The sequence below is a fragment of the Euphorbia lathyris genome, chromosome 7 (assembly GCF_963576675.1).
Source record: "Euphorbia lathyris chromosome 7, ddEupLath1.1, whole genome shotgun sequence".
Taxonomy (NCBI): Eukaryota; Viridiplantae; Streptophyta; class Magnoliopsida; order Malpighiales; family Euphorbiaceae; genus Euphorbia; species Euphorbia lathyris.
This window is the reverse complement of record NC_088916.1, coordinates 28,553,750-28,625,838: the sequence shown is the minus strand read 5'-3', so window position 1 is coordinate 28,625,838 and position 72,089 is coordinate 28,553,750. Positions and strand designations below refer to the sequence as shown.

General features: G+C 35.4%; 1 protein-coding gene across 1 annotated transcript; it reads right to left on the bottom strand.

The window, feature by feature from the left end:
- Nucleotides 1-43,083: 43,083 nt before the first annotated feature.
- On the bottom strand, nucleotides 43,084-57,173 carry LOC136234968 (WD repeat-containing protein PCN-like). Its single transcript, XM_066024473.1, has 16 exons — nucleotides 56,782-57,173; nucleotides 56,549-56,692; nucleotides 55,654-55,960; nucleotides 55,504-55,567; nucleotides 54,146-54,259; nucleotides 53,876-54,038; nucleotides 53,469-53,619; nucleotides 52,753-53,348; nucleotides 52,097-52,278; nucleotides 51,340-51,600; nucleotides 51,133-51,258; nucleotides 45,305-45,457; nucleotides 44,672-44,966; nucleotides 44,310-44,596; nucleotides 43,563-43,846; nucleotides 43,084-43,482 (listed from the first exon to the last, which is right to left on the bottom strand). The coding sequence occupies exons 1-16, from the start codon at nucleotides 56,944-56,946 to the stop codon at nucleotides 43,268-43,270; spliced, it is 3,507 nt and encodes a 1,168-aa protein (XP_065880545.1). The 5' UTR covers nucleotides 56,947-57,173; the 3' UTR covers nucleotides 43,084-43,267.
- Nucleotides 57,174-72,089: the final 14,916 nt, after the last annotated feature.

Sequence of the window (72,089 nt, the reverse complement as noted above, 5' to 3'; positions counted from 1 at the left end):
CTATTAGGCAAATTAATTATATTATTAGAATATTACCAACATCTCCTTAATATAGGAACTAGTGATCTAAATAGGCATATAATGTTAATAAGAAAAGTAGAAATGATTAAATGCCTAATTAATTTCACAATCGTGATTTTTCAGAATTATACACACTAGATAATGGATATACCAGTTGAAAGTCTTAGGATTATTGCTGAAAAACCATTAATTTATAATCAGGATATCAATCAACATATTATAAGTTGTAGAAGAGCATTACAAATTATGGAATTAAAAGATAGACAATTAGAAGTAGCACAAGGTGCTTTAGATGCTAAGCGTATTGAAAAGATAAAATTACAAAAAAGAGTTTTTGACTTAGAAGATGAAGTAAAACGATTAGAAGAAAAACATAGAGAGCAAGAAGAGACAATAGAAATTCAAAAACAAATAATTACTGAAAGTTACAGACATATTCAAGTTTTAATCAATGGAAGAGAATAAAGAAATAACAGAACAAACCCATACAGAAAATACTAATATCTACTATCAAATGGATACTTATGAAGGTGGTATAACTCAAACTTTAAGTTTTAAACCAGATATTTATCAGAAAATACAAGATGAAACTGAAGAGCTATCTGTAAATAAGATATTTAAAACAAAATGGTTTGAGAGAAATAAAAATATACGATATATTGTTCAGAAGCATGAGAATATTATAGATACAACTACTATAAATGGTAGAGCAAGGATAAATTTAATAACAAATGACGTAATAAAAAGAGAATTATCCAAATTATCACATAAAGAAGCAAAGAAATATAGGAATATTTACTTTGGAGGAATAGAATTCACTATAAAAGCATATTTTCAGAAAAATATCGATACTCCTATTCAAATATATGTATTAGATGATAGAATATTAGATAATATCCAAGATGCCTTAATAGCAGTAGTAAGAGGAAACTTAATTTATCAGAAACTTAAATTCACAATTCAACCAGATTTTAGTATCTCATTAGAAGATAAACATAAAGATCTAGCTTTAACACTCTATTATAAATTAGAAGGAATAAGAATGCCCCCAGGAAGTAAAGTAATTAGTATAGAAACAAAAATGATATATGCCCTTACAGGTAATCATCATATCAGAAAACAAAATGATAGGGATATATTAGTACCAAAATTATATCAGGAAATATTAGAACCACTAGAACATAAGGAAAATTCCATCATAACAATACCAGACGAAATATGTATAGATTTTAATTCTAGAAAACTACAACCAATCCAGAAATTATTACCTAGGATAGAAGGAGGAAGGTTAAGTTTTAAGAAAGACATAATAAGACAACCGAGAACATTAGATTTATTACATACATATTATGAAGATAAGTTACGAATAAAAGTAATATTATTTAATGAGCTACGAGCAACTGACTGTATAGCTGAAATTAATACAGGAACCAAAAGTTTAGTACATATTAGCCAAATAAATGAGAATAAATGTGAACTAATCGAACCACAAACTTATAACTGTCCAAATAGTACAAAAGAAATAATCATAACTAAAAGCATAAGAATTAGATTTAAAATTCAAGATCTAGAATATGAGATAATTGTAGGAGTAACAGAATATGATAGTACATATGCACTATTATTAGGATACGACTAATTTAATTCTTTTAATTCTTTTTTAGTATTTTTAAATTTGTGTTTATATTTTTTATATTTTTCGACCCATTCTGTACTCGAATTTATGACTAATTTTATGTTTTCTTTTTGTAGGTCTTTGATTTCTTTATGTTGTTTTTCGATTTTTAGTTGAAGGTATTCGGCTTCGGTGCTTACGTCTACATTGGATGGTTTAGCATCATTGTCTTTGAGTTTGCTGTTTTTTAGCGGTTCATATTTGTATTTTTCCTTTTCAATAATTTCTTGGGCGTGATTTTTAAGAAATGTTATTACACTATGTTCTTGTTCGGCCATTAGATTAGAATTGTCCTTTTTTGTGTAAATCGGTTAACAGATCTAAGGTTTTATTTACGGTTGTAGGGATTTTAGGTTTTATTTCACTTATATCCATCATTATTGGGTCCTTGCTTCGTCTCCAAGCATCTATGGGTACTATTTCTGGAGTTTTAGTTTGTGTTATAGTAATGTTTAGATTTTCTCCTGAGGTAATGCTACAGCTTTCTTCTATGGGTCTTTTTCTTTTGTCTATATTAGCTACTAACATGTTTAATTTTTCCAAAATTATCTTAAACGTTGGTATTTCCGATGTATTCCACAGTTTTGTTAATTCATGTGTTATCATTTCTTGGATTTGAATATGGTTTTCTTGTATTAAACTAAGAGTATTCTTTAATTGTTCTTTTGCTACAATCTCTATCCATATTTGGTCCAATTTTTGGTTAGGATCACTCATCTTTGTAGATTCTTTTTATCCATCCGTCTTCAAGTTTGATCCATTCTTTCTTAGGTGGTTCTAATAAAGAGTTTAATTGTTTGATTTCACATTCTAGTCTCTGTTGTTTAGATTCAATTTCTAAATATTTTAGTTGAGATTCTATGATTGTCTCTGCCATAATAGTTTTTATTATTTGTAATTTTTTCTCTTTTTTATCAAGTTGTTGTCGTATGTTCATATTTTATTTATATACCGTATTTTGTTTTGGTCCTCTATCGTAATTCCTTCATTATTTATCTTATATTTTATTTTATTTAAAAAGTCGTATCCTAATAATAGTGCATATGTACTATCATATTCTGTTACTCCTACAATTATCTCATATTCTAGATCTTGAATTTTAAATCTAATTCTTATGCTTTTAGTTATGATTATTTCTCTTGTACTATTTGGACAGTTATAAGTTTGTGGTTCGATTAGTTCACATTTATTCTCATTTATTTGGCTAATATGTACTAAACTTTTGGTTCCTGTATTAATTTCAGCTATACAGTCAGTTGCTCGTAGCTCATATACAGTCAGTTGCTCGTAGCTCATTAAATAATATTACTTTTATTCGTAACTTATCTTCATAATATGTATGTAATAAATCTAATGTTCTCGGTTGTCTTATTATGTCTTTCTTAAAACTTAACCTTCCTCCTTCTATCCTAGGTAATAATTTCTGGATTGGTTGTAGTTTTCTAGAATTAAAATCTATACATATTTCGTCTGGTATTGTTATGATGGAATTTTCCTTATGTTCTAGTGGTTCTAATATTTCCTGATATAATTTTGGTACTAATATATCCCTATCATTTTGTTTTCTGATATGATGATTACCTGTAAGGGCATATATCATTTTTGTTTCTATACTAATTACTTTACTTCCTGGGGGCATTCTTATTCCTTCTAATTTATAATAGAGTGTTAAAGCTAGATCTTTATGTTTATCTTCTAATGAGATACTAAAATCTGGTTGAATTGTGAATTTAAGTTTCTGATAAATTAAGTTTCCTCTTACTACTGCTATTAAGGCATCTTGGATATTATCTAATATTCTATCATCTAATACATATATTTGAATAGGAGTATCGATATTTTTCTGAAAATATGCTTTTATAGTGAATTCTATTCCTCCAAAGTAAATATTCCTATATTTCTTTGCTTCTTTATGTGATAATTTGGATAATTCTCTTTTTATTACGTCATTTGTTATTAAATTTATCCTTGCTCTACCATTTATAGTAGTTGTATCTATAATATTCTCATGCTTCTGAACAATATATCGTATATTTTTATTTCTCTCAAACCATTTTGTTTTAAATATCTTATTTACAGATAGCTCTTCAGTTTCATCTTGTATTTTCTGATAAATATCTGGTTTAAAACTTAAAGTTTGAGTTATACCACCTTCATAAGTATCCATTTGATAGTAGATATTAGTATTTTCTGTATGGGTTTGTTCTGTTATTTCTTTATTCTCTTCCATTGATTAAAACTTGAATATGTCTGTAACTTTCAGTAATTATTTGTTTTTGAATTTCTATTGTCTCTTCTTGCTCTCTATGTTTTTCTTCTAATCGTTTTACTTCATCTTCTAAGTCAAAAACTCTTTTTTGTAATTTTATCTTTTCAATACGCTTAGCATCTAAAGCACCTTGTGCTACTTCTAATTGTCTATCTTTTAATTCCATAATTTGTAATGCTCTTCTACAACTTATAATATGTTGATTGATATCCTGATTATAAATTAATGGTTTTTCAGCAATAATCCTAAGACTTTCAACTGGTATATCCATTATCTAGTGTGTATAATTCTGAAAAATCACGATTGTGAAATTAATTAGGCATTTAATCATTTCTACTTTTCTTATTAACATTATATGCCTATTTAGATCACTAGTTCCTATATTAAGGAGATGTTGGTAATATTCTAATAATATAATTAATTTGCCTAATAGAATAGAAATTTCTAAACTATTGCTTAAATCTAATTCAATTATGCCGCTTGTAATTTTATCAACTGCTTTCCTATGAATATTAAGCTGTGATGCAAACATACTGGTATATGAAGATGACATAGTGATTTCAAAAAGTTCTAACTATTTGTGAGATCCTTTGAAGGTCTCTGATACCATTTTATGTGGACCGTTTTTTCTGATGTGTATAATGTGTGCAGGATCGCTCTTATGACCCTAAAAAGGGTAGGAAGACAAACGACTGCTGAAGTAAACATTGTTAAATGAAATTTAACATCCATAATATATTAAACCTTTAAGTGTAACTAATGATAACAAATTAATTTAATTAGAACAAGAGTTATAGAGGAACTCTAGTATACCTTTCAAAGCAATCCTCAGTGGAGACTTCTGAACTCTGCCTGACACCCTCTCATCATCATCATGGGTTATGGCTGTGTTCCAGCATCTCTACACACCTCTTGGATTCGTCTGAAGGCTAACTATTGTTGCTTTATAACTCTGGATCTTTTTAAACTAATATGCTATACGGAAGTTAAACTTAAGTAGTTAACAACTATGGATGCTAAAAGGGGAAGTTTAGAAAGCCATGGATATAGAGAGAAAGAAAGCTTTTATTGCTCAAAGCAAGTTATATCTCATACATCATATGTCTTCTCCTTATATAGGTAGAAGATCAAAGGTGAAATTACCAAAAAGGAGATTACATCATCACAAAAGTTAAAAGTACAAACTTTTAGGTTACACGTGTCGAATGCTTCTTATTTTGCTCTTCCACCTCAAGCTTTACATCTTGCCACTAATCTCTAATGTTTCCACCTCATGCTTCTTCTTTGGACACATGTCTCTTCATATCTTCATGTCTTGCCACGTGTTGATCTTATTGCCACCTTTTCTTTAGGTATTGACACCTCGTTCTTATATTTCTTATTTTTCTTATCCATTTTTATCTCATTTTCTAAATAAATGGATCCTCCTCTTTTCTTGGATGGGCTTCTTCTTTGGGCCTTATGGAGTCAATATTCATGGGCTCAGGTCTTATGGGCTCAATTCTAATTAAACATGATTTTCTTGGGCCATATATAGATTCATAATGGGCTAATGTATCTGAACTATGTTTATATTTCTTATCCATCAATTTTGTATGCATTTCTATCAAAATTTGTTGACTCGTTTCATCACCCATTTCCATTAAATAACTTCTCCATGATTCGATCTGGCTATTATAGCCACCTTTTTATTTCTAATATAGTCTTCGAGTCCACATTTGATCGTATGGATTCCATGTGCTCGTTTTTCTCCTAACCAAGATTTAAAATTTTCTAATTTGCATGGAATGTCCCATTGATGGTCGGAATTATCTACATCAATCTTAGTGTTTCTACCAGTCTTAAAAATCTGAGCAATTATTATCGGTTTCCCTTCTAAGTCCATAGCAGCATCAAAAATTTGAACACAAAATATTCCTCTTCCAAATCTTAATCCAAGTTCGTCAATGGATCTAGGTATGATAGATGGGAGTTTTGAAACACTATTAAGGCTCTCATCAGTCATGACTTTGTCCAGAAATCCATATCGAAATAGTTTCTGAACAACATCTGGACTGCAGTCTTCTGAGCATATATACCTAGGGTATTTGGTCATCTTAATGGTTCTATATACGGTTTGACTCTTCTTATATGTAAAAAATTTCATGATATTCTTATATGCTTCTGTCATTTATGGAGGGAATTGTATAACCTGGGAGGTTGTGATTTCTGATGAGTTCTGATTAATCAGCTTAGAATGGTTCAAGGTGGTGGCTCCTGAGAGTCCACTAGATGAAGTTGGCAGCTCAATTGGCTTCTTATGAAGATCTCCTAACAACTCATAAGATGATCTAGGAGTCATGGTTCGTATATTCTGATTGTTCTGAGACTGGAGTTTCTTGAGTTCTTCCTCAAGGTTGTCCAGAAAGTTCTCATGATTTCTGATCATTGCCAGCATCTGGCGGTTCTGATTTCTGATTTCTGATATTCGCTGGATCATTATCTCCATTCCTGCTCAAAAAATCAGCTAAGATATTTCGTTTTCCAGAGATAGGTTTAACAACAAAATTATAGCAATTGAAAAAACTTTGCCAATGCCTTCTTTTGTTCAATTCTGGTAGGGGATCTATTTTATTTCTGATAAATGCTCCTACTTGTGTATTATCTGTTCTTATGATAAATTCTATAGGTAACAAATGATACCTAAATCCTTTAATTCCATTTTTAACAGCTAGTAATTCTTTTTCATTGATATGATAATTTTTCTCTGAGGGTTTCCAAGGTCCTGATCTATAGCCACATATTAAAGGAGTTTCTTTGTCTATATCTTCTTTTCTATATGCGATGAGTACTGCTCCCCACCCGATATCACTAGCATCTGTATATAATTCTAATTGATCATTATCTTTAGGTAGTCTTAATTTTGGGAGAACTTTTACTGCTTCTTTTATTTTTCTTATAGTATCAGTGTGAGTTGTCGTCCATTCAAATACTTTATGTTTCTTAATTAGCTCTTGCAAGGGTTGTCGTAATTTTGGTAAGTCTTTTATATAATCTGATGCATAATTTATTATTCCTAGAAATTGTTGGACTTCTTTCTTAGTATCTAATTTTTCTTTAAAATTTTCGATTCTAGTTACGATATGATCTTGTAGTTGTAATCCTTCACTATCTATTATATATCCTAAATATTCTATTTTATTTTTAAAGATTTCTGATTTCTTTTCAGATAAAAGGATTCCATGTTGTCGTACTGTTTTTATAAATGCATCTAGGTGCTGTAAATGGTCTGCTATATTATTGCTATAGATTAATATATCATCGACATAAACTACACAGAAGTCATTTAATTTTCTAAATATCGTATCCATTCGTCGTTGAAATATCTGGGGTGCATTTTTCAAACCAAAAGGTAACACAATCCATTCATAATGTCCTTGTGGTGCACTAAATGCTGTTAAAGGTCTTGATTCTTTAGTAAGCTTAATTTGCCAAAAGCCACTTTTACAATCAAATTTACTAAACCACTTTTTTCCTGATAATCTATTAATTAAATTTCTCTTATAAGGTAAAAAATATCCATCAAAAATTGTTTTCTTATTTAGTTCTCGATAATCTATTACCATTCTTGCTTTGCCTCTCTTTTGTTCGCTATGTTTTCTTACTAAGAATGCCGGGCTACTATGAGGGCTTTTACTTTCTTGAATTAATTTTAAGTCTAATAATTCTTTTATTTGTATTTCAAATTCCTTTTGATCATCAGGACTATATCTTATTGGTCTAGTGCGAACAACATCATTAGGGTTTATGACTTCTATCTTAGCATATATCTTTTCTTTTTCCCACAACGTTATAGGGTTTTCTCCAAAGTTGATCTTTAAATGGTCTAAATATTTTTGTTTTAAAAGTTCTAAATTAGTATCTCTATTTGTTTTGATATTATGTATTGTGAGTGGATATAAAGGTAGGACGCGCTTAAGGATAATCCATTTATTACAAGGAGTTAAAAGACTTATGGTTTCAGGTTTGATTAGCTGGACTTTAAAGAAATCAAGAAAATTATTTCCTAATAATATATGTTGTTTCATATTATTTTCTTGATAAATTATGGGTAATCGAAAGATTGTCTTGTTAAGTATTAATCTCATATTTTCGGCTATAATATCTAATTCTTTCATTTGTTCATTAAATCCTGTAACTCTGACCTTATGTCCTTTAGATCTTTTCCATTTATGGGAAACTAGTACATCTTGCTTCGCTAAACATATATCAGCTCCACTATCTATAAATATGCGGCGTTTTATAATCTTATTAGGTTTATATTCTACCGGTGCTTCTACATATATGGCTACCATTAGTTATTAGTTTCACTATCTTCATATTCTATTGGTTCTAATTCTTCTGAGTTCTCACCTTCTGTTTCAGTAATATAAAATTCATCTTCTTTATGCCATTTATCATCGCTGGCTCTTATTTGTTCTAGACTCATTATAAATTCTGTTGTTCCTATATATTTGACACCTTTTTGTTTTAATTTAGGGCATTTATTAGCATAATGTCCTTTCTCATTACAATTCCAACATTTACATTCTGTAAGTTTAGTATTTTTATCCCTTAGTGGTCTTTCTCGTCTTTTCCTAAATTTTCGTTTATATCTAAATCTGTTCCGATTTTCGGGATTATTTTTATATCGTCTAAATCGTTTTCGTCGAAATCGTCCATTATCATACTTGTTAGTATAAGACTTCTTATATGTCGGATTATGTCTATAAGTGCGATTAGGAGTATATCGTCTATATTTTCTCCTAATTTTATCATCACAACCAAAAACTAACCGTTTTTCCGTGAATCCACATATTTCTCGTAACCCGAGTTTCTTATCCTTTTTAACCTTTTGTTGAACTCTATATTCTTCACATTTTCGCATAAGATAAGCTCGTAGTACTCTAATTCTTTCTCCTAATGTATTTTCTTTTTAATACCATATCGAATAATAATAACATTGATTTCCAATCATGAGCACAAGCTTCTATTTGTGGTCTTAACTGATGAGTTATTGATTCCATCCAAAATCCTACTTTTCCTATCATTGTTTTAGATATTAGGTCATACATATAGTCTAAATTTTCAGCGTGAGATGAATTCATTAAGGCTATGTACATTCCTAAATTCCAATCATTTATTCGTCTACTTATTTCTTGTTCATCATAGACATTATCTAAGTCTAAAAAATATCCATTTGGATTTAATCCTTGAGACATAGATCCTATAAATTCTTTAAAGTCTCCTTGTTGGCCTATAGGTATATGTTGTGGAATCGTAGGTACTCTTTTAGTTACTACGTCTAAATTGGGGTCTATCATTTCTTCTTCTGGATAATTATCGGCATCTTCGTTTACTATATTTTCTGATCCTATATCTGATTCTTCATACCTAGTGTATTTGTTGTTGTATTCGTTGTTTTCTATATCACTTTCTGGTTCTTCTTCTATTATTGCATTAATGTTCTTCATTTGTTCTAATGCTTTCATTATTTGATGATTTTCTTCTATTAATTTTGTTTCATCTTTATTTTCTTCTTCTATATACCCAATGATTTTTAGTTTATTTTCACTTTGAGTATCTGAACTATCTGAACTATCACTACTACTGTTACTGATGTGAATAGTTTTCCCTTTTACTTCTTTAACCATTGTTCTTAAGACTCTTACTTCTTCCTTTAATTCTTTTAATTCATCTGTAATGTGGATTAGCTCTGTTTTTGTTTGTTTTGAGCAATAAAAGCTTTCTTTCTCTCTATATCCATGGCTTTCTAAACTTCCCCTTTTAGCATCCATAGTTGTTAACTACTTAAGTTTAACTTCCGTATAGCATATTAGTTTAAAAAGATCCAGAGTTATAAAGCAACAATAGTTAGCCTTCAGACAAATCCAAGAGGTGTGTAGAGATGCTGGAACACAGCCATAACCCATGATGATGATGAGAGGGTGTCAGGCAGAGTTCAGAAGTCTCCACTGAGGATTGCTTTGAAAGGTATACTAGAGTTCCTCTATAACTCTTGTTCTAATTAAATTAATTTGTTATCATTAGTTACACTTAAAGGTTTAATATATTATGGATGTTAAATTTCATTTAACAATGTTTACTTCAGCAGTCGTTTGTCTTCCTACCCTTTTTAGGGTCATAAGAGCGATCCTGCACACATTATACACATCAGAAAAAACGGTCCACATAAAATGGTATCAGAGCCCTTCAAAGGATCTCACAAATAGTTAGAACTTTTTGAAATCACTATGTCATCTTCATATACCAGTATGTTTGCATCACAGCTTAATATTCATAGGAAAGCAGTTGATAAAATTACAAGCGGCATAATTGAATTAGATTTAAGCAATAGTTTAGAAATTTCTATTCTATTAGGCAAATTAATTATATTATTAGAATATTACCAACATCTCCTTAATATAGGAACTAGTGATCTAAATAGGCATATAATGTTAATAAGAAAAGTAGAAATGATTAAATGCCTAATTAATTTCACAATCGTGATTTTTCAGAATTATACACACTAGATAATGGATATACCAGTTGAAAGTCTTAGGATTATTGCTGAAAAACCATTAATTTATAATCAGGATATCAATCAACATATTATAAGTTGTAGAAGAGCATTACAAATTATGGAATTAAAAGATAGACAATTAGAAGTAGCACAAGGTGCTTTAGATGCTAAGCGTATTGAAAAGATAAAATTACAAAAAAGAGTTTTTGACTTAGAAGATGAAGTAAAACGATTAGAAGAAAAACATAGAGAGCAAGAAGAGACAATAGAAATTCAAAAACAAATAATTACTGAAAGTTACAGACATATTCAAGTTTTAATCAATGGAAGAGAATAAAGAAATAACAGAACAAACCCATACAGAAAATACTAATATCTACTATCAAATGGATACTTATGAAGGTGGTATAACTCAAACTTTAAGTTTTAAACCAGATATTTATCAGAAAATACAAGATGAAACTGAAGAGCTATCTGTAAATAAGATATTTAAAACAAAATGGTTTGAGAGAAATAAAAATATACGATATATTGTTCAGAAGCATGAGAATATTATAGATACAACTACTATAAATGGTAGAGCAAGGATAAATTTAATAACAAATGACGTAATAAAAAGAGAATTATCCAAATTATCACATAAAGAAGCAAAGAAATATAGGAATATTTACTTTGGAGGAATAGAATTCACTATAAAAGCATATTTTCAGAAAAATATCGATACTCCTATTCAAATATATGTATTAGATGATAGAATATTAGATAATATCCAAGATGCCTTAATAGCAGTAGTAAGAGGAAACTTAATTTATCAGAAACTTAAATTCACAATTCAACCAGATTTTAGTATCTCATTAGAAGATAAACATAAAGATCTAGCTTTAACACTCTATTATAAATTAGAAGGAATAAGAATGCCCCCAGGAAGTAAAGTAATTAGTATAGAAACAAAAATGATATATGCCCTTACAGGTAATCATCATATCAGAAAACAAAATGATAGGGATATATTAGTACCAAAATTATATCAGGAAATATTAGAACCACTAGAACATAAGGAAAATTCCATCATAACAATACCAGACGAAATATGTATAGATTTTAATTCTAGAAAACTACAACCAATCCAGAAATTATTACCTAGGATAGAAGGAGGAAGGTTAAGTTTTAAGAAAGACATAATAAGACAACCGAGAACATTAGATTTATTACATACATATTATGAAGATAAGTTACGAATAAAAGTAATATTATTTAATGAGCTACGAGCAACTGACTGTATAGCTGAAATTAATACAGGAACCAAAAGTTTAGTACATATTAGCCAAATAAATGAGAATAAATGTGAACTAATCGAACCACAAACTTATAACTGTCCAAATAGTACAAGAGAAATAATCATAACTAAAAGCATAAGAATTAGATTTAAAATTCAAGATCTAGAATATGAGATAATTGTAGGAGTAACAGAATATGATAGTACATATGCACTATTATTAGGATACGACTTTTTAAATAAAATAAAATATAAGATAAATAATGAAGGAATTACGATAGAGGACCAAAACAAAATACGGTATATAAATAAAATATGAACATACGACAACAACTTGATAAAAAAGAGAAAAAATTACAAATAATAAAAACTATTATGGCAGAGACAATCATAGAATCTCAACTAAAATATTTAGAAATTGAATCTAAACAACAGAGACTAGAATGTGAAATCAAACAATTAAACTCTTTATTAGAACCACCTAAGAAAGAATGGATCAAACTTGAAGACGGATGGATAAAAAGAATCTACAAAGATGAGTGATCCTAACCAAAAATTGGACCAAATATGGATAGAGATTGTAGCAAAAGAACAATTAAAGAATACTCTTAGTTTAATACAAGAAAACCATATTCAAATCCAAGAAATGATAACACATGAATTAACAAAACTGTGGAATACATCGGAAATACCAACGTTTAAGATAATTTTGGAAAAATTAAACATGTTAGTAGCTAATATAGACAAAAGAAAAAGACCCATAGAAGAAAGCTGTAGCATTACCTCAGGAGAAAATCTAAACATTACTATAACACAAACTAAAACTCCAGAAATAGTACCCATAGATGCTTGGAGACGAAGCAAGGACCCAATAATGATGGATATAAGTGAAATAAAACCTAAAATCCCTACAACCGTAAATAAAACCTTAGATCTGTTAACCGATTTACACAAAAAAGGACAATTCTAATCTAATGGCCGAACAAGAACATAGTGTAATAACATTTCTTAAAAATCACGCCCAAGAAATTATTGAAAAGGAAAAATACAAATATGAACCGCTAAAAAACAGCAAACTCAAAGACAATGATGCTAAACCATCCAATGTAGACGTAAGCACCGAAGCCGAATACCTTCAACTAAAAATCGAAAAACAACATAAAGAAATCAAAGACCTACAAAAAGAAAACATAAAATTAGTCATAAATTCAAGTACAGAATGGGTCGAAAAATATAAAAAATATAAACACAAATTTAAAAATACTAAAAAAGAATTAAAAGAAACAAAGCTAGAATTAAAACAAACAAAAACAGAGCTAATCCACATTACAGATGAATTAAAAGAATTAAAGGAAGAAGTAAGAGTCTTAAGAACAATGGTTAAAGAAGTAAAAGGGAAAACTATTCACATCAGTAACAGTAGTAGTGATAGTTCAGATAGTTCAGATACTCAAAGTGAAAATAAACTAAAAATCATTGGGTATATAGAAGAAGAAAATAAAGATGAAACAAAATTAATAGAAGAAAATCATCAAATAATGAAAGCATTAGAACAAATGAAGAACATTAATGCAATAATAGAAGAAGAACCAGAAAGTGATATAGAAAACAACGAATACAACAACAAATACACTAGGTATGAAGAATCAGATATAGGATCAGAAAATATAGTAAACGAAGATGCCGATAATTATCCAGAAGAAGAAATGATAGACCCCAATTTAGACGTAGTAACTAAAAGAGTACCTACGATTCCACAACATATACCTATAGGCCAACAAGGAGACTTTAAAGAATTTATAGGATCTATGTCTCAAGGATTAAATCCAAATGGATATTTTTTAGACTTAGATAATGTCTATGATGAACAAGAAATAAGTAGACGAATAAATGATTGGAATTTAGGAATGTACATAGCCTTAATGAATTCATCTCACGCTGAAAATTTAGACTATATGTATGACCTAATATCTAAAACAATGATAGGAAAAGTAGGATTTTGGATGGAATCAATAACTCATCAGTTAAGACCACAAATAGAAGCTTGTGCTCATGATTGGAAATCAATGTTATTATTATTCGATATGGTATTAAAGAAGATGAATTTTATATTACTGAAACAGAAGGTGAGAACTCAGAAGAATTAGAACCAATAGAATATGAAGATAGTGAAACTAATAACTAATGGTAGCCATATATGTAGAAGCACCGGTAGAATATAAACCTAATAAGATTATAAAACGCCGCATATTTATAGATAGTGGAGCTGATATATGTTTAGCGAAGCAAGATGTACTAGTTTCCCATAAATGGAAAAGATCTAAAGGACATAAGGTCAGAGTTACAGGATTTAATGAACAAATGAAAGAATTAGATATTATAGCCGAAAATATGAGATTAATACTTAACAAGACAATCTTTCGATTACCCATAATTTATCAAGAAAATAATATGAAACAACATATATTATTAGGAAATAATTTTCTTGATTTCTTTAAAGTCCAGCTAATCAAACCTGAAACCATAAGTCTTTTAACTCCTTGTAATAAATGGATTATCCTTAAGCGCGTCCTACCTTTATATCCACTCACAATACATAATATCAAAACAAATAGAGATACTAATTTAGAACTTTTAAAACAAAAATATTTAGACCATTTAAAGATCAACTTTGGAGAAAACCCTATAACGTTGTGGGAAAAAGAAAAGATATATGCTAAGATAGAAGTCATAAACCCTAATGATGTTGTTCGCACTAGACCAATAAGATATAGTCCTGATGATCAAAAGGAATTTGAAATACAAATAAAAGAATTATTAGACTTAAAATTAATTCAAGAAAGTAAAAGCCCTCATAGTAGCCCGGCATTCTTAGTAAGAAAACATAGCGAACAAAAGAGAGGCAAAGCAAGAATGGTAATAGATTATCGAGAACTAAATAAGAAAACAATTTTTGATGGATATTTTTTACCTTATAAGAGAAATTTAATTAATAGATTATCAGGAAAAAAGTGGTTTAGTAAATTTGATTGTAAAAGTGGCTTTTGGCAAATTAAGCTTACTAAAGAATCAAGACCTTTAACAGCATTTAGTGCACCACAAGGACATTATGAATGGATTGTGTTACCTTTTGGTTTGAAAAATGCACCCCAGATATTTCAACGACGAATGGATACGATATTTAGAAAATTAAATGACTTCTGTGTAGTTTATGTCGATGATATATTAATCTATAGCAATAATATAGCAGACCATTTACAGCACCTAGATGCATTTATAAAAACAGTACGACAACATGGAATCCTTTTATCTGAAAAGAAATCAGAAATCTTTAAAAATAAAATAGAATATTTAGGATATATAATAGATAGTGAAGGATTACAACTACAAGATCATATCGTAACTAGAATCGAAAATTTTAAAGAAAAATTAGATACTAAGAAAGAAGTCCAACAATTTCTAGGAATAATAAATTATGCATCAGATTATATAAAAGACTTACCAAAATTACGACAACCCTTGCAAGAGCTAATTAAGAAACATAAAGTATTTGAATGGACGACAACTCACACTGATACTATAAGAAAAATAAAAGAAGCAGTAAAAGTTCTCCCAAAATTAAGACTACCTAAAGATAATGATCAATTAGAATTATATACAGATGCTAGTGATATCGGGTGGGGAGCAGTACTCATCGCATATAGAAAAGAAGATATAGACAAAGAAACTCCTTTAATATGTGGCTATAGATCAGGACCTTGGAAACCCTCAGAGAAAAATTATCATATCAATGAAAAAGAATTACTAGCTGTTAAAAATGGAATTAAAGGATTTAGGTATCATTTGTTACCTATAGAATTTATCATAAGAACAGATAATACACAAGTAGGAGCATTTATCAGAAATAAAATAGATCCCCTACCAGAATTGAACAAAAGAAGGCATTGGCAAAGTTTTTTCAATTGCTATAATTTTGTTGTTAAACCTATCTCTGGAAAACGAAATATCTTAGCTGATTTTTTGAGCAGGAATGGAGATAATGATCCAGCGAATATCAGAAATCAGAAATCAGAACCGCCAGATGCTGGCAATGATCAGAAATCATGAGAACTTTCTGGACAACCTTGAGGAAGAACTCAAGAAACTCCAGTCTCAGAACAATCAGAATATACGAACCATGACTCCTAGATCATCTTATGAGTTGTTAGGAGATCTTCATAAGAAGCCAATTGAGCTGCCAACTTCATCTAGTGGACTCTCAGGAGCCACCACCTTGAACCATTCTAAGCTGATTAATCAGAACTCATCAGAAATCACAACCTCCCAGGTTATACAATTCCCTCCATAAATGACAGAAGCATATAAGAATATCATGAAATTTTTTACATATAAGAAGAGTCAAACCGTATATAGAACCATTAAGATGACCAAATACCCTAGGTATATATGCTCAGAAGACTGCAGTCCAGATGTTGTTCAGAAACTATTTCGATATGGATTTCTGGACAAAGTCATGACTGATGAGAGCCTTAATAGTGTTTCAAAACTCCCATCTATCATACCTAGATCCATTGACGAACTTGGATTAAGATTTGGAAGAGGAATATTTTGTGTTCAAATTTTTGATGCTGCTATGGACTTAGAAGGGAAACCGATAATAATTGCTCAGATTTTTAAGACTGGTAGAAACACTAAGATTGATGTAGATAATTCCGACCATCAATGGGACATTCCATGCAAATTAGAAAATTTTAAATCTTGGTTAGGAGAAAAACGAGCACATGGAATCCATACGATCAAATGTAGACTCGAAGACTATATTAGAAATAAAAAGGTGGCTATAATAGCCAGATCGAATCATGGAGAAGTTGAAGAAATGATAACTATCAACTATTTAATGGAAATGGGTGATGAAACGAGTCAACAAATTTTGATAGAAATGCATACAAAATTGATGGATAAGAAATATAAACATAGTTCAGATACATTAGCCCATTATGAATCTATATATGGCCCAAGAAAATCATGTTTAATTAGAATTGAGCCCATAAGACCTGAGCCCATGAATATTGACTCCATAAGGCCCAAAGAAGAAGCCCATCCAAGAAAAGAGGAGGATCCATTTATTTAGAAAATGAGATAAAAATGGATAAGAAAAATAAGAAATATAAGAACGAGGTGTCAATACCTAAAGAAAAGGTGGCAATAAGATCAACACGTGGCAAGACATGAAGATATGAAGAGACATGTGTCCAAAGAAGAAGCATGAGGTGGAAACATTAGAGATTAGTGGCAAGATGTAAAGCTTGAGGTGGAAGAGCAAAATAAGAAGCATTCGACACGTGTAACCTAAAAGTTTGTACTTTTAACTTTTGTGATGATGTAATCTCCTTTTTGGTAATTTACTTAACTTTTTAATGAGGGATTTTATTTTAGGTCTCATAATCTAACTTAGTCTTGATTTGCTTTAGCATACATCAGACACATACATTCACATACATTGGCGTTATGGACATATCATCTAAATTATTCCGTCGAGCCAGAGACGGAATAAAAGGGCAAACCTAAGGAAATACTAACTATTACATATTTCTCTTTAGGTCCTCCGTCTTCTCCATGACGCCTTGAAATTACATAATAATTTCTATACTACTAAAGAAAACTTCAATTGAATTGAAGGGAATCAGATGAGAGGGGAAATTACAATAGATAGTAGAAAGGCAGGACTCGCATGCCCTATTTCAAAAATACCAAAAGACTAAAGAGGGTCCAAATATGTCCATAACTCCAAACATGCATAGACTCAATTAAATAAATTTAATTAGTTGATTACATAACTATCTTATGTAATATTTATGTTAATCACATTAACATATCAAATTAACTTTCATCCAATTTTACTTCTAATAGTTTCGTATCTTTTATATTAATTTTTAGATTAATATAACTATACAAAACTTTAATTATGCACGTCCCAATTATTTTGATTTTAATTCATTTAACATTTTGATTTACAAATTGGTAAAACAAACTTTTAAACAAATTTTCATTCGATAATCAAAACAGAAAACTATCAATTTCTGAAACATATAAATATAAAAATGATTTTATATATATATATATATATATATATATATATATATATATATATCAGTTCTAAAACGGTTTTAAAACGATTTTCAGAAAATAGGAAAAACTACTATAGATTTCCGTTTTATCTTTAGAATTAATAAAACTGATTTTATCAATCTAACTATAAAACTAATAGATTTTGTTATAATGATTATCAACCAAAATAATTAGGAACATACGCATAATATGTTTTAATTAACAATTAATTAAAACTTATTTATCTTTAGAATTAATTAATTAAAACAATTTGTTATTTAATCCTAACTATAAATATTTATTCAATCCTATTGAAAACTTCTAAATTTTCATATATGAAATAACGGATTTAACGATGGCCCCGATACCACTGTTGGAAATTAGGCTAAGGTATAGCAGCGGAAATATAAAAATTTTAACCTATTTCCATTTAACCACAAGATCCGTTAACCGTTATTTCATATAAAGAAGGATAAGAAGAAATACCTTTTAGAAGTTCTATCTACCGTTGCAAACGAAGTGCCCACAACTTCAAAGGAGATAGAAACTGTCTACCAATCTGCCCCTATCTGAACCAGACCTTTTAGACCTCCGAATGACAATCCCTTCGGTGGAACCGTGGAAGAATATGTCTAGAAGCTCCTGTCCAAAAATCGCGACGATCCGACGGTTCAATCTCCGGGAATACGCGAAATCGTGAACTGACCTGATGTAGGAGTAGTAAAACGAATTTCTCCCTTTTGTTTGTTTTTCTTCTTCGAGTTCCCAAACACGAAATAAAACACGGGAAGATTAATTTAGTATCAACCGTTGAATAGCAACCAAAGTAGATTGCCTCTAACTAATCAACATAAGATCAAGGATAAAAGAAATAGATGAAAATCAATTGATCAAACGAAGCCGTAGAGAAATCTCGTCCTCGAACTAGGGGTGTCGAATTTTCTCTATCTTGGACTAGGTGAATTTCGAAAATCACAAGTAGGCTATGGCTTGCTTGGATTTCGAAAATCTCAAGGGAATGGGTATTTATAATCTCTTGTATCTAATCCCTAGTTAGATAGAATTAGGTTACTGAATAGGAATTCCATTCGGAATAGAATTCCTAATTATTATCTCACTATATATCTAATATATTAAGGATAATAATAATAACCTTATTGGATAATAATAGGAGTATATTAATCTAATTAAAACTCCTAACTTAATTATCTCTTAATTAATTTAATTCATATTCCTAATCTAATTAGGATTAACAAAATCAAATTAATTATTCATGTATATCACTACATGAATTTCGACCCCCTTATGTCCATGGGCCTTATTGGGCTCAATTGAGCTTCTATCAATTAATTAACATCTATCTCTCTTTTAGGTTCCAAGTCTTATGTGTGATCCATTAGGTTCTTATTGCTTCTAGCCGTATGCAACGTTATTAAATTAATTTTCAAAGAATTATATTTAATCTTTGCATAACGGAATGATGTACAAAGTATGTGATTAGCAAGTCCATAATCATTCCCCCAGAGCTATAAGAAGACAGGTTGATTCTGTCGTTAACCTTTCCGTATTAGTTACAGTATAATTCGATCCTTTATCAACTACATCCTTGAACTGAATCTTATGACTATGGGTGATGTCAAGTCACATATAGCGAGACGTTCATTTTACTTATACAGGCCGAGTCAACTCAAAAAGATAGGTTAAGTGAAATCTGTATTTCTTACTCTTAAGCTATCACCTTGCAAGGATTTAGAGTCGAGTCTTCCACAAGCGATCCATGGATGTATCTCCCATTTATCGGGAGTGATAAATGCTCAATCCAATATATAACGACTTCGCAATTACTTCCTGTGATACCCAACGTCTACTGTTCACACCCCAGAGTCATCTCTGTTAAGGATCGTGTTACACCAGAGTCAAAGTATCACATTCCGTAATCCAGAATACCAATTAATATTCCTTTGAGTCTGAGGATTAGTTATACCTATTAATACCAATGAGATGAACAGGTGACAAGGATGAATCTACCCATCCTGTTATCTCAAATCGGATCCCCAATCCTAATGAACAACGTTTCATCGGATCTATGTAACTGTCCAGATATCTGTATATATGAAGCTTGTGAGATCAGCTTTCTGTCGGATAGAAGACATTGTTACATACAAGTCTCAACAGTGATATGTCAATCCCAAACATATCACTTGACTTGGGGTGGTTTTAAGTTTATCAGTTTACTATAAAGTTTTGTCTCACTTCATGCTTGTATGAACACTTTATAATCACTTTAAATAAAGTTACGGATTTCCTTTTATTAGACTTTATTTAGAGCTTAAAAGGGATTGCCTTTATATAGTTATAAAACATATATCTTTTTAAACAAATGATATAAAGAACAATTCATTTACATTAAGTTTGTATCCTAGAACAATTGTCTATAGGACACTAAACCCCAACAGTAAAATATTCGAGGGTAAAACAAATGAGTTAATTTTAACTGCCCCTCGTATTGATAATGTCTTTATGCTGAACTTAGAAAAGAAATTTTCAAAAACTGTATGCTTAGTATCAAAGGAAGAAAATTCCTGGCTATAGCACAGGAGACTTGGTCATGTAAGCATGGACCTCCTGGTCAAATTAGCAAGAAAGCAATTGGTTGAGGGACTGCCAGAACTTAAGTTTGAAAAAGATCAATTATGCCACGCTTGCCAAGCTGGAAAACAAACCAAACAATCTTTTCATAGTAAAAACATTGTCTCAACTAAGCGTCCATTAGAGTTGCTACACTTGGATCTCTTCGGTCCAGTCCACCCACTGAGCTTGGGTGGAAGAAGATTTTCCTTGGTCATTGTAGATGACTTTTCTCGGTACACTTTGATCATCTTGCTGAATAGCAAAGATGAAACCTTTGAGACATTTTCAAATTTAGTAAGAAAACTTGAAAATGATAAAGACCTTAAGTTAGCTCACATCCGAAGTGATAATGGTGGAGAATTCAAGAACCAACAGTTTGTTGAATTCTGTGAAACCAACGGCATTGGTCATAATTTTTCTGCTCCTAGAATGCCTCAACAAAATGGGGTTGTTGAAAGGAAAAACAGAACCTTGGTTGAAATAGCCAGGACAATGTTGATTGAGCATAGGCTTCCAAAGTACTTTTGGGGAGAAGCTGTTAACACAGCGTGCTACATTCTTAATAGGGCTCTAGTTAGACCTATATTAAAGAAGACCCCCTATGAACTTTGGAAAGGACGAAAGCCCAACATTGGATACTTTCGTGCCTTTGGTTGCAAATGTTTTATCTTGAATACCAAAGACAGCCTAGCTAAGTTCGACTCAAAAGCCGATGAAGCTATCTTTTTAGGCTACTCAACAAACAGCAAAGCATACAGAGTTTTCAATAAACGAACTCAGGTCTTAGAAGAGTCAGTACACGTTGAGTTCGATAAAACTAACCCTGCAGGAAGAGACATGCAGCTGACTGAGGATGATCCGCACTCAGCTCCCGCTGACCAAGAAATAGCCGCTGAGTCATTGCCTCAAGGGCTGACCAAAGGTAAAAGTGAAACTCAAATTAATTTCACTGACCAAACTACACCTGCAGAGATTGTTGAAACACAACCAGCACAAGACATCAATCTACCAAAGGAGATTAGAATACCAAGAGGTCACTCAGAGAGTGTTATTCTTGATGCCGCTGAGAACACCCTAATGAAGAGGAATCAACTCAGAAGATACCTCAGCAATGTAGCATTCGTCTCAATCCATGAACCAAAGAATTTCGCTGAAGCTGAGTATGATGAATTCTAGATGAATGCAATGTAAGAAGAACTTGATCAGTTCAGAAGAAATGAAGTATGGTATCTAGTGCCAAAACCAAGAAGCCAGAAGACCATAGGAACAAGATGGGTCTTCCGTAACAAGTTGGATGAACAAGGGAACGTGGTCAGAAACAAAGCAAGACTTGTAGCTCTGGGCTACAGTCAACAAGAAGGTATTGACTACGGTGAGACCTTTGCCCCAGTGGCAAGGCTAGAGGCTATTAGAATTTTATGTGCATATGCAAGCTATATGAACTTTAAATTGTTTCAAATGGATGTTAAGAGTGCATTCCTTAATGGAGTTATAAATGAGGAAGTTTATGTTAATTAGCCTCCAGGGTTTGAGGATCCTAAATTCCCAAACCATGTTTATAAGCTCAAAAAGGCTCTGTATGGTCTCAAGCAAGCACCACGTGCTTGGTATGAGAGGCTGACCAGTTTCCTGCTGACTAGAAATTATGTCAGAGGTAAAGCTGATACAACCTTATTCATTAAGAGAAAGGGTAAAGATACCCTACTGGCTCAAATATATGTTGATGACATTATTTTTGGTGCCACTAACGAGTCAATGTGCAAGGAATTTAGTAAGCAGATGCAGACTGAGTTTGAAATGTCAATGATGGGAGAACTCAATTTCTTCCTTGGACTTCAAATCAAACAAGGGAAAAATGGCATCTTCATCAGTCAAACTAAGTATGCTAAGGAGATATTGAAGAAGTATGAACTTGAGAATTGTAAGTCAATATCTACCCCAATGGGCACTGACACTGTCCTCTGCACTGATGAAAATGGTAAGTCATTAGACAGCAGATTGTACCGAGGTATGATTGGTTCTCTACTTTACTTAACTGCTAGTAGGCCGGACATTCAGTTCTCTGTATGTTATTGTGCTAGATATCAATCTAACCCTAAGGAATCTCATTACATAGCTGTAAAAAGAATCCTTAGATATTTGCAAGGCTCAGTGAATGTAGGTTTGTGGTATCCCAATACTCATGATTTCATACTCATTGGATACACTGACGCTGACTACGGACGAGACAAGCTTGAACGAAAAAGCACCTCAGGAGGATGCCACTTCCTTGGGAGCTGTCTTGTGTCCTGGTTCAGCAAAAAGCAGGCGTCAGTAGCCCTGTCAACCACTGAAGCTGAGTACGTTGCTGCTGGAAGCTGTGTTGCTCAAGTCCTATGGATTAAGCAACATCTTGAAGATTATGGCATTCGGACCAAAACAATTGAAGTCAAATGTGACAACAAAAGTGCCATTGACTTATCAAAGAACCCAATCCAGCACAGCAGGATGAAGCATGTCAGCATAAGACATCACTTCATCAAAGATCACGTACTCAAGGGAGAGATCAAGCTGACCTATGTCCCAATGGATGAGCAGCTTGCTGATATCTTCACAAAGCCACTGGCTCGTGAGCAATTCAACATACTTAGAGAAGCCATTGGTATGTTTAATCCTCTTCAATAAATTCCAAGTATAGTATGCATGCTGAGTGAATTACCATGCTGAATGACTTATGCTTGCTGAGTAGATATATATATATGCTGAGTGCTTATCTTAAGCTGAGCTACTAAGCATAAGAACTGCTTCTTTGCATAACACTGACTACTCAGAATTTTAAACGCTTGAAATTCTTAACACTGAGTATGCGCTATAATTAGAAAACACACGCGCCGTATGTGTCATAAATGCCAAAATCTTTGTCGATTGAGAATCTCGAGGTCAAATTGACAACCCAACGCTTTAGATCAACTAAATACCTCTATAAATAGTGGACAAATTCCCACTTTTATCTCTTTATGCTTAGAAAACTTTGGCATTCCAATTACTCTCTCTAAAAATTCCCAAACTTCCCAAAACTTCTCTGAGAATATGACGAACGTTTCTCTAAATATCTCCGGTGCTGGTTTACCTGACAACCGCTCCGATGAAAACCCCAAATCTCCTACCCAGCGTGACCACGCTAAGGTCACAACACCGAGTAAGAAAGCTCAAGCTGTCCAAGCCACCTCTTCGAAGGGAAAACAACAGCAAAGGGACAATGGCAAGAAAGTTGTGGAACGCACCTACTCTCAGGTCTTTGAGAGTGTGAAGGGGTGTAAAATTGATCACTCGTGATGGTTTTCAAAGGGATTTGTAGACACCGAGCAACCCTTTTGTAAGTGGATCAAGAATAATGGTTGGACCGAGTTGTTCTCAGTTCGTGATGCTACTTACCCTGAGCTGGTAAGAGAATTCTACGCCAACCTAAAGGTCGCCGATGATAACCGGAACTACCTGGCTTCTAATGTTCGAGGGAAGGACATCTTCATCAACCCTGCATATCTTGCCTCACTATTCAAACTGAAAAACGAAGGAGCTATACTTCGTAAATCAGGTGACCAAGATAAAACCAACTACGTTCACACCTTCTGTAAACCTGCTGGTCATGTAGGTGAAATCTCGAGTACCTCCATGGGTCAGCATCAAAAGATGGCCCATTACATTCTGACCAATTTCCTTTTCCCTAAAATCAACTGCACTAACTCAGCAACCAATTTTGAGCAGTGTTTTATATGGCACATGCTGACCTACACACCGATAAACATGCCCTTCTTCATAATCGGTGGGTTTCTATGAAGTACAGGAACCCTTAGGTTAGGCTCTTTTATCACCCGAATCCTCAAGGATCATAATGTGGACATGGTTGCGAAAATCCACACTTGGGGAACCGAGATTACAACTGCTGCCCTATTCGGTTTGGCATATGATCAACCTATTGTGTCGGAGAAAGGAAAAGGGGAAGCTGTCTAGAACGCTGAGGGGGCGGTGACTCGAAAGGGAAGAACTCAAAGAAAGAGGAAGGTTGTCCAGAGCACCTCTAAAGCTGTTGCTTCTGCCCCAAAGAAGCTTAAATTTGTATGCGGAGGAACGAAGCCTCAGATTCAACAAGGACATGGTGGATCTAGGTCAGCTGAGAAAAGACCTAGGCAAGCTGAGCCTGAGGCAGAAGAAAGAGAGGTTGATGAGCAACCATTAAGTAAGAAGAAGAAGCTCAATTTTGAGTTAAGACCTATAGATGCACTTCCGACTGGTGTCATCGTTCCTCCTAACTCACATTATGCACAGAGTCAAGGCATTGACGCTGAGCAACAGTTAGATGACCATGAAGAACAAGACCAACTGGGTGGTCAGTTTGTCGAGGAAGAAGAACTGGATGAACAGTTTGAGGAAGAAGAACTGGATGATGAGTCTAATGAAGAAGAACGTGGTCAGGATGACACTGAGGAAACAGCAGATGATAAGCACCTTGAACCAATCAACACTGAGTTGGTTGATGAAGAATAAACTGAGCACACAGCAAATGCTCCCGCTGATCAAAGGGAAGCATCACCTACTGACTCTATTGAGTCCATTCCTTGTGACCCTACTCCTCCAAAGCTAAAGAGACTGAGGAAGAAGAAGGCATTTCGAGCACCCATCATTGACCTAATGGGTGACTCACCGCTGAGGGATGAGATCTCTGACCTTACAGATGTACATCTTAGGTTCTTCTCCAACCCTCCTAAGTCTCAACCAGAGCAATAAGAAAATCAAGCCTCTGTTTCTCAACCGAAAGAACATGCCGACTTAACCGCTTCCCCAAACCAAAGTAATGTCGAGCAAGTGCTCGAAGATTCCACTCCTCAACACGTTGAGCAAGCTAAAGAATTACCTGCTCAGGTGAACACTGAACTTACTCAGCTTCCACAATCTAGTCAGCTTCAGCCTGACCCTGAGCAAGTAACACATTCTGCCGATCCTCCACTTCCACAACTCCAAGTGTAGAATCCAATCCAGTCATTTTCTACTGGAAATCCTAATTCAAGGCCAGCAGCTGATAATGCTGGCACTTCAAATGTTGAGCAGAACCAAACAACGCCTCTATTCGATTCTACTCCTCCTCCGGCATCTGGGCCAAAAAATGATGAATCCTTTAGCTATCTCAATGCCTCTGAGTCTGGTTGAAGAATCATTGACTCATCTCAAGCTCTTATCCAGGATCTTCATCAATCAAACACTAATGCCACTGGGTCTACAAATGTTGAGCCTACTCAGCTTTCGTCTGTCACTCAGCTTCTTACTAAGATCAAAGGTCTGAAGGATCTACTGAGTGTCATGACTTCACTACAATCTCAACAGCCCAGGCAGGACTCTATAACAAAGCTGGCCGAACTCCAGCTGACCATGGTAAACCACATGAACTCACTACAAGGGCAGATTCATCAATTGTCAGCTGCGAACTCAACATATGCCACTTCTGCCGAAGTACATCATCTCTTCAGCCAGCTTCATACTGAGCAAGAGAAAACCAATCACCAACTCTCTTCCTCCTCCCAATGCTCCATTGAGCAAATTAGCGAGGCTGTGTGTCTGCTAAACTTAAGCAGGGAAGAGATGGCAACTGACCAGCTCAAAACAAACGAGATCCTGAAGTACTCTCGCGTTACTTTCAACCACGTGCGACACACCAATGATCAGCGTGAGTATTTTGATTCGTCCTTACTGAAGATGTTTCATCAAGCTTTTGCAATGCTCACGGACAGCATACACTGGGTTGCAAAGGGTCAAGCATATGTTCTAAGTATGCTGAGTGCTGCTGATGTCAGGATTCCTCGCGCTATTTTGGATGATGGTGTTCCCATCTTTGATGGCATAAATACAAGCACACACAAGCTGAAGGCATTCTCTAAACGCCTAACTAAAGCTTCCATTGAAGACACTTTCATTGCTCCTCCTGCTGATGGTGGCAAAACGGGGGAGAAAGTACAAGCTCAAGGAACCCAGCATTCAGAAGAAGCTTCAGGTAGTCAGCAAAGACAAAAGGGAAAGGGTAAAGCTAAAGAGCATGAAGCACAACTAAACTACAAGAAGAAATAGCTTTAGCTTTACTAGGACTGACTAGATGTCATTTTGTTGAAACTTGTAGTCTTTCCCTTGTGTATTTTTGTTGTGCTGACCCTGAATATAAAACTTTGATGCATCTATCCTTTTAAATTAACCAATCGTATATGATGCTTACTTATGTTTTGTATTGAATAGTTAATTGCATCTTCACTAAATCAACTGTGCTACTTGTCTACATTGCTTTATGATTGCATGCTGTGTTGATCAAAATGTTGACCGCTTTTGCATGTCTTCTTAAACACATTGAACAAAGAAATACTCAGCGCTCTCTGATATATAAATCTTCCGCATAAACTGAGTTAAATAGAATATGTTCCATGAGCTGATCTAATTCTGAAAAACTGACCTTAGACTTACTTGAAATGTGTAAAGTAAATCTAAGTCAGCCGCTCAACCTTTCCACATGATTTTTATTTGACAAAATTATTTAAGTAATGATAAAAATATTCTAACACATTAAATTTAAATGCTTTGATTTATTACACTAATGTGTTTGTTCAATGTTGAGTTTAATTGTTTACAAGACATTAAGATTAAAAAGCCCAAAGGCCCTTAAAGTGGAAGTCAAGCCCAAGTCAACACATCAAGACCATTCGGCCCAAGAGTTCAAAACGAAGCCGTATCAAGCAAAACGACGACTCAGCAAAAGAAGGATCGAGAAGCCTTCGAAGCAAAAGCTTCAAGTGGAAGCTGCTGAGTTGGACGACAATGCAGTCTGGATAGCGGCAGACAATGTTCAACTTCTAGACAAAGTATTTCTACTTTGGGAAAAGTTCAGAAGGCGCAGGAAGCTGTCTCGTGGACTTTTCCTTAAATGTCGAAACATTCTGTTTCAAGGACGAAAAGATGTCGTGGACAGAAGATGCATGAATCCTACTGGCCAATGATGCTGAGCACGCCCAGAGTGACAACGACAGGAAGCCGTTTCCCTCCAACGGTTATTTTGAAATTCGAAATGACCAGGTGCCTCAAGTGTCACTATATAAAGGCCATCCATTTGCTTCAATCGATGCAGATCTTCAATTAGTCGAAATGCTGACCAAATTCATACTTGAAGTTTCTGTGAGAAAAGCAAAGCAAATACCTTACACCAATTTCTATATTATTGTGTAAAAGTCTAGAGTGATTTTCAATCATCTAAAGTGTCTTAGCAATTGTTGTTTAGGACAAACACCTTATCATTTCTAGAAGAATAGAAAGGAGAGGCTGAGTACTCGGTTATAGTACTCAGCGGTAGATATAGGAGTGAGTAGAGGTATAGAGGAAGGTACTCTTGTTATACTCAGCTTCTATCTGTAAAAGGTTTCGTGCTCTACCTTTAAAGAGCTCAGTAGAGAATTCAAAAAGCTCGGAACGAGTTCCGGGGACTGGACATAGGCGGAGAGGCCGAACCAGGATAAGTCTGCTGAGTAATATCTTTCTAACCCTTAAACTCTAATATATATTGCTTGCTATAAAACTGACTAAGTAAAGAACTCACGCTGAGTTAAGTCTACTAAGAAGCTGAGTTCAGGAATAGACTCTAAGTGCTATTTCATGACTTAACTAAAGAAGTTGACTTAGTTACAAGTTGACTAAGCTTGTGTCTTGAATCTACTTAGTGACGTTGTGTAAACCTTTTCATAAGAAAAGAAGTCAGCCTTAACGGACAAAATTTTAAATAGTTCCTATCCCCCCCCTTGGAACTAACTTGTCACGTTATAAGGGACCAACAGTACATCCCTACTGCTAAGGGAGGAGTAATGATCAAGGGGAACCAGAAGGTTGCTCAGGAGACGTACTCTGCATCCTTATCGATTCGCCCCCAGTCCAAAGATGACGAAGAAGATGAACTCATCATGACGGCCCTGGGAGATACAGAAATGTTCCTCATTACAGATGGTAAGCAGGTACGGATCGCCAAAGGGCTAAAAGTTGAGATTAAGGAGGATGTTATGAAAGTTCTCCGTGAATCGGAAGACGTGTTCGCATGGAAAGATGAGATCCTCACAGGGGTCAGTCCAGATATGATCACTCACAAGCTCAATATCGCCAAAGATACGGTCCCAGTGGCTCAAAAGAGAAGGAATCATGGGCTAGAGAGACAAAAAGTGATAGAAGAAGAGATATCCAAACTGAAAAAGGCGGACGCCATCGAGGAAGTTATTTACACGCAATGGCTGGAGAATGTGGTCCTAGTTAAAAAGGCAGGTGGATCATACCGCATGTGTATCGATTTCACGGACCTTAATAAAGCTTGTCCCAAAGACAACTACCCTTTGCCTTGCATTGATATTCTAGTTGACAGAACCGCATAACATGCAGTATATTCCTTCACAGATGTGAAGTTGAGTTATCACCAAATCCTCATGGAGCCATCGGACATGATCAAAACTTCCTTCGTAACTCACCAGGCGACTTATTGCTTCAAAGTCATGCCTTTTGGGCTCAAGAACGCTGGAGCCACTTACCAGCAAATGATGAACAAGATATTCGAAGGAAGAAAAGGTGACAACTTCTCAGTTTATGTGGATGACATGATCATTAAAAACACCACCATGGAAAAGCATGCAGAGGACATAAGGGAAGTCTTAGGAGTCCTTCGTCATTACAACATCAAGTTAAATCCTGAGAAGTGTACTTTTGGGGAAACTTATGGAAAATTCCTGGGGATACATGATCAGCCAGAAAGGAGTAGGTCCCAATCCAGATAAAATCAAAGATGTACTGGATATGAAGGCACCACAAAATGTCAGGGAGGTGCAACGCCTTAATGGGCGGATCGTTGCACTTGGTCGATTCATCTCATGCTCTGCTCGTAGATGCCAACCTTTTTATGAAGTGATCAAAAAACAGAAAGCATTCGAGTGGAATGAGGATTGCAAGGAGGCATTCGAAGGGATCAAACGCTGCCCCTAATGAGCAGACCTTTGGAAGGTGAGAATCTGTACATGTATGTTTCTGTTACTGATAAGGCAGTTTGCACAGTCATGATAAAGTAAGAAGATGGCCAACAATATCTGATCTACTATGTAAGCAAAGTCCTTAAATATGCCGAAACCCAGTATTCCAGATTGGATAAGATGGCGTTGGCTGTGGTCACCACTTCGATTCGCCTAAGACCTTATTTTCAAGCACACACGGTCATCGTTCGTACCAATATACCTATGAGGAAGGTATTACAAAAGCCGAAAACTTCAGGAAGGCTGATGGAGTGGGCGATCCGCCTAGGCGAGTTTGATGTTTGTTATGAAGGCAGATCCGCCTTGAAAAGCCAAGTCTTGGCAGACTTTGTAAACGAATTCACCGAAGAGGGCATAAACCTTCCCAAACCAAAAGTGGAGGAATGGACGATGTACACGGATGGCGCTTCTTCAGCGGAAGGTGCAGGAATAGGCGTAGTAATCAAGGGACCTCACTACATCAAGTTACATTATGCCGCAAAATTAGAGTTCCCTGCAACGAATAATGCCGCAGAATATGAAGCATTGATATTGGGGCTACGCCTGCTGAAGGAGATCACGCCAGAGCGAGTTGTGATCTACATCGACTCTAAGCTAATGGTCAATCAGGTGATCAAAAACTTTGATGTAAAAGATGAAACACTGGTCAAATATGTAGAGGAGGTCAAAAAGCTATTAAACCATCTGGAGATCAAAGAAACCAAGTGGGAGCTAGTTCACGTGTTACGAGGATCAAACATAAAAGCGGATCACTTGGCTAAGCTGGCTTCAAGCAAAGATCAGTGGGCGGACCTGCAGTGCCCATTCGAAGTAAAAGCCAGACCGACATTCGCCCCTGAAGTCATAGCTCTTCTTACACCCACCGTGGGAGATTGGAGATCACCGATCCAGCAGTATCTCACAAATGGGACTTTGCCTCAAGACAAAGAAGAAGCCAGATGGACGGTAAGAAAAGCGGCATACTTCTCCATAATAAATGACCAGCTGTACAGGAAATCTTTTGGGCACCCATGGTTGAAATGTGTTACGATGGAAGAAGGACAGGAGATCCTCAAAGAATTACATGAAGGTGCTTGCGGAGCCCATGAGGCATCTGCCTCCATTCTGAAAAAGTCCAGGTTATCTGGATTTTATTGGCCTACGGCGGAACTCGATGCACAGAAGTTAGTAGAGACATGCCATAATTGCCAAGTCCATGCAAATGAGTCTCACACGGCTAAGCACCTGCAAAAGCCTATTGTCGAAGGACAACCTTTTGCCATCTGGGGAATCGACATTGTCGGCCCTTTTCCTTCTACCAAGAGACAAAGGAAATATGTGGTAGTAGTTGTGGACCACTTTACGAAGTGGGTAGAAGCCAAAGCTGTCTCCTCCATAAACGTAGAGCAGATGGTCGAGTTTGTCAGGGACAATATCATTGGAAGATTCGGGGTCGCCCACACGATTATCACTAACAATGGGATGCAGTTCAATTGTGGAGAGTTCAGAGCATTCTGCGAAAGTCAAGGCATTCAGAACAGGTTCGTCTCTGTTTACTACCCCCAATCCAACGGGATGACTGAAGTCACGAATCGAATGATCGTTAGAGGCATAAAAAAGAGAACGGGGAGCATAACAAAAAGTGGGCGGATCAGCTAATGAATGTCCTATGGGCATACAGAACCACTCCTCGGACAGCAACAGGCGAATCACCATTCACCCTCTCATATGGCGTAGAAGCTGTGATCCCCATTGAGATTCAGGTCCCTAGCGACAGAGTCTTATTCTATTGCGAAGACAAGAATGACCAAAGGTTGAGGGAAAGCCTCGACCAACTGGAAGCAAAAAGAGAGAAAGCGTATGTACGAATGGCCGCCTACAAACAGAGGATCGTGGCATATCATGACAGACACGCCAAGCTTATGGATCTGAACCTAGGAGATCTAGTGCTCCGGAAAGCGGATAAAATTCAATCCACAGAGGGCAAAGGAAAGTTGGGGATCTCCTGGATGGGGCCATACAAGATAGTCACCAAAATTGGACCCGCCACTTTTAAGATCCAGGATATGGAGGGGAACACATTGCCACAGACGTGGAATATTCAGAACCTCTGCAAATATTTCGCCAGAGAATAAAATGTAACCAAGGTCTTGAGTACTCTTTTTCCTTTAGTAAGGTTTTATCCCATGTGGTTTTTCTTATTAAAGGTTTTAATGAGGCTCACACATAAGACCAATTTGCTGTAATAAGGCGAATCACCATTTAATAAAGAGAAATTTTCCATCTTGCAAATTCTTCTTAAGTATTTTCTTGCAGCAATATAAATATTCCAGATTCAAAAAGGGGGAGGCAACAAACGCATTCCCATGGTAGAATAATTCCATCGCGGCATAGCTACCTTCTCCTCAAAGATAGGAGAATAATCTCAGTGGCGGATCAATTCACCTCAAAGATATGAAATAATTGATCACCGTCAGAGACAGAGTTAAAAAATTTCTCAGACGTGAGATCTTTACACTCTCAAATACTCTTCCCAAAGAAGAGTTTCAAGACCTGGCGGCGGATCGATTCACCTCAAAGATAGGAAGCAAATCGATCGCCTAAGGCAGCTTAACTTCCTCAAAAGGAATAAAAGCTTCAAAGCCTTCAAAAAAGGCTCACACTCCGAGGTACGGCTGGCCACCTACCTCGTACAAAATAAGTCCTAAAAACCTAGAAATTTACTTGCTGAAAGATATAAAGCATAAGGTAAAGATAATGGTTGAAAAAGGATTAAACCAAAAAATAAATTGTACTTAGTTACATTCACAAAAAAACTAAACATTTATAGGGGCATCCTCCTTAGCGTCTTTCTCTAAATATGCGCTCTCTAGAGGAACCTCATTCTCTGTAACGATAGTTCCCGCCTAAGGAGCCGTACAATCAATCACTGAATCATTGGCCTTGTCACTTGCCTCTTTGGATGCTTCACCGAGATCATCTGATTCAAGGTCGACAACAGGTTTGCTCTCCTCACCTGACCCACTCAGCTCCTTTTGAATTTGATCACGGATGAAATCCTTAACGTTTGGTATCCTGTCATACCTGATGCAATCCTCAACCTCAGGGACCACGTATTTAGGATCCACAAAATCAATTTCGGGGTAGGTAAGCTTAACATAGGCCATGATCCGCTCACCGTAGTAATAAGCGTGGTTACCCGCCATAATCTTTGCGTTCGACAGGGTAGCTTTGTGGTTCTTACCATCCTCCTCCATCTTCTCCTTCGGGTCGCGGATCTCTGCGTCCTTGCTTTCATTAAGGGCAATGGCGGAAGCAGCATTTGCACTGGCAACGACAACTTCTTTCTCCAGTTTTTTTATGGTGGCTTTATCCGCCACCCCTTGAAGTAGATCTGCCTCCATAGCACGCATGTGCGTATACGCCTGGCAAAGCAAAGGACGATTTAAAAAATAAGATCTCCCCAAAGGAGATCACTCTTTCATCCAAAAATGTAAGACAAGGAAAATAAAGCTTACCGAAAGGAGCTCCCTTTTCCCCATCTTGGCATGGGTTGATCCGGAGAACTTATTTTGACTCTCCTGCACTTCAACGAGTTGACCGAGGGCTTCATCAAGGTCATTGATAACCGACTTGTTCCCTAGTGACCCTTTATGACCATACTTGGCGAGCAAATATCCTCCCAAGTCGGGCTTAACCACCTACGCAAGGAAAAGAAAGGCCAAAATCAGGATCCATAGAAGAAGGGAGAAAAGTGATAAAATAAGCATACCTGCTCCAGATCCATCCTAGGCCTCCCAGCTTTCATGGCATCCACCAGCAATTTCTCTCCACCAGCAGCGGCTGATCTCCTCTTCTTAAGAGGGGGATCCGCGACACCCTCCGCAGGGCATTTCCCAGAACTCCTACTAGGATCTGCCACCTGCGCATCTTTCTAGGCCTCCAACTCCTTCTGTTTTTTACGCTTCTCTACAAGGGCGCGACTGGCCTCAGACAAACCCCTGACAAGGGAACAAAAAATAATAATCAAGGATCAAGGAAGAAACAAAGTTACCTTCATCAAGTTGTGTAAACTTTGCATAAGTAATCACATCCCCCACACAGCGGACCAGAGGAATGTCATTCATCATGAATTCCAGAGCATCGGCGTACGTCCAAGCATCCGTCTTGATGCTCTTTAGGAGATCCGCCACTTTCTCATCACTGTCTGTCAGTATATGCAAGTCCCTAGCCATGTGTTGAGGATTAGCGTTCCAATTCAACGGGAATCCCAAAGATTCGCCCTCTTTCACCTTAACAAAGAAAAAATTTTCGTCCTAGAGATGGACGTTCGACATCTTGTCGAAAAGGGCGAATAGCTCTTAAATTTGGCAAAAGTGTAGAAAGATTCGGTTTGATGCTTCGAGGGTTTGTGAAGAGACCGAAAGACACGAGGATTACAAACTATCCCCAGATTCGAAGCTAAGTAGCAATCTAGAGCAATGTCCAACCAGCCATTTGGATGCAGCTGGCAGACAGTAATCCCAAAAAACTCCAAAATATCCGCCATCATCCGAGGAAGTGGAAGACGAAATCCTCTCTCCATATGACTACTATACACGGATAGGTATCCTATAGGGGGACAGGCGGGTCGCTAATGAACGACCGCCAACTCGGTCTCTTAATCTTTGATCCACGGATAGCGATCCGCCAAATCAGCCAGATCCGCTGCGCTCATGCGAGACGAAGTAATCTCTGCACGAGGCTTCTTTTTCCTAATCGGAGTTGAAGGGGAAGCCTCCATTCCGGAAAAGCTCCTGGGATCTATCGCCGGAGCAATATGAATTACAGCGGCAGTAGTGTTCTGGATTTCAATTAGACGGGGGTGACGATTTCTATGCTCCCTCACCGTGTTACTTAACTCCGACCAGTCACAACTAGAGGTACTCTCGGACGAACTCGAGTTCTCGGAAGAAGACCATCTAAATGAGGGCTCAGAGGGGGAAGTCAAATTAAAGAGTTTAGAGGAAGAATCAGAGGCAGAACTCATAAAAACTCAGAGGACAGCGAAAACAGAGGGCAACTTATATGGAAAACCGGAAGCTTTGAAGATTCTGGAAGCCGGAAAAACTCTGAAAAAACGCAAGCAAAATCAAAAGGAATTTAGCAAATGAGGCGGAAAGAGAAAGAGAGAAGTTGAAGAAGGTACCGCCACTTACCTCGAGCTGTGCATCCAGGACACCTGTCGCGCAGTAAATGGCCTGGAACAGAGTGGTAATTAATGCAACTCATCATGACGGCGCGCCAGGAAGTGCAAAAGTCCTAAAGGACTTTTACGGAACTTTGGGGGGTGACGCGGCCTCGCGCGGTTGTGGAGCGAGGCCGATCTTAGGGATAAGTGTACCCCGTCGTTATCAAGTAATAAATTTTTAGTTAAGTCCAGGTTATCGTCCATAGGATTTATTTCTGCAAGTATCGAGTTACTTGGTTTCAGGTGTTATCTAGGCTTAGGGGGTTTTGAGTTGGTTTTTCTAAGTTAATCTACTCCTAGGTTGAATTTATACTATTCCTAGCTAAGTTATCTGATTTTAACTAAGTTATTCTACGCCTAATTAAGTTACTCTACCCCTAATTAAGTTAAACTACTCCTAAGTGATCTTTTACCAATGCAATTATCCGAAGGAACATGAAGGGATACAATGATAATGAAAATAAATTGTTTAAGCAATTGAATTAAAACCTAAGTCACTTGTGTCCGAGGCGATTAACCCGACCTATCCTCCTAAAGTCCCTAGTTCGTGATTCCCTTGTAAGGCCGAAACTAGCTCTAAGGCTCAGCAATTTGGGCTTAATCTTCTATAGGGTCGTCAATCCTATAGGCACTGACTAGGTCAGATTCAGCTCGCAATATGTGCCAACTTGATTTTGGGATTATCGAATGAGTTAAACCAATCAGACAAAGCGTAAGACAAAGATTAAAGCATTAAAACAATTGAATGAACAAGAACTATAATATATATCAAACATGAAAGTATTGTCACGAAGTTACAATGAGCCTAGGATTCATAACATGTATCAGAGGCTAGACAGAATATAAAAGAAGAAAAATCCCTTTCAGGGAACCTGTCTACCAATGCAGGCGTCTTCCTAGGACTTAAGGATGGAGCTTGAGCAATCCTCGGTGAACGGAGCTTCAGAGGTGTCTTCAATGGAGGTTTGAAGGATATGGAGGAGGTGGAGAGGATTTCTCAAGATGAAAAGCTAAGAAAATTACAAAGATAAAAGATCCCAATTTACATTGGAAAAACTCTATTTATAGGCGTGGCTCGGCCCCTTTTCTTGATCTAATTCGTGTCCTTATGCAGGTAGGAAGTCGTGGGGTCCATCATGGCGTCGTGGGGGCGGAATTGGTCTTTTTGACCAATTCCCGCAGGTCTGCTCGCCAAGCAGGGCGAGCTGCTCGGCGAGCAGGCACTGCTCGTCGCGAGCAGGCACTGCTCGTCGCGAGCAGGCACTGATCGTCGCGAGCAGGCACTGCTCGTCGCGAGCAAGCACTGCTCGTCGCGAGCAAGCACTGATCGTCGCGAGCAGGCACTGCTCGTCGCGAGCAGGCACTGCTCGTCGCGAGCAGGCACTGCTCGTCGCGAGCAGGCACTGCCTGCTCGGCGAGCATGCCTCTAGGGGCCTGCTCGGTGAGCAGGCACAGTGCTTGGGCTGCTCGCCGAGCCGCGCCTGGGCTGCGCGCCGATGCTCAATTCGCCGAGCGACTGCCGGGGGTCCCCGAGACACGATTTTTGCCTGAAATTGATCGTGTTTTAACCTGCACACGCACATAAACTCCAAACAACATTAGTCTAAGGGCTAAATTGACCCGCCAATCGCTTATTTGAGCAAACGCTTCGTTTGGTGCGACTTTTGACGGATCAATTAGCTTCAAAAGATAACGGAATTATAATATGCATGCCATTTTGGCCGTATTTGCCTAAATTGATCATAAAACGAGCCTAAACAACGAAAGTAAATAAAACGTTTCCAATTTCTAACTAACTCACACAAAAGCATTTAAATGCGAGAATTGCTCGCTTATTAACTAAATAACGCTAAAAACCGTTCTAAAACCGTACCCAAAGATAGGGGTTTTTGACCCCTATCAAACCTCCTCGCACTTAAAACTTTACTTGTCCCCAAGTAAACTAAAAAACTAAACCCGCAATCACAAGCAAGCTAGAAAACCTCCCGGTTTGACTAGGTGCTTGACACAATTTCGAGCATCTGTAATTACATGCATTCGGAAATACAAAGTAGAGACACGATATCCAAAAGCCGCATTTCAATTATCATAGGTCATATGTTTTAAGAAAAAGGACACATGTTCAATTAAACGAGCTTGAGGAGATCGCTAAGTAAAACACCTCACCATAGGTAGTTCACTCATTTCACACAATTTTGGTGGCTAAAGTGTTTACTCTCGGCTCATGTTCTTGCTTAGGATTACGTTGATTTTGCACGTTTATCCGAGTTCCTCTACTATGCTATAAGACTCCGATGATATCAAAAACAGCCTCGAATTGGGGTTGTAATGTGGTTAGAGGGTTAAAGGTACAACAAGGGTTAATAGTTCTAGCGCTAGAAAAACAAAGTTCAAATGGCTTTAGCAAATATGAAGTGACTGAGCTTTTTATTCATTCATTATTCTCTTTTTAGGACGTTTTCTTGAGACGTTTTGATTTTAAGAACTGGGGAATGAAGTTCTCCCCTTTTAGTTCGTCTCTTTTCTTTTCTTTTCTTTTTCTGTTTTTCTCTTTTTCTTTTTCTTTTTCTTTTCTTTTTTCCCTCTTTTTTTCATTTTTTTTCTTTTAGTGGTGCTCATTCACTTCTTAGCCTTTTGGCTTGCTACTATAATGCCATAAACAAAGAAAAAGCGCTAGAAGAAAACAAAGGCTCAATTTGAGCTTTGCAAAAACTTGGGTTAGGTAACAAACTAAGTGATAGTTTGCAAAAATAAGGGTTAGAACGAAAGAAAAATTCTACAAACTACAAAAATACAGGCTCAAAAGGGCTTCCTAGAGTGGTTGAAAAAAGAGAAAATAAGGTAAAGAAAAGGGTTAATTCTAATGAGGCTGATTCATCGTTTATCATCTCAAATCATTGCATGTAGGTTCAACACAGTATTAGGTGCAAAATCTGTAATCTTTCCACAAGTCAAAGCATTCACACAAAAATGTCAAGAAAAAAGAGCTTTTTGATGTTCGCTCTTGGGCTCAAATTCAACTCACAATTCTTTGGGTTTCAATTTTGTGTTTACTAGTTTTCCCCAAACTCAAGTTTAACATCACATGCCTTCAATTCTTAAGTTATCTACCTAAGTAATGATTTTAGCATTTCTTCAAAAGTAGGGTCTAAATGCAAACTTTAGCTCATGCTTTTACAGATACAAGGATTGTGTCCTACACCTAAACTAGTTTTCATGCAATCTTAGATTCGGTTCTCAGCCATCAAGGACAAATAACGAAGTTTAGATTCGAAGGAGGTTCACGGTTTTAGGTCCTAAACATGCAAAACATAAATAAAACCCGAAAACGCTAAACTAAACTAGACACGACGCAACAAAAATTTAAAAAAATTTATACAATTTTTGTAAGTTTGTCTACCCCTACTCCTCACACTAAAAATATGCAATAAGTTCCAACATTGCATCACAAACCATAAAGTACAAGTGCAAAAAGTTAGGGTGGAGAAGACAACTTACTGATTTTATCGCAATCGCCAAAAATTTGATGATTTGCGGTGCCAATTTTCAGCCCTCAAGGCCAAATAACGAAACCTTAACTTCGGATAGAGTGTACAATTCTTGGGATTATAACAAAATAAAATAAAAATAAAACAACGCGACAAAATTTCTATTTTTTTTTTTTTTTTTTTTATTTATTATTATTATTTTTCAGCTCCGTTCGGGATTTAAAAATCCTGAACAGTTTGCTTATCGCGGCCGAGCAGCGGGCTGGGCGCAGTGCCCAGCGGCGGGCTGGGCGCCAGCGCCCAGCTCGCGGCGAGCAATGCCCTGCTCGCCGAGCTGGGCGGCAGTGCCCAGCTCGCGGCGTGCTGGGCCCTGCTCGCCGAGCTGGGCGGCAGTGCCCAGCTCGGCAAGCTGGGCCTCTTGGGGCCAAATTTTTTTTTTTTTATTTTAAATCTGAACACTTAAAAAAAATAAAAAATAAAAAAAAAATAAAATTAAAGAAAACTAAACAACTAAAAAAAATATTTATTTTTTTTTTTTTTTTTTTTTTTACGAACACTTTAAAAAAACGTAAAAGAAAACTAAAAAGACTAAACTAAAAGATCAATATATAATCTAAATAAAATAAACCTGAAAAGTTTTATTAAAACTTGGGTTGCCTCCCAAGAAGCGCTACGTTATAGTCGGTGAGCTCGACATAGAATTCCCGCCTAGGTGTATGCTGACATTCGCGTTAGGAATTCAAATTCCTGAATAAATAATCCGTACTTGCAAAACGGATTATCAGTTTCAAAGAATTTTAATAAAAACAAAGGATAAAATTTAAATAAGTTATGAAAAAATTTAGTTTGCTCCCTTTTTGATTCCCTTGGTAAATCAAAGAGAATGTAAATTTCTGGACTTGGAGCAAAACCGAACTCTTCTATTTTTGGATTCTTCTCTAGAGGCTCAATTTCAACTGATTCCTCAATTAATATTGAAACTTTTGGTTTCTCATAATTAGGGATCAGTTCTTCATTGTTAATGGGAAAAGATATTACCTTATCAACCTGACCTACCAAATTGGGTTCTTTAATTGATTCGTCCGCGGTTGAATCAACTAGGATCCCTTTTTGTATGCATAAATTTTTAATTGAGGCATACAAATCGTCAGTTTGATCTTCGTGAGTAGATAGAAAGTTAAGCAAATGCGTAATAGACTCCTTATTTCCATTGTTTCTAGCCATTTTCTCAAAAAAGAAGAATCATTAGAAATAACAATAAAAATTAAAAACAAATATTCACAAAAAGAAAAGTATAAAGGATTATATATAAACAAGTATAAACGATTATAAACAAAGGATATTCACAATGAATGCCTAAACTAACAAATCGACCTTTGGTTCGATATTGCAGAAGAAATAAATCCCCGGCAACGGCGCCAAAAACTTGACGCGGCCTCGCGCGGTTGTGGAGCGAGGCCGATCTTAGGGATAAGTGTACCCCGTCGTTATCAAGTAATAAATTTCTGGTTAAGTCCAGGTTATTGTCCACAGGATTTATTTCTGCAAGTATCGAGTTACTTAGTTTCAGGTGTTATCTAGGCTTAGGGGGTTTTGAGTTGGTTTTTCTAAGTTAATCTACTCCTAGGTTGAATTTATACTATTCCTAGCTAAGTTATCTGATTTTAACTAAGTTATTCTACGCCTAATTAAGTTACTCTACCCCTAATTAAGTTAAACTACTCCTAAGTGATCTTTTACCAATGCAATTATCCGAAGGAACATGAAGGGATACAATGATAATGAAAATAAATTGTTTAAGCAATTGAATTAAAACCTAAGTCACTTGTGTCCGAGGCGATTAACCCGACCTATCCTCCTAAAGTCCCTAGTTCGTGATTCCCTTGTAAGGCCGAAACTAGCTCTAAGGCTCAGCAATTTGGGCTTAATCTTCTATAGGGTCGTCAATCCTATAGGCACTGACTAGGTCAGATTCAGCTCGCAATATGTGCCAACTTGATTTTGGGATTATCGAATGAGTTAAACCAATCAGACAAAGCGTAAGACAAAGATTAAAGCATTAAAACAATTGAATGAACAAGAACTATAATATATATCAAAGATGAAAGTATTGTCACGAAGTTACAATGAGCCTAGGATTCATAACATGTATCAGAGGCTAGACAGAATATAAAAGAAGAAAAATCCCTTTCAGGGAACCTGTCTACCAATGCAGGCGTCTTCCTAGGACTTAAGGATGGAGCTTGAGCAATCCTCGGTGAACGGAGCTTCGGAAGTGTCTTCAATGGAGGTTTGAAGGATATGGAGGAGGTGGAGAGGATTTCTCAAGATGAAAAGCTAAGAAAATTACAAAGATAAAAGATCCCAATTTACATTGGAAAAACTCTATTTATAGGCGTGGCTCGGCCCCTTTCTTGACCTAATTCGTGTCCTTATGCAGGTAGGAAGTCGTGGGGTCCATCGTGGCGTCGTGGGGGCGGAATTGGTCTTTTTGACCAATTCCCGCAGGTCTGCTCGCCGAACAGGCCTCTGGGGGCCTGCTCGGCGAGCAGGCACAGTGCCTGGGCAGTGCCTGGGCTGCTCGCCGAGCAGCGCCCGGGCTGCGCGCCGATGCTCAATTCGCCGAGCGACTACCGGGGGTCCCCGAGACACGATTTTTGCCTGAAATTGATCGTGTTTTAACCTGCACACGCACATAAACTCCAAACAACATTAGTCCAATGGCTAAATTGACCCGCCAATCGCTTATTTGAGCAAACGCTTCGTTTGGTGCGACTTTTGACGGATCAATTAGCTTCAAAAGATAACGGAATTATAATATGCATGCCATTTTGGCCGTATTTGCCTAAATTGATCATAAAACGAGCCTAAACAATGAAAAGTAAATAAAACGTTTCCAATTTCTAACTAACTCACACAAAAGCATTTAAATGCGAGAATTGCTCGCTTATTAACTAAATAACGCTTAAAACCGTACCCAAAGATAGGGGTTTTTGACCCCTATCAGGGGGGGTTCTGATAACAACCATATACAATTTACGGGACTTAAAATGTAATTGACCAAAACGACCGCGTATTCAGATTATTCGGGGAGCAATGGCGTATCAAGCAAGCCATCCGAATGGCGGATCACCTAGATTCCACCACACGCCATCCGTAGTCAAACCTGCGGAAGACCCGCCATCATGCCTCGATCCGCCCGTTGAACGGTTAAAGCCGATTCCCAACGAAGGCATTTAATAATCCATTAATGAGATAACGGTCATACTTGAATGAGATCAGTAACCGCCATTAATGAGGTATTAATGGAGACTTTCTAGTTACTAGGAGTTACGACTACATGACTATAAATAGCTTGCATCACAAACTATTGAGGTACACACATTCTCGCTCTCCTAAACCTTACTTTGTCAATATAGTTTATTCTCTTACAATATACTGACTTTGGCATCAGAGCTTCCCCCCGTCGAACCCAACGACGCCCCCCGCAGGGAAGGAATCCGGCCAAAAGTTCATCACCAGTTATCAAATATATATAATATAAAATTATTCAAAAATAAAATATGTCAATCTATTTATTTATTTAAATTATATAAAATAAAAATTCATATCTACAGTATATCACATTGGTTTTCCACTAGTTATTTACAATATACAATGATTTTATAAATTATTTAGTTAACCCACGAGACTCTCCTAAGAGAGATGTAGGTATGACAGTCTCGTTCAATTGGACCTCAATGACCAAATGGTATTTGGTCCTTCACCCTTAGATTGATGTATAATTTAATCCTATGGTTAGAAAGAATAAATAATTAAACAATTAGTTAACATTAATTATTCTTAATAACACCGAACAGTCTCGTTCAATTGGACCTCAATGACCAAATGGTATTTGGTCCTTCACCTTTAGATTAATGTACAATTTAATCCTACGGTTAGAAAGAATAAATAATCAAACAGTTATTTAATATTAATTATCCCTAAAAACAAGGAAACTAACACATAGAAATGGACAATGTTTCCTCTTCTTCCATTTTATCCGGTAATCGGCGAAAAGCTTGTGGGAGCTCTGTTACTAATTTATAAGAGAGAGAAAATGACAGCGTCTTCCTCTTTTTCCATATTCTCAAGAGTAAAAATCACGCGTTCTCAACTTTTTGGTTGTTCTTGTTCGCCGAAAACTTAATCTAATTAATTAAGGTGTCAATGTCAGGTATCTCCATCTCTTCTTCCTTCTTCTTCTTCTCCTCCATTAAGAAGAGATGGATATGGAGAAAAGAGGAAAAAGAGATGGAGATACCTGAGATTGATGCCTTAATTAATTAGATTAAGTTTCCGGCGAACAAGAACAACCAAAAGGTTGAGAAAGCGTGATTTTTACTCTCGAGAATATGGAAGAAAAGGAAGATGCTGTCATTTTCTCTCTCTTATAAATTAGTAACAGAGCTCCCACAAGCTTTTCGCCGATTACCGGATAAAATGGAAGAAGAGGAAACGTTGTCCATTTCTATGTGTTAGTTTCCTTGTTTTTAGGGATAATTAATATTAACTAATTATTTAATTATTTATTCTCTCTACCCGTAGAATTAAATTATATATTAATTTAAGGGTGAAGGACCAAATACCATGTGGTCATTGAGGTCCAATTGAACGGGACTGGTAGACATGATAACCATACCTTGGAAGCTAATAAGTATGGGCTATTGTAATGATCAGATTTTATGATTAGACAAAGTTAAAGAATGTTGACATCCAATCCAACAATTAAGTAATTCTTACTTTTTGAATTGTTCCCAAGTATTTACTTGGTAAAAAGATTAACCGATGGTGGAGAATACTCTAATTAATGGCTCACCACAGAGCAGTTGTTTATTATTATCTACAGACGGCCACAAATACAGTCGAACAAGGTCAATAGACATGACCTCTATAGAATAAACATTTTAATTTTGTTTATAGCTAACCTAACCTACGATGAATATCACATGGTCTTTGGTCCATCATCTTCCTTGGATATTAACTGTTTCAGCTTCTCAACAAATATTTCAAAATCATCTTGGCTTCTGATGAGACTGAGACGCACATAACGATCACTAGCGAAAAATTGAGCTCCTCGACGACCAGTAATATTAGCAGCTTTAAGCACTGCATAACAATCTTTATCTTCTTCTCTCTCACACTTTAGCCATCCATAAGCTGAAATCATTTCTTAAACTAGTTATATAATTTCTGAATTACATAGAATATTTAGGTGAGAGTTGATTACTATACCATACCTGGTGAAGCATTTTTGAGCTTGTTTAAATAAGTACAGTATTGAGGAGGTATTTTTTGAAGTGAGAAACGATCTGTCTTTGATATTATCTCATTCAATCTTTCCCAGCGTTTCCTCGTTGTGCGATGCCCAAATTCAAATATATTATTTTCGCCTTCTCCAACAACTACTACCTTAAGGAGCTTTAGAACTCTTAGTTGAGTTTCCCGAGAAACTCCCATAGTGTTTAACTGCAAATACCGCACCATTTTCTCATAGATTGCCTCGTCCTTCACAATAGCCCAACTGTGCAAGCAAACCTCAAAATGGTAACTCTATATCTCTCTCTTGGTGGGTAAATTACATATGTGACGTCTTTGTACTATGTAAAATCTTTTGGGGACTTCCGATTAAAGTGTACAACCGATAAATCCGAAGTCAACGCGCTAAGTCAGTTGTTTGAGGGAGGAAAGGGAAGGAGAGAACTCGCAAAATGAAGAAATGAGACAAGAACATTTTAGTAATTGCAAAAGGAGAGAGTCCCATTTTTTAAAATGAGCAGGATGAAAAATGCTAATGTCGCGCGTTGACTCCGGATTGAGCAGCCACAAATACCAGTTGGACACTTAAGTCATCCAAAAGTTGTACATTTTGTGTGCAAAATTGAAAATTGTACACCAAAAGTGTCAAATGGTGCAAAGATTGTACCACGTATGTGATTTACCATCTCTTTCTCTTAAAAGGGTATAAAAAGTTGTCGAATACTTGCCCGAATCTGGAGCCAGCATGGCCAGTAAGCTTGGAGACTGTAAACAGGGTCATATCTTCATCAGCTGGGGATGGAATAGCAGTATAATGAGGCCAGTAATAGGCACGGTCATAAATTGCTTGCACATTTGAACCTTGAAGAGTAGCATGTTTCAGCTGTCCATCAGGATTGTTTGGCGAAGTTACAAACTCAATCATATCATCTGATGACTTGTTTTTCCATAGGGATGTATCCCCTTCAAACCTGTAATCCACCGACCGGAAGAATTCTGTTTGTAATTCATAAACCTGCAAGGATATATAGGAATCAGAATTCCAGAAACAATGAATCAATCAGAGAGAAGAAAGAAGAGAATAACAAACCGGGTAGAAGGGGATAGAAGCAACAATATTGGCAGGGGAAGTAGAATTATAAGGGGATAAAGAATGAACAGCAGCATTAAGAAGCTGTGTAGAGCCTGCTCCAAAAACTATGTATCTTCCTTGAGTCACAGCATTTCCTACTTTAGCATGAAGATCTCGGATAACATTTTCGAGATGTTTGGAAATGAAAGATTGATCACTAAATGTGTAGCTCATCCTATGCCATCCTGATATTACAACTGCACTGCTTACTGCATTTTTTACCCAAAATGGCTCCAAGAACAGTGGATCTCCCCTAACATAACCAAACCAAATTGCATACAAATGAAATTAATACCGTATGCTTTCGTTATTACGATGACCATGTTAAAGATGATTATTGTTAATTATCTCTTTACCTATGCTCAAATATCATCGATAGATAAAGAGATAATTACCCGTGACCTCTGGTCACACGGCAACAACGTTTTTACGGTTGCGCCAAGGCTCGCCCTCAGATAGGTAAAGAGATAATTAACAATAATAATAAGAAGATAAATTGGACAACAATTAAAAACAGATTAATCTAACTTAGTTATAAACAAATAAAGGTAAAATTGATTCGGATAACAGATAAAAAAGAGAAAGAAATACCCGTCAGCATTAACAGGACAAGAGGGGTCGAAAAGGGAGCAATCGGAAGCAGTATAGCAGGAATTGCATTCACAGATGTTACCATCTAAGTAAGCTCTTCCATGGCCAGAGCATGATATGGCTGCTACTTCCTCTGCTTCTTCTGCTGCTTCTCTTGTCCAACCTTTTTCATAATTATAGCTTTTGTATATCAATAACAGATTCAGAATTATGGATATTCCCAGAATCAATTTGTAAGACTTTGAGTTTGATTCTTTTGACATTTTTCTTTGATTCTTCCCTCTACTTCCTTCTTCTTCTATTACCACCACCAACACAATAAGGATACTCCAATAGCTAACGACAATATGTATATACTCCTTAGCTATTGGAGGATCCGTAAAAAGAAAAACAAAATATCAATTGGATTCCATATTTCAGAATAGGTTCCCACTATTTGCCAAAATTAGTATTTGCCTACCTAACTCTACAAAATAGAATTTTTTTCTACAAAGATTCAGTAATGGGAGGGAGGCAATTGCTGGATTTGGCAAAGTTGGGGGTTTAATCGACCAATTTAGAAGTATAGAAGTATAGAGACTAATTGATTTTGGGAGTATAGATTGAGGACTAATTTACACTTTAAGCCAATCAAAAAAAAGATTCCCAACAGAATCCAAAGGAATTATTTATATATCGTGGGAAATGTGATTGTCCTCCCACCGGGTCTTTCTATCCCCTCCAGTCCAGCCCACCAAAATTTATATGGTTCTAAATCTTTTAAAAGATTTAGAATCAAGAGAAATATGGTAAAACATTTTTCCTCACTTTCTTTGTATACCTTTCTGTTGACTAACCTAAATTTTTCGTTGATTTATTTTCCTAAGCAAACAATGATGCGGGGCATCTTTCCCTAGGATCGGGTCCGGACGAGGGAAGTCGGAGGAAGAACCAAGCGCGAGCAACAAGCGAGTAAAGAGACCAAAACAATACAACACAGCAGCTCAGACACGCTCCGCGTGTATTTGAGATTGATCCGGAGAAGGTCCGGAAGGTCACATACGCAGGGCTTGGATTGGGCACGCTCCGCGTGGAAGAAAACACGCCCTGCGTACTTGAGGGTCTGATCCGGATAAGAGTTCAACAGCCAAAGTACGTCCCGCGTAGATCTGGGCACGTCCCGCGTATAATAGATACTGATCCAGAGAAGGGCTCATCAGCCAATCCACGTCCCGCGTGGATTTGGGCTCGTCCCGCGTACTTTCACTTTTTCAGGAACTTGTGCCTTACTCCAGGTTCCTTGTTATTTACACATTTGGTCCCTCAGCTCCTTTCCCACTTTCAAACCAACCCCCTCCACTTACCTTTACCCCATTTACCCCTTATCTTTATGCTTTAATTAATTATGTAATCTACCCTTTATGTAATTAGGCAATTAGGGTTTTTGAGATGATATAAATTCATCTGTTTCTTGTAATTGTTCTTCAACTTTTTATCAATCAAATATTAAACTTCTTCAAGAAGCTTGTTAAGGTTTTCACCTTCAACAATGGGGATTTCATATTCCTATAGATTTAGTCCATGAAACTTGGGATTCACTCCTTCTAGTTTAGCTAGAGAAGAACATCTTTGTTAGTTTACGATTAAAACTAACACGTCCCGAATTAATCCGTATCAAACAAACACCAAAAAATCATGAAAATATTTTTCTGCATAATATTTTTCGGCAAATAAACATGACCTAAAGCAATGATATCTCTAAACAAATTGTAGTAATGCTTTGAATCAGTATAACACACTACGACAGGAAGCAACGAGGGTCTTATTTGTAATCTGTTTTTCGCCTCCTAATATATACTATTCTCCTTCTGCCCGTGGACTAGTCAACACAACATTGGTGAACCACATAAATATGTGTTTTCGATTGTTTATTTATTTATATTTCATTAATTCCGCACAACACAGATATTGTTTCAAATCTTAAAATTCCATCTTAATTCAAAATTTATAAGAGATTCATTTGTTAGATTCTCAAGTTAAGTTAAATTTGAGGAGTTTGTGGTTAAAATATAACTCTAACAACCTTCTAGTTCTTTCCTCAAATCATTTTGAGTCTTTATTGCATCTATATTATTCATGAATTTCTTTCCCCTCCTAGAACACTCCTTATTTCATTTTTATTAATCCATCCATCTCATTATATAAATTATTCTAGGATGTTTCCAACAAATTAAGAAATATTAATATAGAGTCAAATTAATGAATTTGTATGGTTTAACTTAAAAAAAATATTTCGCATGTAATGGTTGTGGAATAAACATCGAAATATTAAAAAAACACATGGATACATTGAAAATTAAGATAAAAAATTAATATTTGGACCAAAAAACCAAACTAGAACGACTTATATTTTGGAAAAAAATTCACTTTCTAAAACGACTTATATAATGGGACGGAGGAAGTAATTATTTATTATTGAGGAGTCTACATCATCTCACTATTGATAAATATAACAATACATAATAATTTTAATGATAGAAAATAAATAAGCAGTGAGTATCAAGTGTATTGTTGGAAAAGGCGGAAGAGTACTGCATTCGTAGCGGTGGTGTCTTCCATGATTCGCCTGAAGTTTTTGACATGATTGGTTGGATCGCCAATCCCTCCGTACTGGCTGAAAGTAGGGATTTCTAATCCCCTCAGCATCGACTACTGGTTGATCTCCATAGATAAAGGCATGCATGTGACAGACAAGGCTGAATATTCATGGTACGTGTCGGGTCTATCTAATGCCTCCTTTCTAAGAAGCTCGTAGATAGCTTTCTTGCTAAGTGGTTTGTCTTCTTCCTCCTCTTTCGGTTTATTTTTATTTGTATGTTTGCTTCGATCAACTGGAGGTTTTTGAGGAGATTGTGTCTACTTCTGCTTCGCTCCTTGGACTAGTTTCTCCGCATCTTTTGGGGGCTTTTGGCTTTTTCTTTACGTCTGGTAGGTGATCGAGAATATCTTCTTGTGAGGGGGAGACTTTGGGTACGATCTTTTGAAGTTTTTGTTGATTGTCGGTTGGACTCCGTTTTGTAATTGATGTTGTTCTGTAAGTCCTCTTTGGCCTTCCTCGACTGTTGTTTGAGGTCTGTCATCTCTTTCTCGCAACTTTTGCGTCATCTATCTCTTGTTGCATGGCGACTAAATTCTGTCCGAACCTTCGAGAAATCTCATCTGCCAAAAGGTGATATTGGAGTTCCAATTGTGGTCGACGCTCTATTTCTTGCTTAGCTCCGTCTTCATTATTTTGATGGACCTCCGAATGGATACGACTGGAGAAGTCCTTTGCCATGTGAAAATCTAGTTATTCTCGAACATTCCCTTGTAGGGGAATCGAAGCTTCAAAGGTTTCCGAAGGTATACTTTATCTCATATGTGATATAATAATATAGAGGATTGTGATGATATCATATCCCAATTTTTCCTACGAAGAAAGGAAAAGTTTAATATCATGATTGAATTAACATTATTTCAGAAATATTTCCCTTGTAATTATTGTAAATAATTTGTTGAATAATATTTGCATTCAACATAAGACTAAACTATTAAATGTTTCCATCAATCAATTATACGATTCCATCAAAGAAATATAAAATATCATATATTACATCATGCATAATGCATAACAGCCATACATTCCATGATTCGACCAGAACTAGTCCAATTCATAATTGATGAAATAAAATGAATTGAATAAGACGACACCATCTCAGTACTCCATCGTCTAACATGACATGAGAGACTATGACTATTTTAATAATATTTACGGAACTATTCTCATTTAAATATCTACCTGATTTATCGTAATGTCTACTTGAATTTTATGGTCCTAAATTGTTCTTCATTATTTTATTATTATGAAAAACATATTTTGAATATTGTAATAGTAATTTTTATTTTCCTTAATTTTATATGTTGTTCATCTAACTAAATGAGACAATTATTAGATTCATGTTGTATTAATTATCGGGTTAATATTAAATAAGTCAAACTTAATTTAATTCAAAAAAATTGTGTCATAATATTGTCAATCTAATTGGATTAGTGCGGATATCGTATCGAGTTTTCGAATCACATATAATTTTACTATTTACTTATATTAATTGTGACTGTTTAAATATGATACTATTTCTAAATATTGTATGTTATTTTTGGATTTGCATGTTAACACTGACCATTCAAAAATCCGGTTATATCATGTTGAGTTTGTGTAATGTATTTACAAGTCACATGTAATTTTACTATCTATATTAAAATGACATGTAAAAATATTAGAAGTTTGAGTCGTATTTACCGGTAACAATTATTATTTTATTATTTTTACTAATTAAAGTAACATGTAAAAATATTAGAGAATACAATAATAATTTTAAATATCCGTGTAATTTCGTGCCATTTTCGAATTAGCATGTCAATACTAACTCAATCCGTAAATTTGTTTGTCTTTGTATCAATCTAAAAATAACACATTACCCGGTAAACTAAATTCAAATACTAAAATTACATGTCAATTTTATATCATATATGTATATGAGCTTTTCCTAGAGTAATGTTCCCATACCAAAATCTTTTAGCTTTTCTCGAAATTGAGCAGTTGGAAAGGAAAGCTACTCAATTCATCAATGCGTTTTGGTTAATGCAATCTCCTTTTCATGTAGGACAGAAAACTGGCAAAAACATTCTGAAACCCTAATCTTTTACTTTTCAATGCATTATTTGAAGATATTAAACCACTAATCATTTGTTTCATTTATCTTTTATGTGATCTTTTGAAGACATTAAACCACTAATCATTTGTTTCATTTATTTTTACCAACTTAATTAATTGTGAACATTTATACAACTAAAAAGACATTATTTATTTCATTTATTTGAAATAATAATTTGTATGGTCAAGGCATTTACAATTCTTATATACACATCACACATCAAAAACTATTTTTCAGTAATAAACAAAACTATTAACCAACTTTTATGTTCCAAGGTGACATTTATTTATTTTTTTTGAAGGTAAGGTGACATTTATTTATTATTAATGCTTAATCGGACTAAACATAAAAGATAAAGTTTAATGTGTACATAAAAAATTAAGAACTTGAAAACAACAAAAAAAAAAAAAAAATTGCCGATAAAATTTGCAATTAGGATCATGACCATCGTAGGAAAACTCATGGTAACAAGGATTGAATTGGAGGCAACGAGTGATCTATCTTCGAGAGCGGTAGTACTATGGACCACAAAGGAAATTGGCAAGTCAATTAACCAGGAATTGTGGAAGAAAAATGCTTAATTCCAAAAGAAATGAAAATAATACAAATATTGAACTGCTACATCCACTCTATGCCACTTACATATAAAACAAAGGTAAGAAATGTTGGGTAATTTTTTTCAAAACATATAAAAAAAATATTAAATAAAGGAACTACATTAACAGGTCAGTAATTATTTAAGGAATACAATTGACAATCACCCTTGGATCCCAACATTTCCCCCAACCCCATCCACTATAGAACCCCAAACAAAAAAAACTCTATTTCATGTCAAAATTGTGGGATGGATGGATTGCCACTTCTGCAATCTCCACATCAGGCTGTAAAATAGCATTTGACGTTTGTAGCACTTATGTCCCATATATATGTCTGTGGACTGGAGGGGCATCCAAACTTTTTATCACATCCATCCACGGTTTGTCTATGATCAAGATTGAGTTTTCTGAAAGGTTTCCAATATATAAAACAGGATCTCTGAATGCAAGGAATTCAAAGTTTTTATAATGTTTCGCCTCTGTATGACTCTCTTTCAACATTCGTTTGAATCTACCGTTTATCAGATTTTGTTGCAACTTCTTCAATGGAGAATGTTGACCATTCACCAACTCACTCATCTCCTCTCGATCCACCGGTAATCCAAAGTTAATTAAGCACATCGCCCTACACCATATTCCAATCAAATGTTAAAACAATCTAATGCAATGCCATCCTAGAAAATAAGATAAAAAGAGAGAGCAGCACCTGGCACTATAAACAATAACAACCGGTGGACTTGATGAAGGCAAGAATGAGAGCCCTATAACCTCCCCAGGAAATTCCTGATATCTCTTCGGAAGGACAAATGTATGCCGCATTGACCATTCTCCCAACTGTTTTGCTTCCACATCAAATGCATACACCTGGTTCGAAGAGGTTGTGACTACAAGAACATTATTATTTTGTGGAGGAAAACCACCAGCTGTCACCGAGGCACCATCCAATCTTGATATAAACCAATGTTGTCTGTTGCACCAAGAATATGATTCATAAGAAATCATTCGGAATAATCAAGCATTAAGTTTAACTGACCATACTTCCTTCACTCACTCGTCAAAAACAACTTGTCTGGGATTCAGAAAATTCCCAATAAATCACACAGAATAAACAAGTGAAGCTACATTAAATTGTTCCGATAACAAGCAACACTCATCAAGACTATAAGAGCTAGAATATTAGATTATTTATATCAATATTACAGATGGTAGAAAAAGAGCACTTAAATGAAAATTAAAACGTTCAACAGAAAATCAGTAGATAGCATGCTATATACCATTTATCCAACAGGAATAGCAAACTAAAAAACTTCAAACTTACTGTTATTCTCTGGTATCATCACTAACTTTGTATTGAAAAGCATATCCAGTAAACACAAAAAAAAATCTCTATAGATAATAATCATTGTGCAGAAAAAAATTGATGGTCTAAAAAAAGACCAATTTAAAACAAAATATGTTAATACCTTAATGTCTCCAGATTGAATATATAAACATCTCCAAAGCAATTGATGGCAGCTAACCATTGCCCATCACTACTTGTAAACATTTTTGTTATAGGAGGCTCACTGGGTGGCAATTTCTCATCGTAATCTTCACGCCGAGGTGTGAAGGTATGCAATAATTCCAAGCTTGCCACATCCACAACCTACAACAATTTGATGAAAAACAGGAAGAACAGTATTTCAAATTAAGCATCAAGGATTTTCCACGAAACACTTGACAATACTTGACAATAAATAATTCATAAATGTAAGAATAGAAGCATATTGAATGGAAGGCTACCAATGGTTCCAAATTATAAAAAATCCAAAAAGAGACTTTAACCGGACTTTTTTTCCCAGTTCTGTTCATTGCACATCTACTCTCTATAACAACGAAAAATTAACTCCTAAAGTAACTACACCAAATCTCCATGCAATTAAAGAGAGCAAACGAACTCGTGATCAACCTATATGCCTAAAAACAGGATCAAATTATCTAATCTTGCAACCAACTAGCTAGAAGTTCAGTATTTCCCTTATTTGTCTCAATGCATAAATCTACTGACAACCATTTAAATGGCAAAGCATAATAAAACAGAATGTGAATACAGAACATATGAAAGATAGAGAACCCTTACATATATTCTTCTATCATGCCCTGCTATCATCAGTCTTGATGAATCAGAACTAAATACCATAGAATGTCCAAATGGTAATTTTTGGGGAAGTTGCTTTTTGGTAACAGTCCATGCAGTTTTTCCATTATGCCTCTTCAACTCAAAAAGACTCGGTTTAACATGGTCTGAATAGGCAAATAGCGCCCCTGAATTAGCAATGGCACTGCATATGATCTTCCGAGATGCTTTACTTTTAATTCGAGCTAGCAACTCGGTATTTGCAGGGCCTTTGGAGGGGCCAGGACTAGAATCCGGCAAGACTCCACCTTTCACATTAACACACATAATATCCAGCCAATGAGATCCCTGAACTAGAAGCAAAGAACTGTGATTGAATGTAGTATTAAGAACCAACTGAATAGGCACTCTCTGTGGAGCAGGGCAGATATCATGTGGAGAGTATTTGGTGAATTCCTTGGCAGAATAGGCAAAGAGCTTCGTGTCATCACCAGCAGAGATGAGCATAGGAACCCCAAGGTGGGCCCACTTACGATAACTAAAATCAAGGGGCCTCTTTCTACTACGAATTCTTTTTACCTTTTCATCAGGCAAAGGATCTGTCATTTACACAGTTCAAACAAATACGTAAAATAGAAGTCACAGTACATTATATAGTGTATTAAATGCTCGACACAAACTCAGTAATATACAGATATTAAAGAAAACCATGCACATACCTTCTCTACTGATTGGTGCTGCCACTGTCAAAGCCCTAACATCATGAGTATGAGCTCTATAATGACCAACATATAGCCATTTCTTCATCATTTTATTGGAAATATCATCACTCAGTCCAACAGGCTCACTGGAAAGCTTATAGAGAATAACCTACAATACAAAGCAATCCATGTTTAGCAATAAAGCTAAATTTATATGGTGAATGGACAGCATGCAAAATAAGAATATGTACAAGTCAACAATTACTGAAGCAAACTTTGATAAGAATTATCTTCCATACTTTCACAGTAGCCCAATATAACAAGATAAGAAACTGGAATTAAGTTATTTGCATTTTTTTCCAACACATTGTGCTGGTTAAGACAAACCTAAAAAGTTTCAACTTCACATAGATCAAGATCTGTACCTGACCATCCGACCCAGCAGAGAACACCCTGTTATGACTAGGTGAAGCTGCCAGCGCATTTGCACCCCCCTTGTGTAGAGTATGCGCCTGCAACAATGTTCCATGCTGAGAGTCCCAAAACTGAACACTACCACTGCTGTCTGCACTAACAAGTGTCCCACATCTGAAATTTACAATAACTAATTAAAAACAGTGCGAAGAAAAATATACAAATTACCTCATTACTTCCATACCAAGTAATATATAGAACACAAAATGAATTTTTCTTACCTAAGGGCAAGTAGAGACCATATACAAAGTTCAGGACCACTACCCAGACCACCAAGCCCCACCGTAATCCTGTATATCTCATGTCCCAATTTAGCATCCCAGCACCTTATAAACCTGCAGGGAGGCTAACTTATAAGACATTATAAACTTCAAAACAAGAAGAAGAAAAAGAAAGGAGGCTCTAAACACACGCTGATTCATAGTTCTGCTTTTCTGCTGAAACTAGCAGAGAATTATAGTCATTGCCAGCATAGCAGTAATAGAGATTCCGCTCGTGAATCGAAATCCTCATTTTGTGAATTGACTCGTGAACTGAATCATAAGATTCGGTTCAAATATGTAATATTATAAAAAAAATAAAATACATATCACCTTCATGAACAATTTCAAATTACATATATAATTTTTTTATGGCTTTTTAAATTAAAATGCTAAAACTCAATTAAAATGGTTTTTATATTATAGTAATAAAAAACATAGTTGTTAAAGGCGCACCTCAGAAAAGGCTCAAGGTCTTGCACCTAATAAATCCTAGGCAAGGCTATGTTTAAAAGGCTCGTGCCTTGTGCGCATCACCTGGGATTCGCAGACTCTCCTCAGGCGCACCTCTTATGCATTTTGATTAATGATTAGGTTTATAATTTTTTACTGCCCTCATTAAAATAAAAGGTTGATTAATCTCAACCACTTATCCTACTTAGTAAACTTAAATCTAAACCATTGATCTAAGTAAAAAAGAATAAGAGATGTAAAAATAGAAGGGACAGAAGAAGAGCAAGAGATGTAAAGGAGAGGAGCTCCTTTCAACAGTGCGAAACATAAAACCAGCAGTTCTAGTATCTTAGTCTTTGTTGTCAACTAGTGCGCCTTTAACAACTATGATAAAAAAGAAGTTGCTATCTATAATGGAATTAAAAACATGAGAATACAATTAATTCCCCTCTAGACAGAAAAGGTGTTTTTGTTTCCTTCAGTATTTTAATTTCTTCATGCTCCCAAATCTAAAAACCCCACTTCTCATTCTCCCTCAATTTCTTTCAGATTTTCTCCAGATATGAAGAAAATCCATTGGGTCCTCGTTATCTTCCTCTGTTTTCACTCTCGTGTATACTGTCAGCAAAAAAGTGACAATGCCTTGATGCGTAAGCACCGGGAAAGCCTCAGCAGTCCTATCAAATTCCTCTCCTTTTTTCACCTTTATCCAAGACTCAGCAGACTCGCCCAATTCGCACGAGCCAGCCCGATTCAGCACCGAATCTTGATCCAGTTTGATACCACCTATAGATAGGGCTCGAAACCTAGACGACTCGACTCATACGAGTTTGATAACAGTGATTGTCCGTCCCAAGAAAACTTACCCATCACTAGTCCCTGAATAAATCTTACTAGCATCAGAACTCCATGCAACACTCAAAACGCGCCCTGCAAATAAGCATATGATTAAAAAGCTGTGCAGATGTACAAAAAATTACCCAAATGGAGAAATCAGAGAGGTTAAGATATCTCACCACTGACCCTAGGCAACGTTTTATTGTATATTAACTCATCTGAGTCAGGAATGGCATATATCCGCACACAGCCATCATCACAAGCCATTGCAATGCGAGGATCCTCAACAACAGACTGCTCAGTAAGTTCATCCGAGTCTGAATTGTCTTCAGACTCACTGGATTCATAATCATCAGTACCATTTTGTTTATCATGTAAATATCCATTTCCAAGGGGCTGGGACTTGAGATTTGTAGGACTTGGTGGGTTACTAGAGGGTGCGACTGCCATCTGCCAAATTGAGACCCCAACAGACTCTAGAACATTCTGCAACACACGGAGAATAAAAATAACATTATAGATTGGCAATCAAAATTGTAAAAATGTCTATTTACTATGAAATTTCAACTTCTACATAAAATGAACAATGTTTTCACTTAGAATTCTAAATGAAGGGAAAAAGAAGAAAGGAATTCTGGATTTAAAAGTATATGGAAGGCCAACTGATGTGAAACTCAAAAGAGCTATACTTGAAATATATAATCTATAAACATACAGGTAATTAGTCTAGTCAACTCCCGCACTTTCAACTGACTATTGACTGGCAGCACATATAACATTTAGCTTAATACATAATCAATCATCTAAACTCGTTACATTTTGCGGCCTTATAGTTGGTCCTATCACACAACTAAACTTGTCGAATGTGACACCTTTATTTGTTGATTTGCCAGATTTTAAAGCTGGGAATGGCACCTCAAAGTCAAACTTTCACCTAAGCTAGATCAAGTATAAATTCAGGGGGCCAAACAGCAAAAAGCGACAAGTTTAGGTGTTAGTTATGCATTAAGCCTATAACATATCTAGCAAATTAAATGAACAAGATCAAACGCAAGTTGAAAAAGAAAACTTCACCTTCTGCTTCAGGTGAAAAAGATCCCATTCTGAAACTGAACCATCAATACTACAGGAGAACAACCTTCCACAAGGCAATCCATTGGAGCCAACACGACACCAAACAAGGGATGAAACTCTCGAATTAGGGTCTCCATGAATAGTCTATGAGCAAAAACAATCAAAACGTCAACTGATTAACAACGCCAACTTAATAAGCACTCGTATATCTATAATAACACAAGCTTAAGTACCAGCTGACAGTGCCAACCAACGGCTCCAGGAGAGACGAGCCAAATTTCTAGAGAACCATCTTCACGGGCGGCAGCGACCTGGTAGTCGTCTGCGCTTGTGGCTAGGGCTACAACAGGAGATGGCTTCCACTCGATGGAACTGTTCCTGTACGCAGCTTCAAGCATTGCGTACTAAAAGAGAAAAAACACAGGAACAAGAACCCCTTTTTCCGCCGATGATAATCTTAAGGCGCCAATTTAAACAAAAAACCCTTCAATAGGGGCAGAGGATAAAGACAGAAGACGTTGAAAGCGCCGCCACAGGAAGCCTTTGGCAGAGGCACGAAGGAGGAGGAGTAATGTGAAAGAGAGAGTAGGCATTCCAGGAAAAAGAAACCAAGTAGGGTTTAAGCGCGGCGATTGATTTATGAGTTATGGAGGGTCTATACGAACCGAATCCGAATAATGGAAATTCGGACCGGGTTGGTTTTACCAGCTTCTTGAACCGGGGAAGCGATGAAACGGCGACATTTTCTACCAATTTTGACCTTCTTGGACCGATAATCATTATCATTTCCAAATTTTCCAATCAGCGGATTAATTGTTGGCCAAAATTGATTAATTGCTGAGCTGTAAATTTGCTTATCATAAGTGCGAACAAATTTAGTATATTTATAAAGGAATGCAATTTTAAATCTATCAGTATAATTTCAAATTTCATGAAGAGAATATTAGATTTTTCATTGATATTTCAAATTTCAAATTACATTAGGAAGGACTTTTAGGTCTTCCCTTTAATCTTCTCCTCAAGACTCAGGTTGAGACTTCTCCAAAATTCCTCACTTCTTGGGACATATTTGTGTAACATGATGTCCGGTAGAACAAGCAACAGAACTCTTCCTATCATCATGTTTGGCAGCATCTCTTGCCTCCTTTAGTTCTTGACGCATTACCTCCATTTGTGTAGCATGCTCCGCTCAAATGATATTCATCGATTCTTGAATCGACCCCATGTTGTAACTCAGCTGTCTAGTTAAGCCATCTATGAAAATACGCTGCTCAGGTTCTAAAGATCCTAGGCAAGCATCGATACGTTGATCCAAAATTCGTGTACCAGCAAGGATTGAAAGTGGATTATTGCAAGAATCCACTAAGCCACGATGAGGAGCGACTGAAGTGCTGGGAAAGTCAGTAACCCACTTATTAGACTGAATCCCTGATTGGGAAGCGGATTGTTCTAGGGGTTGATTTGCAGGATTGACAACTAAAACTTTGAACTTGAACCATATTTTACGAGAAACGTTCCATGCTCACCGCACCAAATGATATGGAAATTCTTGTAAACTCCACGTCCGACTACACTCCGGTGACCTGAGATCACAAAGAATGTTAGAAAAAGGGGCCGGTGTTCCAGCAAACCCTCTCCGATGCTAAAGTCAAAAAATATTAAAGAGAATACCAGACTAACTTAGAACAAGGAAAAGAGTAATGAAATAGTTGAAGTAAGATACCTGTGAACGTGGGCTTTCAATCTATTTATAAGTAAAAATGAAGTGTACCTGGACACGTGGCACCACTTGATTGGCCTTCAGACCCGATCTTTTTGTGTTGTGATATATATGAGTTTGGGGAGCGTGTTGTTGGAATCCATCGTTTTCATTGGTCCACATATCTCTTTAAGCAGCTCCCGAAGAGAAACGTTTGGATGTCAAGTGGCCGAAGTCATGGCTTTGAACAAGAAGAATGCAATTATAGGCTTTGATGGAATTGGACCCATTTGATGACTTCAGATCATGGTCAAGGCCCAACTACCAAAAGCCCAAATAACTTGATACCATATCACTAACAATTTCAAAAAGTTTGGTGTCTTCTGTGGTAAGAATGTTTATGCCAATGCCCAAGCTGAGTTGTCTTATATCATTGGCGTCTCTAATACTCTTAATACATGGGAATTTCTTGGTGTTCCTTCCCTCATACGTAAACAAAAGAAAATTCTGTTCTCATTCTTGAAAGACAAGATTTTTAAAAGAATAAACATAGGGTGCAGAAGCTTTTATATGGTTTTTCATAAAATTTTAATGCTAGAAAAAATTAGTGAAATATTGTAATGCATGAATGTAATTAACATCTGTGTGTTATTTTACCAGCGTTACACTAACTAGCTTTTGGTCCGTGTCATGAAGGGATTCATTTTTAAACATGTGAATAAATTTTAAAATTTTATTGATAATTCATTAACTAACCGTACTGTTCAGATTCGAGCAACGATGGCTAAGGGATGAGGAGATTTAGAATGTGATTAAGGAGGTATGGGGATCAGATAGGCGAACGGTACTGAGTTCACGGTTAGCGCATGTGGCAGAAGTGCTTATGAGATGGAGCAGAACTAGTGATGTCAATTTTCGTCAGAAAATTGAACAATTAAAAGCGAAGTTAATACAACTACGTGATCTGAGAGGTCCAAATAATAGTGATGAGTATGAGTCGACCCGAGCTGAGTATGTGAGAATTATGGTTCAAGAGGAAGACCACTGGAAACAGAGAGCAAAAGTCTTATGGCTTCAGGAGGGAGATCTAAATACTCGTTTTTATCACTCTTTCGCTAATGGAAGGCGGAAGCAGAACAGTTTAACAGGGCTCAGGAATAATGCAGGAGAATGTATTGATGATAAGGATGGGATGGGGCAGATTGTAATACAGTATTTTGAATCGGTTTTCTCTGATAGTAATAATGAATGGAGTGAAGTGGTAGATTTAATGTAGCCACGCATCACTGGTCGAGACAATGAGCAATTACTACGACCACTTACAAAAAAGGAGTTCAAGAGAGCTTTATTTGATATGCATCCTGATAAGGCTCCAAGACCTGATGGATTTAATCCAGGATTTTATCAAAAATTCTGGGACATAATTGGAGATGATATCTTCACTGCTGGGTCAACATGGTTTGATCAAGGTATGTTCCCCTTTGAGCTTAATAATACTATCATTACTCTCATTCCAAAGTGTGAGAATCCTGTTATTATGACTGAACTTCGTCCAATAGCACTGTGTAATGTCATACTCAGAATTTTCTCCAAAGTCTTAGCAAATAGATTGAAGATGCTTTTGCCTAGGATTATCTCTGAAAATCAATCTGCTTTTATTAAAGGGAGGTCTATTCATGACAACGTGTTGATCGCATTTGAACTTATTCATAGCATTAACAATAATGTTGCTAAGAAAGTAGGTAATGTGGCACTAAAGGTTGATATGAGTAAAGCATATGACAGGGTGGATTGAAATTATCTAAGAGAATTGATGCTAAAGTTGGGTTTTGCAGATAAATGGGTGAATTTGATAATGCATTGTGTATCTTCTGTGCAATATATGGTTAGAATAAATGATCAGTTGGTTGGTCCTGTTTGCCTGAAAAGAGGACTCCACCAAGGTGATCCATTATCACCGTACTTATTCCTGCTTTATGTTGAAGGGTTGACGTCGTTATTGGTGGCAATTGAGAATAGGGGGTTATCGCATGGGTACCGAGTTAAGCGAGGGGCGCCTGCGATTTCACATTTGCTCTTTGTTGATAATGCATTCTTATTTTGCCAGGCTACCATATATGAAATTAGAGTGTTAAAAAAATTACTCAGATCATATGAATTAGCTTCGGGGCAAGCTATAAATTGTCAAAAATATAGAATCATATTCAGTAGAAATGTGGCAAATGACCTGGCTATGGGAATTTCTAGCATTTTGGGTATTACTAGTCCGTTGAATATGAGAAGGTATTTGGGTCTTCCATCATTGGTGGACAGAACGAAATGAGCAATCTTTGCACACTTCAAAGACAGATTATGGCAACGGCTACAACACTGGAGAGGGAAAGGAATATCAAAAGCTGGTAAGGCTACACTTATTCGAGTAGCAGGGCAAGCTATCCCAATCTATTTCATGAGTGTATTCTTGCTCCCTATATCTGAAGGATTTGAAGCGGAAGCATGTTGGTATTTAGGAACGAATTTCAAAAAATTTCCCTAAACAAACAATCAGTGTGATCCAATCACTCTGATAAACAGTCAAACATCCGATGTCTGACATCAAATCCTTAACCAAGATCAGTAAGTTCTTTAATAATCAAATTGATATTTATACTACGAGATCGGAATAAATACCTCTTGTAGATTCCAATCAAGTATTAAAGCTTCTCTAGTGGTGAAGCCTCTAGTTAGTCCACTAAGTCGATTAGATCAAGCCTTGCAGAAATTGATTAATCTTGCTCAAAATCGTAAACTGATTCCGGATCCGATTTTCTAAACCGCAAAACCGTATCTCTGTTATTATATCTCTTCGTATACATATACATCTTTGATATATATGTATACAACTTTTGTTTCAATCCAAATGATTGAAACAAAAGCATGCACTAGGACACGTGGTGTCCTAGTGCATGTTATATATATATATATATTAATATAATAATAATAAATATTAATATAATAATAATTAATTATATTATTATTAATATATAATATATATAATAATAATTAATTAATAATTTAATTAATTACTATTATATTCTTTAATAAAATCTTAGAGGAGCTAGCTTAAGACACCTCTCAATTCCAACAGTCAACACTTGACTATTGTATTCGGACATCAACTTAAATTGAGCAAGAATAATAATTTATAATTTCCTTAATTGAATATCAAACAGTGTTAGAATGTTTTGTCAATCCCATTGACATATTCAATTGTGTCAATTAATTAATTAAAACACTTTTAATTAATCAATTTAACTAAAACTTGATACAAACAACTTGTATGTGTGTGACTTTCTAGGTTCATCTTTAACTGGCATTAGAGGCATAATACTAACTCTTAGTAAGTATGTCAGGAATCCAATTCCTTGTACTATAAGTGTATCCTATATAAGCTTAACTTATATTTACTTACAGTCCTCTAAAGATTATGATCTCCAGCTAACACACTACGCCATGACGTCCCAATTAAAGAATGAAGTTACTTGAAGTAAACTTATAATTAAACTAATTATGAACCATCGATCATAATTTCCATGCACTAAAGTCCTTTCATTAAAAATCCCGATCTTGACTAGAGCCACAAAGTGTCAAGCTCTAATCGTCAAGATACTAAGAAATATTGATTAAGTCTTTGATAAAATAAGACTCACATCAAGGAATCATTCCTTGATACTTATCTCATAAGATGAGTCTTATTGTCCTGGCCAGGAACTCATTCCATCAAAAAACTAATCAATAACTATCTTAGGATTTATCTCTATTTACTTAGAATAATGAATCCTCAATTAGCAAACTCTTGTTACACTACACAACTAACTATAGCGATTCACTGCCGGATTACCAGAATTAAGATCTCAGTACAAAGCAGGAACAAACTATAATTACCTGCGCAAGAACAACTAAGTTTCCTCAAGTCAAAGGACTATATGCACTATTATGACCTAGACAATAATTATGTTGACTAGGAGTAAACCTTTGTGCAATTATTATCTAACGTCACAGTTCGACCATTCGCCTCTTCGAATGTCCACATATTTATTCTGATATCAACATATCAAACAGAATGAGATTTTCTGTTTCTGATTAATATCTCATACTAATCGAGAAAATAAACAGAGGTGATAGTCTAAGGATACATGAGTGTCCAATTCATTATCCACCGACTATGAACATTTAAGATTATTATTTCACCAAAGAAATATATCTCATTATTATTAACTCTTAATAATATTATCTCTTTGTAAATAATCTTTGGACTAATAAATATATTCATTAAGTAATTAAACAATACAAATAATTACACATGAATACATATATATTATTAATTGCCATTTGGATACAAAATTCACACTGTATAATATACAAAAGGAATGGCCTAGGGCATACAACACTTACAATCTCCCACTAGCACTAGAGCCATTCAGTAAAATATTTAAGACCTATCTTCTCAAGATGACGGTCTAACTGTGACTGAGTCATTGGCTTAGTAAATGGATCAGCTGGATTATCAGCTGATGCTATTTTCTGCACCGAGATATCTCCTCGTCCAACAATCTCTCTAATTAAGTGATACCACCTAAGCACATGTTTGAAGTTCTTGTGAGACCTTGGTTCCTTTGATTGTGCAATCGCTCCATTGTTATCACAATACAAAGGAATTGGACTAACAATAGAAGGAACCACACCAAGTTCGGTGATAAAGTTCTTCAACCACACTGCTTCTTTAGCGGCATTTGAGGCAGCAATATATTCAGCCTCAGTAGTGGAATCAGCTACAGTATCTTGTTTAGAACTCTTCCAAACAACTGCAGCTCCATTACATGTAAACACATATCCTGAAGTGGATATAAGTTTCTCCTTATCTGATTGAAAGCTAGAATCTGTAAAGCCTTCAATTAACAGATCACCTCCTCCATATGTTAAGATCATATCTTTAGTTCTTCTCAAGTACTTAAAGATAGACTTAACAGTAATCCAGTGAGTCATACCTGGATTTGATTGATATCTGCTTGTTAGACTAACAGCAAATGCAATGTCTGGCCTTGTACACAACATAGCATACATTAGACTTCCTATAGCAGAAGCATAAGAAATCTTAGCCATTTCTGCTCTCTCCGCTGGAGTTTTAGGTGATTGCTCCGTGGAGAGTTGTAAACCATGTCTAACAGGTATCAATCCTCTTTTGGAGTCTTCCATTCTAAATCTCTTTAGAATTTTCTCCAAATAGAGTTTTTGAGATAGCCCTAATATTCTTTTAGCTCTATTCCTATAAAGCTTAATTCCAAGAATATAGGCGGCTTCTCCCAAATCTTTCATAGAGAAGGTAGAGGATAACCAGACCTTAACATTAGTTAACATACCCATATTATTCCCAATTAACAGAATATCATCAACATACAAGACAAGGAAAGTGATAGCTCTCCCACTAACCTTTTTGTAAACACATGGCTCATCAAGATTTTTGACAAACTCATAACCCTATATGGCTTCATCAAATCTTTTATTCCAACTCCTTGAAGCTTGCTTAAGTCAATAAATGGATCTCTTAAGCTTACACACTTGAGAACTTTCCTTGGATATAAAACCCTTCGGTTGTTCCATGTAGATTTCTTCTTCAAGAAATCCATTGAGAAATGCAGTTTTAACATTCATTTGCCAAATCTCAAAATGAAAGTGTGTTGCAATAGATAAGATTACTCGAATACTTTTAAACATAGCTACAGGAGAGAATGTTTCTTCAAAATCAATTCCCTCCCGTTGGCGATAACCTTTTGCCACAAGCCTTGCTTTATAAGTATCCACAATTCCTTCAGAATTCAGTTTGCGTTTGAATACCCACTTACAACCTATAGGAACAATTCCTTCAGGTGGAGTAACAAGTTCCCAAACTTCATTCTTATACATAGAATCAATCTCACTTTGCATAGCTTCTAACCACTTAGAAGAGTCAGTATCACATACTGCTTCTTCATAAGTAATTGGATCATCAGGATGGTCAGTACTACCAAAAACAAATAACTCTTGTTCGTGGTCAGTAATTAAATCATACCTATCAGGAGGATATGAAACCCTTTCAGACCTCCTAAGAGTTGGAGTGATGATATCTGTTGTTTTGGTAGGCTCATCTGGCTGATCAATTTGTATTGGTTCAGCTTGTTGGATTTCTTTATTAGATGATTCCTCATCCAATAAAATCTTTCTACCTTTACCACCTTCTTGCAGAAACTCTTTCTCAAGAAAAATGACATCCCTACTGATAGTAACAATTTGTTCATCAGGGAGATAGAAATAATAACCCATATATCCTTTTGATTTAGGGTATCCAACAAATCGGCCTTTAGTAGACCGTTCCTCTAATTTTTCTATTTTCTGCTTTTTTATATAAGCAGGGCAACCCCAAATTTTAACATGATTCAAAATTGGTGCCCTTCCAGTCCATATTTTATATGGTGTGATAGAAACAGATTTAGAAGGAACACGGTTGAGAATGTAAAGTGCTGTCTCAATTGCATATCCCCAGAATGAGATAGGCAAATCAGTGTAACTCATCATCGATCGAACCATGTCTAACAAAGTTCGATTCCTCCTTTCAGACACTCCATTTAGCTGTGGTGTGTAAGGAGGAGTGAGTTCAGAGATAATTCCATTTTCCTTGAGGAAATCATCAAATTCAGTACTCATATATTCACCACCTCGGTCTGACCTTATTGATTTAATATTTTTCCCAATTTGATTTTCTACTTCAGCTTTGAATTCTTTGAACTTTTCAAAAACTTCATATTTGTATTTCATTAAATACAAATAACCATATCTTGATTTATCATCAATAAAGGTTACGAAGTAGTGATAACCTCCACGAGCTATTTCACTAAATGACCCGCAAACATCAGAATGTATTAATTCTAATATTTCATTGGCTCTCTTCATTTGTCCCACAAATGGTTTTCTAGTCATTTTTCCTTGTAAACATGATTCACATGTTGGATAATCAGATTGAGAATTTAGATTTTTTAAAATTCCCATCTTATCCAACTTAGTGAGTCTATTACTAGAAATATGTCCTAGACGGAGATGCCACAAATATTTGGAATTAAATTCTGATTGTTTATCAGTGGAATTATTATTCATCTCTTTTAGGTTGCCAAGCAAAACTTGCTTATCTTCATTTTTGTTATTTGGTATATTTTTATCAACATAAAATAAACCACGATGTAAAACACCAGAACCGATAATCACATTATCAAAATATATTGTACAAGCTTTATTACAAGATCGGAATTCATAATTCCTTTTTGTCAAACTAGATACAGATATTACATTTTTATATGCTCCTGGTATATATAATACATCTTTCAATAACAAAACATGATGGTCTAACATAAGTGAAATATCTCCCACTGCCTTGGCTGCAACCCTTGCACCATTTCCCAGTGTGAGTTCCACTTCACCATCTTCCAACAACCTTCTATTTGCCAAATCCTGAACATAGGAACAAATATGAGAAGTTGCTCCAGTGTCTAAAATCCAGGCATTAGATGAGTTATAAGAAAGATCATTATTTAAATCAACATTTAAATAATTATTAAGAGAAATACCTGATGCAGAAGCTGCACCCTTACCCTTCTTTAAACTTTTCAGAAAGATTGGGCAATTTCTCTTAAAGTGACCTTCCATTCCACATTGGAAACATCCCTGCTTAACAGCACCCTTAAGTTGTGTTGAGGCTTTTGGCCTCACAAATGATGGACTTGTATTAGTGGTCTTTTGAACTTTCTTTTTCTTCTTTTTAGGTTGGGTCTTACCCTTCCTTTTAAAAGAAGATGCAGCCACTACTACAACATCATCTTTCTTTTTATCTTGGTCCACCACATTCTGTTGGTGAACAACCAGATTCTGCAGCAACTGGGCCAAAGTACACTCCACTTTGTTTAATGGAAGTTTGAAACAAAACCTCCATACGAACGTGGGAGTGAAGAAAGCACAAGATCAATTTGGAGTTCATGAGCCATTGCAAAATCCAAAATTTTCAAAGATTGGATTAAATGGATCATTTCTCCAACATGATCAGAAACATTTTGGCTTTCTTTCATCTTCATCCTAAAGAGCTTACTTGATATCTTATATCTCATAGTCCTGCTGGTCTCACCATACAGGTCTTTCAAGCCCGATAAGATTTCATAAGATGTTGCTATATTCTCATAATGCTTCTGTAATTCATTATCCATAGAAGCAATAATATAGCATTTGGCCTGGGTATCATCATCTACCCATTTGTTATATGCCTCATGTAAAGCCTTTTCTGCATTCTCTTTAGGAGATTCAGGCTTAGGCTTTAGAATTACATATAACAAGCGTTGCTGAGTTAACTATCACGTCCGTATCCAAAATTTCTAGTCGTTAGATCCTAATATTTGATTTGGTTATATCTTTTAGGCGGTCAATAAATGGTAGAATTGATTGGGTATTATGATATAGTTTAAAACTCTAATTTATGTATTTATATGAAAATTTAAAATTTAAAGTAAGTTTTTAAAGAAATTACAAAATAAATGGACCGTAACTGAATTTTTGCCAAAACTAATTATATGACCTACGAATTTAAATATATATATATATATATATAAAGTAACTAAGGTAACTTACACTATATTATTATATATTTAGAAAAAAAAAACATTATACACTATTTTAATGGCCTTAGAGTTTTTATTATTATAAAGGATGAGGAAGTGGCATGTGTTAGACACATGTTGACATTAGAAAGAAATGTTAAGTATTTTGATGAGGTATCATTTATATAATTTTTATAAAAAAAAAGAAATATCTATTTATCTTGACATAGGTAATAAAAATATGTTTAAGTTGACATGTGTAATAAGAATTGCATGGAGAGGGCCATTATTGAATAATATGAAAAGATAAATTCATTACCATTGTGAAGGGAAAAAAAAACTCCTTTTAATTCATAAGGAGATGATGAGTATAAAAAGAAAAAAAAAATGAGAGAGGGGTTTTCTTTTAATATGTACACATAGATAAAAAAAATAAGTAAATGGTGGAGTGCTTCTCTTATTAGTACGGGCAATTAGAAGTGTAATGACGGGTTCGTGGGAAGCTTTACGAGAGTCACGAGAGGTAATATTAGTTTATCTTTATTTTAGTTCTAATTAGCGGTTATATTTTAAATAGACGAACATTTAGAAGTTTCGGTAACGTAAGGAATTGACACTAGTAAATTGTCACCGAACCATCGGTCGGAATTAATGATGTCAGTTTAGTGTTATACAGTGACAAATAAACATAGTCTGATAAAAGTGTTTGGTTTAAAATTTAGCTTTAAGTTATTTATATAATAATTAAGTGATATTAAAATAAGTTATAGATTAGAAGGACTAATACCGATATTTACCAATTAGAGTCGGTATAAAAAAAATAATAGAATATAATTTGGTACAAGGATTTGAATATAAAATTAGTACGAGTAGACTTATGACACCGTAACGAGTCTAACGATATATTCGGTTTAAAATATTTATACCGGTTTAGTATTACACGTAGCTGTTCCGGATAAAAATAAGTTATGAAAGTAATTAATTTAAAATCTATTTAAGTTTATATATATTTGAATGATTTAAATCCTTGGAATTGTGAACTTATGATTTTTATGGAAATATATTATTTAAATTAGTTATTTTTTATTTTAATTGTAAAATGATGAATTGGAAGTATAATTTCATATTTGTGGTATTAACTTTATTGGATTTAAGAAAATTAACTCGATGTGAATGATTTTTGGATGGAGAAAGTTCAATTGAGAATATTATGATAATGGTTTTTTTTTTATATATCCATCTAGAGTAATCCGGATCGGTGGTTTTATATTGAAGTCCATGTTCAGTGAGGGACATGGCCTGTGTACACAGTTGAAAGACCTATCGGGTATGGCAAAGAAGTGTTGAGTAAGACCATGCGGGATAGGCAAAATTATGAGATATCTTGATTCTATTGTGGGGATCGATACGTAAGGGGAGAAACTCTAGGATGGATATAATGTTAAGTTTGTTGATTACGAATTTGGTTTGATAAAACGTTTATTTGGTTACAAATTGGTTTGATAACCCGTTTATTTGGTTATAGACTCGTTTAATAAAGAGTTTATTTGATTATGAATCAGATTTGATAAACAATTTATTTGATTACGGTTTATTTTGTTAATTCGAAAATATCGATATTTATTTGTGAATTGATTTCATCCGTGATACGAGTTGATTTGATAAAGTGATTTGGGAACTTAAAAGTTTATCGGTTTTGATAAAATATTTGTGTATATCTTTTATAAAATATATTTACATTTTAAGAAGATTATATTATATGAATTATCAAGTAAATTCGAGATACTAAATATTAGTTTATGCTTAATAATTGTATTGTGAAAAATAAAATTGTATAATAAAGTGAAATATACAATTAAATGATGAATGAGTCAAACGAGATGTGAACAATTTAAGAGAACTATCTATTTTAAGAGAACTACCTAAAATAGGTAGAACTACGTGGCTTTGATTCCCGATTTAAAAATTAAAGACGTTCGGGATACGTAGGAAGCTTGATAGAATTATCAAGTTCAAGCCAAATAATTAATAAAACTTTAGGTAGTCCAAAGAAATTTTTATCTATTAGAAAATAAGTCTGGCCTTTAAACTGTTTGAAGTTCGTTATCCTATTTTCCGTTCATACCCGATGCCGTTTTGGGTCGGGTGTGACATTAACACAACCTTAAGGTTTCTCAGCCAGTCCACATAATTCGGCCCTGTGAGCCTATTACGGTCTAATATCGATTGGAGAGGTGTTGATAACATGTTTGGAATCAAAGAGTAACTGTAAAAAATAAAGATTGATAGTCAGTAATATATTTAAGGTGAATTAAACGAACCAATATGACATGGACTTTTATCATAATGGTTTCCCACTAATTTGGCGAATCCTATACTTCCAAATAGGAAACGATAATTCTTTGGAATGAATTACTAGTGGGTAAATCGAATTCTTATAAATTCTATTAGGTTCTCCCTCAACTTCACATTGGTATTCTTGGGATAACTAATAAATTCATAAGTTGACAACACTTGTCAATCACTTTGCACTATGCTGTGAAATTCAATTTAACACTTTTCTAGCTCCTAGTGTTTTAATCCTCAGTTTCCCTTTGACGTTCTTGGATTTTAACACTAGATAAATCCAACCCACTGAATCAACAGATTATATTAAGCCTGAATTAACATTGTTCAGCTTCACATTGGCATTCTTACAATGTTAATTGCCTAATGTAACTCACAAATTAATTCAATGGGAATTAACTTTCACACTAATCACACAAACTATTTGTGTATTAATGCACCAGTGGAGAGCCTCGATACAACTCTTGTATCTTTATCGGATTTAATATTTATGTGGAAGATTTCTGGTCTTGCAGTTAAATTAAATTTAACTTAAGGTCTCACTTTGCACATTAACCAATTTAAATTTCTAACATGCAATTTTGCATAAAAAGAAATTTATCTTGAATTAACACTTAATTCAATTTATTAGTTAATGTTTGTACATTATCCAATAACATGCCTTGTGGTGATCAACCTTAGCATTCATCTAATCTTATTGGTATAATTATGGATTGGATAAAATTGAACATGTAATTAATAAAATTACATATATGTATGTAGTAAAATCAAAATTGATTTTATTACACAATTGACCATTTTCGTACAATTGACCCTCAATTGTTCCTAAATGTAATACTTACATTTAAGGCCAATATATAATTTTAATCACATTTCAATTTTATAACAGCAGACAACATACAAACTAGACAACTAAAAATTGCCTAAAGTGTGCCCGCACCATAATTTCTGCAATATGTCAATTTCGATGTTTCTTCAATTTTGCTCCAAAATTACAACAAGAGCAAAATAATAAAAGCAAAGCCCCAACAATCCATAATTATATCAATCAAGAGAACAAAACATCAATTAACTATAAAAGAACTTAGATGGCTCTGATACCACTTGAAGGATTTGAAGCGGAAGCATGTTGGTATTTAGGAACGAATTTCAAAAATTTTCCCTAAAAAAACAATCAGTGTGATCTAATCACTCTGATAAACAGTCAAACATCCGATGTCTGACATCAAATCCTTAACCAAGATCATTAAGTTCTTTAATAATCAAATTGATATTTATACTACGAGATCGGAATAAATATCTCTTGTAGATTCCAATCAGGTATTAAAGCTTCTCTAGTGGTGAAGCCTCTAGTTAGTCCACTAAGTCGATTAGATCAAGCCTTACGGAAATTGATTAATCTTGCTTAAAATCGTAAACTGATTCCGGATCCGATTTTCTGAACCGCAAAACCGTATCTCTGTTATTATATCTCTTCTTTGATATATATGTATACAACTTTTGTTTCAATCCAAATGATTGAAACAAAAGCATGCACTAGGACACGTGGTGTCCTAGTGCATGTTATATATATATAAAATATAATATAATATAATAATATATATTAATATATAATATATATAATAATAATTTAATTAATTACTATTATATCCTTTAATAAAATCTTAGAGGAGCTAGCTTAAGACACCTCTCAATTCCAATAGTCAACACTTGACTATTGTATTTGGACATCAACTTAAATTGAGCAAGAATAATAATTTATAATTTCCTTAATTGAATATCAAACAGTGTTAGAATGTTTTGTCAATCCCATTGACATATTCAATTGTGTCAATTAATTAATTAAAACACTTTTAATTAATCAATTTAACTAAAGCTTGATATAAACAACTTGTATGTGTGTGACTTTCTAGGTTCATCTTTAACTGGCATTAGAGGCATAATACTAACTCTTAGTAAGTATGTCAGGAATCCAATTTCTTGTACTATAAGTGTATCCTATATAAGCTTAACTTATATTTACTTATAGTCCTCTAAAGATCATGATCTCCAGCTAACACACTACGCCATGACGTCCCAATTAAAGAATGAAGTTACTTGAAGTAAACTTATAATTAAACTAATTATGAACCATCGATCATAATTTCCATGCACTAAAGTCCTTTCATTAAAAATCCCGATCTTGACTAGAGCCACAAAGTGTCAAGCTCTAATCGTCAAGATACTAAGAAATATTGATTAAGTCTTTGATAAAATAAGACTCACATCAAGGAATCATTCCTTGATACTTATCTCATAAGATGAGTCTTATTGTCCTGGCCAGGAACTCATTCCAACAAAAAAACTAATCAATAACTATCTTAGGATTTATCTCTATTTACTTAGAGTAATGAATTCTCTATTAGCAAACTCTTGTTACACTACACAACTAACTATAGCGATTCACTGCCGGATTACCAGAATTAAGATCCCAGTACAAAGGAGGAACAAACTATAATTACCTGCGCAAGAACAACTAAGTTTCCTCAAGTCAAAGGACTATATGCACTATTATGACCTAGACAATAATTATGTTGACTAGGAGTAAACCTTTGTGCAATTATTATCTAACGTCACAGTTCGACCATTCGCCTCTTCGAATGTCCACATATTTATTCTGATATCAACATATTAGACAGGATGAGATTTTCTGTTTCTGATTAATATCTCATACTAATCGAGAAAATAAACAGAGGTGATAGTCTAAGGATACATGAGTGTCCAATTCATTATCCACCGACTATGAACATTTAAGATTATTATTTCACCAAAGAAATATATCTCATTATTATTAACTCTTAATAAT

Excerpts from the sequence above, each read along its gene's own strand:
- LOC136234968 (XM_066024473.1), bottom strand. The coding sequence starts at position 56,946 with ATGCTTGAAGCTGCGTACAGGAACAGTTCCATCGAGTGGAAGCCATCT. Across the intron at positions 55,961-56,548 it reads TTTTTCACCTGAAGCAGAAG|AATGTTCTAGAGTCTGTTGG; the intron begins GTGAAGTTTTCT and ends CGTGTGTTGCAG. Across the intron at positions 51,259-51,339 it reads GTTATTGTTTATAGTGCCAG|GGCGATGTGCTTAATTAACT; the intron begins GTGCTGCTCTCT and ends AATATGGTGTAG.